We start from the raw sequence: 72089 nt of genomic DNA on the forward strand, positions 1-72089 counted from the left end.
GCCATTGCCTGCGTCCACATCATGACCCTGGTATTCCTTGGAGGTTTCCCATCCAAATACTAACAAGGGCCAACCCTGCTTAGCTTCTGAGATCGGATGAGATCAGGCTAGCCTGGGGCTATCCAGGTCAGGGATTTCCTAGTCCACTATATTAGACTCTCTCTCTTTCTCACCCTCACTCATTCTCTCATCCTCTGCAACATGAGGATACTTATAAAGTTAAAACTTAATGTTAAAACTTTAGGAAGCCACAGCCTTTAGTTAGCAAGACCTGAGCAAGGCCATTAATGATTGGAAGTTTTGGAGATCATTCATTCGTAGGGTCACCATAATATGGAAGTGACTTGATGACACAAACCTTAATCTGGGTCTTTTAATATGGACACCCCTTTAAAAGGGTGCTCTTTTTAAAAAAAATAAGAAACTTTGTTATTAAAAAGTTATCGTACTTCCTAAAAGTAATATTATTTAAAAGTTGAATATAAATTCTGTAAATAAAATACAAAATAAATATTCAGCTGTTGCTCAGATGAAGTGTCCCTGTCTAGAAAGGTGAAATGTATACATCATTCTTTAAAATGAAAGAAGTAGCCAACATAAGACAAAGCCCACAATAAGGGGTCTTGATGACTGATCTTCTACATGGTTATAGCAGTAAAAATAGTAGCCAGTGATTCAGTTCTAATTAAGATATGTGATCTAGAAATTGTTATGAAGTCTACATTTACTTTGAAAGGCCAGGAATATGTCTTATGAAATGAAATAAGATTCATTTCCAGCAGTCTTATCGTAGCATCAGTGTAGCTCAGTCTATTAAGAGATTTGGGATTTTGTTTTTATGTGAGTCATTGATTGCACCATTAAGTTGTCTTGCAAAATTGCAAAAATTACATGTGTTCAAAAAGGTGTAATTTAGCTTAGCCAAAAGGGGTGTTGGCTCCACCCCCTAGAAGGCAGACACCTGACTCAATGAGGGGAGGGGCTGTAGAGCATCTGGTTAGCGTACAAATGGCTCCAGGTTCAATCCCCGGCATCTCCAGTTGAAGGGACTAGGCAAGTAGGTGATGTGAAAGACCTCTGCCTGAGACCCTGGAGAGCCACTGAGAGTCTGAGTAGACAACAATGAATTTGATGGACCATGGGTCTAATTCAGTTTAAGGCAGCTTCATGTGTTCATGTGTTCAATGATATGAGTTAACCTAGAGTTTTATTGACAGCCCATCCAGGTATATTATATTAAATCTTCCCATCCCCCATCTCTGGGGAGCCTTGTGGGCTACCAGTGGTTGAAAAAACCCACACTGGTTCAAAAATGGTTAATGTTGTTATGTCTCACTTTATCTTTGACTACAAACAAATCATAAAATCACACAAGGTTGGAAGAGACCACAAGCGCCATCCCGTCCAACCCCCTGCCATGCAGGATCCCACAATCAAAGCACTCCCAACAGATGGCCATCCAACCTCTGCTTAATGACCTCCAAAGATGGGGACTCCACCCCCCCTGAGGCAGCGCATTCCACCATCGAACCGCCCCCACCTTCAGAATGTTCTTCCTAATGTTTAGGTGGAATCGCTTTTCTCTTAGTTTAAATCCATTACTCCATGCTCTAGTCTCTGAAGCAACAGAGAACAAGCTAGTTCCCTCATTAGCACAGCATCCCTTCAAATATTTAAACATGGCTATCATGTCACCCCTTAGATTCCAGACCTTTGACCCAAGAGGTTCCAAGCTTTATCATGTTTCTGCCATTCTAGTCAACATTGAGGTTCAAATGATGCTGTCCAGCACTAAAGACAGTCTGCTCACCAACCATCAGGATCCTCTCAACTGTCTAGAAGTAGGCCTGGGTATCCAGAGGTAATATTGCAGCACTGGGAAGACAGGATAGGCTTTAATGCCACCTCATTGCATGCTAATTTTATGTTTTGCAGTCACTCATGAAAGTGTTTAAGACTCCAGGAAGGGAAGTGATTCAGCAGTTGGGAAATGTTTGATTTAAAGAAAAGCATTTTGCAATCAGCTTGGAATTTTCTGTTCTCATAATTTGCAAACTGTACTATCTCATTGTTTCCCATAACTTTCCCCTCCAAAATATACTGTTTGATTTGATCTGATAAAGGGAGCTTTGGTTTGACCCTCTTTTTACAGTCAGCAAGCATATAGTTTAAAGGCTGCCTAGTTGAGGTCTAATCTGACCTCTCTGCAGGCTAATCACTCTGTTGTGAAATTGACAAAGATGATGTTAATATCTTCTTTGTTGTAAAGCAGGAAATAATCCTCTGGGGACTCAAGTTTGGAAAAGTTTACTTTAAAGGGAAATGTCTTTGCAGTCAGTTTGGAATTTTCTATCCCTTTAATAGTTTACTGTCACCTCACATTTTTGCTGATGCGCTTTGCACACCAGGAGACATGACAATCAATTGGAAAAGCACTAAATGCTAAAATGAAAAAAGCATAAAACAGGCATATTTCAGTTGACTAAAATTTGGCAAAACAGCAAGACTCTCCTTTAAAAAATGATTTGATTGGTATGAAATTTGACATCTTGAATAGAGGAACCCTAAGAGAGTGATGGCCCTCTAAACTGGAGGCAGGCAAAAAGGCTGAGGAATGGTTGAGAAGATGAAAGGAGTTTTGTTCAGCCTAATACTTCTTGGGAGTGGTACAGAAAAATCTTGTATATTCCTAGCAAAAGCGTCTTTGGCACTGGTGGTAGTTCATTTCCTCACAGTTCTGGTGATGCATTCACATCCTCACAGTTCTGGTGATGCATTGCCCAATTTGCATACTTCTTTTTAAAACAAATTATATTTTATTTTTTAAAACAACGTAAATTCCGTGAAACAACAAACACCCAGCCCTCAAAAGCCAAAGCACTTAAAAATTCTATGTGCATTAGTGTACGAGAAAGCTGCTGTGTTGCAGAAATGACAAGCTGCATAGTGATATGGTAATAGCATCGCTATTTCTAAGCTCAACGTATTTCAGAGCCTTCTGCATCTGAATCTTTAATAATTTGCACACAACCAAAAGAAAATTGAAACATTAGAAATCCCAGTGTAAATGCCTTTAACCCAAGCTCGCTTCCCCTCCCTTCCATCATTTCAGGATAATACCATGGGCTTTTATCGAAGTAGCAGCAGGGGTTCCACTTCAAAGCAAATCTGCATTCATAATGCTTTTTGGTATGCCTAGAAATTTGCATGCCACTATGTGATCGTCCAGCTGACAAAGACTTGGAGACTTGAGTGGATAAGTATTCTACTACACTTCCTGTAAACCAGTCCAAAACCTTTGGTGTTTTACCTCTTCTCCTGTATGCGAAGGCTATAGATTTTTATAGCGTGAAATATAAATTGGACCTGACTGACAGTCTCTCAAGTGGTTTTCATTACTGTCTTCTGCACACCTAGCAATTAATGCATTAAAAAGCAGTTTGTGTGAAAAGCGATGGCTGCTCTGCTGCGGTTTCCTAGCGCCCCATACATATTCACCTACTTAAATGGTCTGAAATTCAATATCTAGTTGTCAGCACAGATGGAACATGTAATATGTTAATAAAAAGGTATCTCCATACAAAACATGTTGCCTTGAGCTATCAAGACATTCTCATAAGTATTTTCCCTTACACTTGGGTACACAAAGGGAAAAAGCAAAACAGAGATGGGCATGTGTGTGTGTATATATATCTGAGAGTGCTTTTGATAATGTCAATGATGATGATGTCGGAAATGCAACCGGGATCCAAACTCTTAGTTTGTCATGTGCCCTTTCCACAGGTGACACATGAACACACATTAAGCTGAATCAGATCCTTGGTCCATCAAAGTCAGTATTGTCTACTCAGACTGGCAGCGGCTCTCCAGGGTCTCAGGCAAAAGTCTTTCACATCACCTACTTGCCTAGTCCTTTTAACTGGAGATGCTGGGGATTGAACCTGGGACCTTCTGCCTGCCAAGCAGATGCTCTACCACTGAGCCACAGCCCCTCCCCAACTGTTGAACTACTGAAGACAGAGCCAGGGCAGGAAATTAATTATATCTGGGCTTGTCACTTTGGACTTTGGATGCACGGACCCTCCATACACTCAGGGAAGGGGTTAAGGACTCACACATTTATGGGTAGCCCGTTTTACATGTTAATCATAAGCATATTGTGTGGTGATATGTTTTCTTTAAACTAAACTGGCTTACTTCTGAATTACATGTTTAGACTTCAGGTACTCATGTTGATATCTCTGTATGTGCAAGTAAAATAACACTGGTTGGGGTCCACTGGAGCATTTCCAAGGATGGAAGGATATCCATCTGTGGAGCATGACTTTCTCAGCTCCTCCTCCTGATGCAGCCCAAAATGCTCTCCCAAATGCTCTTTCTGAAGGACAGGGGACCCCCCCCCTCCAAACATTTCAGAGGGCATTTTGGGCTGTAGTAGTAGTAGAAGTTGCCCTCATCAGGCAGAAATCCTTCAATTTGCCGAAAAACTCTGGTGGATCTAACCCAGCATGAGTAGGAAATACTCTTGCTACTGAGTAAGATATCTATGGGTTTCAGGGCCAAGCTTAATGAAGTTAGACACAAGCAAAGAATGGGAAAAGGTGTCTGTATCCACACTGGTTCAGATGAAAGAAATAAACAACTTCTACGTCAAACTTGTCACAATATGGCATACTCTTAAGCATTTGGGTAGCTGTTGCAGGTCTGTTTAACATTTCTAGAAACCCATATTGCAGTCAGGGCTCAATGGTGGCTTTGTGAGATCGGAAAATGCCATGGTCTTTTGCCTTCCTTGCAGAGGTGTCCTACAAGAGGTAGTCCTTCTGGTTACTGCTGCATCGGGATGAGGTTTTTGAGCCCCTGAAGAAATAGCCTCTTCAGAGAGTCAATTAAACAAACACAACCCATCAGGCCATTCCTTGAGAAGCAGCAGGGATCTTACCTTACCTCTCTCTCTTCCCTTTGCTTACAACATACACAGAGAAACAGAATCTCCTCCAAGGCACAGTTTGTTCAGAGACAGTTATCAGGCAATTAGGAGCAATCCCCACACAAACTCCCAGAGTGTGCTAGGGAGGCACACAAACACTCTTAGAGACAGTGTATTACCTAAAGTGAGTTCAGGTGGCATGGATGATTGAAGCATGGACTGTTTGAGAAGGGAGACCCTTCTGAGTAAAGAACCAACCCCAACTAATAGTGGACACCCTTCTTATACCTTGTTAACAACATGCACTCTATAGGGGCCATTGTGAGTCATAATGACCATGCACAATTACATGTTCTGTATGTGTTGCAAATGTCTTGGCTGTGGAAAGTCAGGCGGGTTTTCAGAGACTGTATGTTGGGTGTATGACTTTGGGGCCCTTGTTTTTCGGCTGGTAACTTCAGCAGCTTGTGCTTCTGAAATACTGTTTCTGAGAGAGAGAAAGACATTTTGTTGTCATGGAAAGACAGGGAAAGGCTTAGTGAAGCTAAAATGGTTCCACTTTGGACAACAGAAAAATGCCTGACAAAAAACGCGACCTGAATAAGCAGGTCGCGACTTGTGGGCTTACCCAGGCCGGCTGCAAAGGAGAAGGAGGTGGGTCCCTTGGGAAAGGGGCTGCCGCTCACCTCGCGAGGGCCCGCTCGCCCCGCGGCTTCCTGGCTGATCAGGTGGAGGCATGGAGGAGTAACATCAGGGCGGCCCCCTGGCCCAAGCCCCTCCCCAGGCATATTCAAATAGCCCACAGCCCGGAAACCATCCTTCTTGCATGGGGGACGGTGAAGAGACCCACGCACCCTCCCTCTTTTTATGTTGTTTTAGTTCCTTCATCACAGCTTTGGGCGGTTTTGGCATGGGGTCTGATCCAAGATGGGATGCCTTTCCTTCCTGTTTGTGGGGACCCCCATAAGGGGTCTTGGGATGGGGTACAACTGCGTTGCCCAGCTCGGGTGCACCAATCCCAGGTGGCGCTGGCTTCACACAGAGATTCCCGTCCTAGTGGGCCACCTAAGCACTATTCCAGTGCTGTCCCAACAGGCGGTTGGACCGTTTAGTGATGCTTTCGATACATCAGATGACAGGGTGGTGATCCGATACTTGGATCCGCCCCCATGGTTTTCCGCCAATGCTCCATTCTGTTGTGATCAATAAAAAGCTGTGGCCATTTATTTCCCAAAAAAGTACAGTGTATGTGTTTTTTTTTGCTGTTGCTCCCCTCCCCTTTTCCATGGAGCCGTTCGCCCATGGGACCACAAGTGCAGGGATGGTATTCAGTTTCTAACAGCTTATAGGTAAGTCACTCCTAAACACGGTTAGGTCCAATTTTTTGCTGAAAGATCGACTCCAAGCAGAACATTTTTTTGAACTGATGCATAATAGTTTGTGGGAAATAAGGGGTAAAAGGAACACATAGTAATCTTCAGAGTCAAACTTGATAAGTTACTCTCTCCCCCAAAATCTGTGTGGAAGCATCTGAGATAGAAATCTGTTAATAAAAATGACCACAGGATAAAGATTAAGCATCCTTTTCTCCAATCAGATTCAGAGCCTCCCTCCTCCTCTGTAGCTTATTGGAGGGGAAAACTCTAATGGATCATGCATTTAATATGGCTGTTGAGAAACTGAAATACCCTCTACCATGAAGTGTTCTCAGATATTTTTGATGGGCAAGTGATTCTGTTATAAAGGATAAGTATGTATGGGAATGGACCGGTATTTTTACAAATCTATCCCATCCTTTCTTTCATTATTGTCATGTTTTAAACAGCACAATTTTCTTATCTTTTAGTCATATACTTCATTTTTAAAATCTCTTGTCACCATCAGCATCCTTACATTCACTCCTGATCTCTCACCTATATCTTTTCATTCCACAGACCACCCTTGTTCTGTTATAGAGTTAGCATAGATGCTTTACAAAATTATCAAATTTGTTATTCCTATTTTTCATTAGAAATTGGCAAACTCACTTTGGCTTGGTCTGGAATTGGCTTGATGTTCATTGAGAAAATATGGCACGAGAACAGTAGTAAGGATGGGGTATGGCAGATTCAACATTGAACAAATATCCAGTCACATCTTATTTCCGTTTCATTTGATGGCTGCATGGAACTACCTTTAATGTTCATGTCTATTTGACATAAATATAGATTGCGTCATGTGTTTTTACAAGCACAAAGTGGTTATTGGAACCCCGCATGGCATTACAGCCTTGACCTGTTATGCTGTATATCACAACTCTGAGAAATAATAATGGAATTTACATGACTGTGGTAAGAAAAAAAGAGTCAAATAAAGGGACTAGGGGAAAGGACAATACAAATCATTATGGGATAAACAGCATCCATAAATCCACTACTTGGATGAGAGACCACCAAGGAAGACTGGGGTTGCTATGCTGAGGAAGAGAATGGCAAACCACCTCTAATCATCTCTTGGGGTTATATCAGATCCCACACACCAAGCAGGCCACACACTAGATTTGATCTTTTCAGTGGGTGTGGATATTGGCCTGATTTTTATGGATAATGTGCCATGGTTGCACCATTTTGCCCTGAAGGCCCGGTTGAGTTTACCAATCCTGCCTGCAGAGGCAGCAAGCCGGGACTTGTGGCCCACAGAGACTTATGGATCCAATTGGTTTCCAGAATGCTCTGTGGGATCCAATACCCTCTGGCGCTTCTTTAGATGAACTGACAGCAGACTAGCATAACGGTCTGTCAGAAGCCTTGGAGCTGAGGGAAAAGAAGCGGGAGCCAGGGCCAGTAACAACCACAGTGTGAGAGATCCCCTCTCTCTGAGTTTACTTCTCCAAATCAAATGTTCAGACGTTGATACAGAAACAAAGGATTTATTGAAGACATCAGGAGATGAGACAGGCACAGGTAGAAAGTTGCAAGTGAGGCGCTTATCGGGGTTACAGAATATATTGACTCCAGGGCACCGGGGCACTGGGGTTCACACTTATTGTTATGGGAAGTTACAAGCTTGGCATAATACAAAACATCAAACGAGTCCCAGGAAGTCTGCTGAAGCTATCACACTTCCAAGGCCGCACCGGCCTGAGGGAGTACTGACAGGAAGAACAGTGGGGGGGAGATACTTGGGGCAATCAGGCCAGGCGCCTGAGACCAGAAAGTGTGAACTGCTTTTATGAGTTCACAGATAACCAAGCAGGTGATGGAAAGCAGAGACACAGAGACCCTCACATTCTGCCCCCCTTAAGGCCCCCCTCCCGCGGTCTCGAGAGGACGAGGCTTATCGGGATAAGCGAGGTGGAATTCCCGAACTAAGCGAGGGGCCGCCATGTGGGGCGCGGCCACCCACTCGTCGTGTGCGGACCCAAGGTTTTTCCAACGAACAAAGTAATACAGTTTCCCTTTCTTCCATTTGGAATCCAAAACTTTGGATACTTCCAAATGGGTATCCCCTCCCACAACGGTAGGAATCTCCGGTTCGGGAGGGGGGTGGAACTGGGGAGCTGCTACATAGGGTTTGAGGAGGCTTATATGAAAGACTGGATGGACTCCCTTGAGGGTCTTTGGGAGTTCAAGTTCCACGGTAACCTCGTTGATCACCCTGGTAATGGAGAAAGGTCCCACATAACGGTCACTGAGTTTTTTGCAGGGACGAAGAGAGCGGAGATTTTTGGTGGATAGATAAACTTGCTCCCCCACCTTAAGCTCCCATCCCGGAGACCGGTGTTTGTCTGCCTGTTCCTTGTACTTGCTTTTAGCCCTCTCAAGGTTTTTAAGCAGCCACGGCCAGGTAGACTTAACCACCTGTATCCACTCCTGAAGTTCAGGGGTGGACTGGAGATCTGGCGTGACGGGGGTGGAACCGAAAGGACCAAAGTCCGTCCCGTATACTACTTGGAAGGGACTAAAGCCGGTAGAGGAATGGGGCGCATTGTTGTACGCATATTCTGCAAATGGCAGCAGGTCGACCCAGTCGTCTTGGTGGAAATTCACGTAGCAACGCAAATAACATTCTACCACCGCGTTTACACGTTCAGTTTGACCATCAGTTTGGGGGTGATAAGCGGAAGAGAGGCCCTGTTCCTCAACCCCCAACAATTTTAGGAACGCTCGCCAGAATTTGGCTACAAACTGGACCCCCCGGTCGGAGAGGACCTTCCTCGGGATCGAGTGTAGCCTGAGGACGTGTGTGATAAATAGTTTGGCCAAGCCCTGAGCAGAAGGAAGACCCGCACACGGAACGAAATGAACCTGTTTGGAAAAAAGGTCCGTGATTACCCAGAGAACCGTCTTTCCCCGACTGGGAGGTAGGTCGGTGATAAAATCCATGGCTATGACTTCCCAGGGACGGGAGGGGTTCTCTAGCGGTTTGAGAAGCCCGGGGGGTTTTCCCATCCGTTTCTTAGCTGTGGCGCAGGTGGGGCAGCTGCGCACATACAGTTCCACATCGGACCTCATACCTGGCCACCAGAATTGCCTCCTCACCAGGTGAAGAGTCTTTACGAAGCCAAAATGACCTGCCAACTTGGCACCATGTACCAGTCCCAATACCTCCTTGCGAAGGGAAGATGGGACATATAGCTTTCCCCCTTGTACCCACCAGGTGTTTGTTCGTTCCATGCCAGTGGGGAGGAGATGGTGCTCCTCCTCCTGCAAGGAGGCGTCTCGGAGCCGCTGCTGGAAGGCTTCCGGAATACCCTTGAGCGTAGGGAGGATCCCCGGTTGATGGGTCTGGGATCGGGTTGTGACGGCTAAGCCCGGGACCTCCCCTCGCTGCTCGGGGGTGAACAGGGAGTCGACGGGACGGTCGAAATCGTTGCGATACTGGGGAAGTCGTGACAGAGCATCGGCCAGGGCATTTTCTTTGCCAGGAACATGTTTGAGGGTGAACCGGAATTTGGCGAAAAATTGGGCCCACCGAATTTGTTTGGCGTTGAGCTTTCTAGCTCCCTTGAGAGCCTCAAGATTTTTGTGATCGGTACACACCTCAAATGGCAGCTCGGCCCCTTCTAAGAAGTGTCTCCAAATGGTGAGTGCGTGTTTGACTGCTGCCGCCTCCTTCTCCCAGATGGCCCAGTTGATTTCGGACTGGGAAAACTTTTTGGAGAAGTAGGCGCATGGTCGCAACCGCCCCCCTTCATCCCTCTGCAATAGAGCCCCGCCCATTGCCACATCGGAGGCATCCACTTGCACCACAAAAGGCTTAGTGCAATCCGGGTGAGCTAAAACTGGTTCGGACGAAAAAAGTAGCTTTAAACGTTCAAAAGCCTGCTGGCAGTGGGGGGACCATTGCAAGCGGGCCGAGGGAAGAGCGGCGTTAGCCCCCTTGTCTTTGGTACGCAACAGGGCAGTGAGGGGGAGTGCTACCTGGGCAAAGTTGGGAATGAAGTTGCGGTAAAAGTTGGCAAACCCCAAAAACTGCTGAAGTTGGCGGCGGGTAGTGGGGGTTTCCCAATCCCGCACCGCCTGGACCTTGTCGGGGTCCATTTCCAAACCCTGGTGGGAGATCACATATCCCAGGAACGTAATAGAAGGTTTGTGGAATTCACACTTAGATACCTTAGCATATAATTTGTGCTCCCGCAGCCGCTGGAGCACGTCTCGAACCAGACGCACATGTTCGTCCATAGTTTCAGAGTAAATGAGGATGTCATCGGGAAATACCACCACCCCCCGGAACAGCAAATCATGCAGAACCTCATTAATTAATTGCATAAAAACACTCGGAGCCCCCGAAAGTCCCAACGGCATGACAAGGTATTCAAACATTCCAAAACAGCTGGAAAAGGCCGTTTTGGGTTCGTCTCCATCTTTAATGCGAATGCGGTGGTAGGCTTCTACCAAGTCCAGTTTGGTGAAGATTCGGCCCTCCTTTAATTGTGCTAAAAGGTCGGGAATAAGAGGGAGAGGGTAAGCGTTAGACTGGGTGACCGCGTTCAGCCTGCGAAAGTCAATACACAGTCTTAGATCTCCCGTCTTTTTCTTCACAAAGAAGGCTGGGGCCAAATAAGGGGCCTTGGAAGGGCGTATGAAACCTCTGGCCAAGTTGACATCCAGATAGTCCCGTAATACCGCCTTTTCACTGGGGCTCATGGGATAGACCTTCCCTTTAGATAATTTGCCTTCCCCCACAATTTCGATAGCACAGTCCGTTTCTCTGTGGGGAGGCAGTTCGTCACATTCTCTAACATCAAAAACATCCGCAAACTGCGAGTATTCGGTAGGTAATTGGGGAGAAACCGAGACTGGGGCGGGGGACCCTACTAGCGCGGCGGCCGGAGCACTGAGCGCCCGTTCCTCATCGTGCAACCTACAGGGGTTTTCGGGAAACGTGAGCAGCCGCTTAACCCAGTCGATGGAGGGGTTGTGCCCCCGTAGCCAGTTCATCCCTAAAACCACCGGGGTTACAATAGGGGCAATGGTAAAATACAAGCGTTCCCAATGCCCCCCCACAGACATAATCACAGCCGCAGTTCTGTGGGTCACCGGGCCCCGTTTAAAATCACTGCCGTCCATTTGGGAAAAGCGGAGGGGTCCCGGAAGCCGCTTGCGCCGGACGCCCAGCTTCTTGGCTGCCTCCTCACTAATCATGGTGCGGGCACATCCTGAATCCACCAAAGCGGGGAATTCTAAACGGGGGCCCCCTTTGGGTAGGGATAGGTGAACCCTTACATACACATTGTCCTCTTGGTCGCTTACCATCGGTGGAGCTCCTTGCACAACGACAGGGACGGTCTGCTGCGGAGCCCCCTCTACAGCAGACCGACGGCGTTTTTTGCCGGTTGTTCCCACTCCTCCTCCTTGCTGGAAGAGGGGGACGGGGTGGTGGCGATCGGAGACTCGTCAGAATCAAAAGTGGTACTTATAATCCGGGGCCCCGTTGGGACCATGGAGGTGGAAGCTCCATCCTGGGGGCGCGCCTGGAGAGCGGAGGGTGCGCCGGAGCGTCGGCCCGGTGGTCCGCTCCTGCGGCGGGACTGGTCTTCGGCGGAAGCCTTCTCCGGTTCGGTCTGGGCTTGGCGAGGAGGGGTTGGACGGCCCGAGCGAGATGGGCATTGCGACGCAAAGTGCCCCTTTCCCCCGCAGGTTAGGCAGACACCGGTCTCAAAGCGTTTGCGGCGTTCAGCGGCCGAGGGGCCTCCGCTCCCTCCCGGTCGGAAGTCCCGGCCACGGTCACTCCGGGGTCTCGGGTCCCGTCCGATGCGCTGCTTGGACAACGTTAGGAGTTGCTTACGGTTCTCAATGTCCGCAGCGTGGGGGACCCAGCCTTCCACGTCTGGGGGGTTCCCTTGCATGAAGGCCCAATGTTGGAGGTCCGGGTTGAGACCCTCCCTGAAGCACTGTACCAGAGTAGCCTCACTCCAGTCCAGGATTCGGCTGGCCAGGGACTGGAACTCGCTTGCATACTGCGCCACCGACTTGGTCCCTTGGCGCAGTTGCATCAGGGAGACCTTAGCCCGCTCACCCAGGGTCGGGTCCTCGAAACGGTTTCGGAGTGCAACCATAAACTCGTCCAGGCTCCGCAGCACAGGCGAGCGGAGCTCGTACTGCAACACCATCCAAGCGGCCGCCTCCCCTTGCAGTAGAGAAGCCACGTACTGCACTCGGGACTCCTCGGAGGTAAAGGTCCGGCCTTGTTCCCGCATAAAAATGTCCACTTGGACCAAGAAAAAGGTTAATTGGTCCCCTGAACCGTCATACGTGACTTTCAGGTCCCGACGGGTCGGGAGGCTAGGAGGTGCGGGAGGAGCTGCCGGTACCCCTTCCGGGGGATTACCGGTGGGTGGTTGCACTTTAAGCGCATCTAGGGCCGCGGCCATCTCACCCATCACGCGCTGCATGGTCTCAATCTGGTCCTGCATAGCTTGGCGGTCCTCCTGCCACTGCCTCCGTTCTTCGTCCATCACGACTTCCCTGCGTGCAGGGTCCCCCTCGAGTCCTGTACTGGGGAAGGCCAACCGGCGTCCCTTTGCCGCAGTCCGGGAGAGAGACCAACCCTTGGGAGAGTCCAGCCAATTGTTGAGGAAGTCCCGGGGGCGTCCGTCCCGGCCTTGGTCGGGGATAGGAGCCCTAGGTGCCTTCGGCTTGGCGCCCTCCTCCTTGGGGTCCGGTTTCTCCGGCACCTCAGGTTTCTCTGGTACATCGGGGTTAGGGGTGGTGTCCTCGTCGGCTGACATTCTGTCCCAAAAGGTACAGCTGCAGTCCGAGAGGCAAGGACTTGCAACTTAATGTGAGAGATCCCCTCTCTCTGAGTTTACTTCTCCAAATCAAATGTTCAGACGTTGATACAGAAACAAAGGATTTATTGAAGACATCAGGAGATGAGACAGGCACAGGTAGAAAGTTGCAAGTGAGGCGCTTATCGGGGTTACAGAATATATTGACTCCAGGGCACCGGGGCACTGGGGTTCACACTTATTGTTATGGGAAGTTACAAGCTTGGCATAATACAAAACATCAAACGAGTCCCAGGAAGTCTGCTGAAGCTATCACACTTCCAAGGCCGCACCGGCCTGAGGGAGTACTGACAGGAAGAACAGTGGGGGGGAGATACTTGGGGCAATCAGGCCAGGCGCCTGAGACCAGAAAGTGTGAACTGCTTTTATGAGTTCACAGATAACCAAGCAGGTGATGGAAAGCAGAGACACAGAGACCCTCACACACAGGTCAACTCGATATCACTCAAGCTGCATGACTCACCCAGGTCTTCTACTGTTCAACAAGCCCTCCTACAAAATCCAGTCTAATAATGTGGTTAAAGTTTCAAAGGAGGATCTGGGAGATACATGTTTGAATCAGTCTGGAAGCTCTCTAGGAGACCTTGGGCCAGTTATACAGCGTAACTTACCTCACAGGGTTATTCTGAAGTTATAATGGAAGAGAGGAGAATAATGTAAGCTGCTTTGGGTCCCCATTGTTAACTTATTTATTTATTTAATTTTGAGGAGACATGGGGTATAAATTAAGTAAATAAATAATAAATAGAGATGAAGTTGGGGGGGCAGACAAAAGGTAGGTTGGTTGATGGGTGGGAATGAGAGAAGGAAGCAGGGAAATATGAGGATATGGGGGAGGGTGCCTGAAGGAGGGAAAGCAGAAATAGTGTGGGGAAGAAGACATAGGAGAAAATGAAATGTTCCCCACAAGTCCTTGAGGGTTCTGAACTGCACAACTGGGCATGGCCCATTGGCTAGTACTGTGCAACTGGGCCTTGCCTGATGGCCAGCACCACAAACTGGGCCATAGTTTTCCTGAGTAGAGGCTGCCAGGGGGAGGGAAGCAGGGAAACTGGAAGCAGGGGGCTAGATAAAAGTAAATTGGCTGACAGTTAGAAGGCGAGGACAGAAGAAAGCAGAAAAATGGGAGAGACTATGGGGGCTACCATGAAAGGGAAAGAGAAGAGAGGGGGGTGATATAGAGAAAAAGAGATTCCTTCTACAAGCCCTCATTATCCCCCTCTTGTATTTTGCTAATGCAATCATATGCCAAAAATATAAATAACTCATCATAGAGAGGTGAGAACAGCACAATACATTTCTGAAGAACATATCGGTTCATTATAGTTGACTGTTCATTATAGTAGACTGAAAGGGCTTTTCAGGAATGTCTATATCATGTTAGCTTTTGGGCTTGATTACTGATCCTTTTTAATGCAAATACCACAGATTTTGGAGAAATGGCATTTAGTTACAAACAGATACACTACTGTTAAAGGAAAAGCAATAGCTGCATATTGTACACAAGCTATTTTCTGATTAAGTAGCGAAAGTGGCCCACCATTTCTCCGACTGAAAGTTTCACATAGCTCTCCAAATTGTTGGACATAATTCAAGAACCGAGGCACTAAGGCCTCTTCCAGAAGGAATTGTTTTGAATGAAACACAGCACTCGCAAGCCACAGGAACTCCATGCCAACTGCCTCTAGGCCAAGTGGCACAGACCAAGGGTAAATTTGTATGAGTGGCACAACTCTAAACTCCAACTGTAAAACAAGTAGTCTACTTGGCATGTCTCACTGCAGTGCTCCCCCACCCCATCCTCAACATCCAGTGCTTTCCCAACATTCTGTGCCACAATCTGTTGTGAAAGTTGCTATCTAGCAGGTAAAATCATTCACCGTGTACCTAGGCAAAACTCAGACCAAACATATGGTCATCTTTAACCTCTGAAGGATAACTAATCCAAATAAAATTTCCTCTGACTTTTGGTAGAGAACCAAATAGGCCATGGAACATTATTTTGATAATGTCACAATGTTTGCAACTGGTTTGAGTTTCTGTTTCCAATATTCAAAAATGTGCCTTAAATCAGTTACTGGCATTGGCATGCTCATGACAGAGCAATTGTACACAGAATGACAAAGGCGATACTGGCTGTTGCTGTTCTCAAAAATGACCTGGAAAGTAATTATCAAGGTCAAGCATCACTGCATGCCATGGATCAGGCTGCCTCTGGTGGAAAACGTTGCAATTCTGAAAATAACAAACTGCTTTGAACATAGTATTCACCACTGAAGGAAATAAACTGTGCTACCAAACATGTAATAGCAGTGGAGTTCTACCTTTGCTGAGTAAATTGTCATAATATACAAATGACCAAAAACACTAGAAGTGCTAGCCAAAAGAAAAGAGTGCAGAGACATTTTAACTACCCCACACACCTATTTGAAGCCTATTTAGTAACCAGTTCATTATTTTATTTAATATGTTGAATATCTAAATCTTGTTAATACAAATATAGGAGACACTGCCATGCCCCATTGTCAAAAAGAAATTGTGTGCAAATAAACTTGTTCAATTATGTGGAGATATAAGATTCACAAAATACACCAGCATCTGGTATCACTTGCACATCAAGCGAAAGGAAATTGTGAAGGAATAGAACTGACACAATTGAAGGCATCATGGTCATAAAACATCACTACATTTCAAAATATTTCTTCAGATCAATGCATCTTGCTGTGTTTGCATTTTGTTTTTGACTCACATGACACTTACTCTTATTAGCCCTCCTCCTTGTTTGTGTCTTTGTATTTTGTTTAATTGTCCTAAAGACAATTAAATTAAGAGCAGTGCTTTGGAGAGGAGGATTCTGATCTGGAGAACCGGGTTTGATTCCCCACTCCTCCACATGAGCGGTGGAGGCTAATCTGGTGAACCTGGTTGGTTTCCCTTCTCTTACACACAAAGCCAGCTGGGTGACCTTGGGCTAGTCACACTCTCTCACTTTCTCAGTGGGGAGGGGAAGGGAAGGTGATTATAAGCCGGTTTGAGTCTCCCTTAAATGGTAGAGAAAGTCAGCATATAAAAACCAACTCTTCTTCTTCCTCCTCAATAATGTATATATTTATTTGTATTTGTTATAAAAGTTGTTTTTATGTTTTGATGTTTTAATATTTACTGCCTTAGACACCCAAAGTTGAGCAAGCAGGGAAATATTTTAATTAAATAATTCCAGACAGGCAGTGGCCACTGAAGATATGCTTGTCCAGCTGATATCAGACTCTCCCCCGCCCCCGAGTCCCAAGGAAGGCTAGGTTGGCCAGACCTGATGGTGTATACAGGCTGCTCCAGCAGGATCTCCATTGATTATGGAAAGTAGAACTCTGCCTGGCCCATCTTTGGGTTCCTCCTTTTAGGACTGATTTCATAGTATCTTTGGCTCTTCTCTGATCTTTCTTTTATGTCTTCCCCTCTTAGCCTCCACAATGTGGGTATGTCCAGTTCTTTTTTTGTTACCTGATGTTCCTTGTTGACAAGTTTGTTGCCCCTTTCCAGGCTGCTCAGCTCCAACTGTCTTTGGCTGTTTTCAGAGTTGTTTATCCTTAGCCTGCCTTGCTGGCTGGAGGAGAAGGAAAAGGTTCAAGCACATCACACATGTCATTCTAGAGTGGAACAAGCTGTGCGAGGGCCAGAGGGTGGGATCCTTGATTTTCAGCCTACTTTCACATTTCACACATGCTTGCAAGATTTGTCAATATTAAGTTTACGACTCAACTGTTTTTCTTTGCCCTGCAGATTTAGAAGCAGACATACAGTGAGGGAAAAAAGTATTGGATCCCCTGTTAAATTTGCCCATTTGCCCTCTGACGAAGAAATGACCAGTCCATAATTTTAATGGTAGGTTTATTGTAGCTGTGAGAGACAGAATAACAACAGGAAAAACCCCAGAAACCCAGAAGACAAAAGTCAGAGATTGATGTGCATTATAATGAGTGAAATAAGTATTTGATCCCCTATCAACCATCCAGATTAGGGTTAGGGTTCTGCTGTCGACAGAAGCAATCAATCCATCAGATTCCAAACTAGCCATCATGACCAAGACCAAAGAGCTGTCCAAGAATGTCAGGGACAAGACTGTAGACCTGCACAATGCTGGACTGGGCTACAAGACTATTGCCAAGCAGCTTGGTGAGAAGGTGACAACCCTAACCCTAACCGTCAACCTCCCTCGGTCTGGGGCTCCATGCAAGATCTCATCTTGTGGAGTTGCAATGATCATGAGAACGGTGATGAAGCAGCCCAGAACTACATGGGGGAACTTGTCAATGATCTCAGGGCAGCTGGGACCATAGTCACCATGAAAACAGTTGGTAACACACTACGCCGTGAAGGACTGAGATCTTGCAGAGCCCGCAAGGTCCCCTTGCTCAAGACAGCACATGTACAGGCCCATCTGCAGTTTGCCAATGCACATCTGAATGACCCAGAGGAGAACTGGGTGAAAGTGTCGTGGTCAGATGAGACCAAAATCGAGCTCTTTGGCAACAACTCAACTCGCCGTGTTTGGAGGATGAGGAATGCTGCCTACGACCCCAAGAACACCATCCCCACCGTCAAACATGGAGGGGGACATATTATGCTTTGGGGGTGTTTTTCTGCTAAGGGGACAGGACACTTTCACCGCATCAAAGGGACGATGGACGGGACCATGTATCGTCAAATCTTGGGTGAGCACCTCCTTCTTTCAGCCAGGGCATTGAAAATGGGTCGAGGATGGGTATTCCAGCATGACAATGACCCAAAACACACGGCCAAAGCAACAAAGGAGTGCCTCAAGAAGAAGCACATTAAGGTCCTGTAGTGGCCTAGCCAGTCTCCAGACCTTAATTCCATCGAAAATCTGTGGAGGGAGCTTAAGGTTCTAGTAGCTACACATCAGCCTTGAAATCTTACTGACTTGGAGAGGATCTGCAAAGAGGAGTGGGACAAAATACCTCCTGAGATGTGTGCAAACCTGGTGGCCACCTACAAGAAACGTCTGACCTCTGTAATTGCCAACAAGGGTTTTGCCACCAAGTACTAAGTCATCTTTTGCAAAGGGATCAAATACTTATTTCACTCATTATAATGCACATCAATCTCTGACTTTTGTCTTCTGGGTTTCTGCGGTTTTTCCTGTTGTTATTCTGTCTCTTACAGCTACAATAAACCTACCATTAAAATTATGGACTGGTCATTTCTTCGTCAGAGGGCAAACGGGCTAATTCAGCAGGGGATCAAATACTTTTTCCCCTCACTGTATAAGCATTTAATGAAGCATTTTATAAAGCATAATCTACTATCAACTACTGTTGGATGAACAACCAGTCTGTATTCCACGTCTTATGCTTTAAAGCACTGTGGTAAATACATTGAGCAATGTTGGAGTCATGACTGGCAACCGTCATGAGTTTTATGTAGAAGTCAAAAGCTGCCACTGAGTATAGAGGATACTGTTTTGGCCTATAGGTCAGCCCACTGGAAATCACCTTTGCAATGTTGGTGAAATATTGATTAACAGAAGTTCAAATAAATAGAAAACTGCCACGCTGAACACAGTTGTAATCCAAACATTTTGATCAAGACATCTTACATGACAATGGTAGAAATCCTAGTGGATTCCATATGGGCTGCAAGGAAAGGCATCTGAGCATTGTACCTGGAAGCATTCACTACCTTTCTATTATCTTGCAATCTAATACAACTGTGCTAGGTGGGGTAGGGTTGCCAACCTCCAGGTATTAGCTGGAGATCTCCTGCTATTACAACTGATCTCCAGCTGATAGAGATCAGTTCACCTGGAGAAAATGGCTGCTTTGGCAATTGGACTCTATGGTATTGAAGTCTCTCCCCTCTCCAAACCCCACCCTCCTCAAGCTCTGCCCCAAAAACCTCCTGCTGATGGTGAAGAGGGACCTGGCAACTTTAAGGTGGTGCCTCATGTACCTAGATGATATAAAAGAACTTGAGAGATCCACTGTGAGTTCATTGCTTGTAATGAATGTTGCCAAAGCAAATTTTAAATTCAACCAAATTTATAAAGATTTGGGTTCAGAATGGGTAACAAAATTTGTGAGATGCAAAATGGTATCACATGGAACAACCAAGCAAGGAACCACTTATATGTGACATGATCTAAATGATCACAGATCTTATATAGCAGATGCTAGTGATGAAACTGCATTCATTCACTCTGATGGTGTGTCTTTATGATGGATATGTGATGCAGATAAAATTAAAAACCAGATTCAGTGCATTCAGAATAGCAACAGCAGAAGTCACAGGAACTGATAATAGAATCATACCTTTGGTTTCCCTGACAACAAGAGAAGACATCATATGATGTGACCAATAATACTGCTGATAGCTAATGAGCAAGGAATGCACATTGCAACCTGTATCATACTTTTTTGTCACCCCATCCAGAAATTATCTTGTATGGGGGTGTCCAGGATGACGTTTCAAGACAAATCTAAGCATGAATAAAATTTGTGTGCATATCCCTTCTTTCTATATATCTACTCACACTCAGATGCCCTGGTACCCTCTAGTTCTTAAGAGTATTCTGGCAGCCAGATCCAGGTGTCTTATTCTGTGCCACAAATCAGATCACCAGAGGATATACAGGCCCTCGTTACTATAGTTCAGAAAACAGTAATGTAGCTACTATATCATCAGCTCTCAGACAATCCATGATGTTCTGCCTGGTCCTAGACATTCACATATTTGGATCTGGCTCAAGTGTGAATATAGGGTTGCCGGGTCCCCCCTCTCTGGTGGGAGGTTTTTGGGGTGGAGCTTAGGCAGGGATCGCATGCATGTGGCCATGCTGATGCGATTGCGTCACTTCCGATATACACCCAGAAGTGCCACATTGCAACTCAAATTTAGCTGTATAGACTGTGTGTAAATGAACAGTTCTAAAATGCAACTTATTCTACATACATTGAATTCAATTAGGCAATGGAATATCTTACCGCATCCACTTGAAATGTATCTTCTTTTATGTCTGTGTGTACAATTAGCGGTGACCTCGAGGGAGTCTTGGCCTCATCCATTCTGTTAAAATAACTTCACACAGTGTAGCTGCATATGCAAGTGTTTTCTGGGAATCTGCTGCTATTATTTGACCAAGCAGCTATTTTTGGTTTGCCTTCCTGCTTGTGGGCATATTGTAACATGTACTTGTCTTTTGTGGTTGGATTCATTCAATCAACATAACTCCTGCATTGTGTTTGGGAACAGATGCACAGTGGCTGCATCTTACTTTGCAATTCCATTGGCCTTTTCACCTCCTGCAGTTCATTGCTGTAAGAAACAAGTTATTTCCAGTTGGAAAGGTCATGACAGATGGAAGGAAATATTATGCACTGATTCCCTCCACCTTTTTTTTTTTTTTAATTCTTCTTTGGTATGTATGCTTCTTACATGGAACCACAGAAAGTCTGCTTCAGCTAAGTGCTGCTTGCTTGGGTTTAAGGGAGACATGAATTTGGAATATTGCTACTCAAAGCGCTTTAGTGGTTTTGAAAAACACAATCCATGCCTCAAAGAGGAAGGATCTGTAGTTCAGAAGACATATTGTTTACACAAAGAAACAAATCCAAGTTCATGGAATAAAGCTTGGTTATAAATGAAACAAATTAATATAGAAAGGCATAAAATTACCAAATCCAACATTTCATAGATGGAAATAGGCACCAAACTATACCTTTGCTAATATATCCCTAACCTTCACAAGTTCATTCTTTTGAAGCAGAGAACTATGTTCTGTTAGGTGATATCTTTACCTGCTAAAAATTAACGTGAATACTGTGTCCTTATTTTTAATCAATCAATCAATAAAACAAATGAGATGAAAGCGTCCTTCCCATCTTTCACATTACAATCACTTTCTTCACGTCCATCTCCAAGTTCATTCAGGCAGGAATAAGGGTTAGCATGTAATGGTCAGGTGAGATACACTGGAAGGATGATTTTCACACCAAAGGTGGATTCATCCAAAGCCCCGGGAGTCACATTTAATGAGACCAATACTGCTTAGGACACACAAACCATAAATTAGAAGCATAGGAGAAAAGACACAGAAAGAGACAACAGAGGAAATGAAACATGTTTGCCTGCCAAAATAAAGGTAGTCTCCAACTGAGGGTAACCAAAGTCTCTTCAAAATGAAGAGAGAAAAAAGAGGAAGAAGGATGTTTTTCCCAAAATGAATTAATACTTCCACAGCTTCAGATTTAAATTCAAAAACCCATGTATTTGATTAACAAGGCCCGTTTACGCACTAGCAACTTACCTCGTAATTACAACGTGTCCAGTACACAAGAATCCAACTCGATTTTAAATTTCTGTTCGCACTGCTCTGCCTTTCTTCGCTGCATGTGATAAGCTGGGAGCAACGGGCTCCCACACATGCCCAGTCGGCTCTGGAAGCAAGAGGACAGCGATTGGTCCAGCTTCCCTTAGGGAGGCGGGAGGAGTGGGGTGGTTAGCTGGCAGCAGGAAGTGGGCTGGCAGCAGGAAGTGGATTCAACACTGATTGCATGTTCCCACTGTAAGGCTCCCGGTGAGGAAGACGCTTTATTTTTTTACTTCGCCTTATAAGCGGATCCTCTTACTGCGGAGAAAGTGCGCTCTGATGACGCTTCAGAGATCCTTCGAACAGAGTAAGTGCGAACATGCAAGGAAAGCCCACGGAAGCCGGCGCCGCAAATGGTAAGTGCGGACACGGCCAAGGTGAAGACCTTATCTTCCGGCTTTACTTAGCTAAATTTCAGAGGTGGGTGCATGTCACTTCAAAACTTGACCTTTTGAGAAGGTAGAATGGTTGTGGAAGAAGGATACAATTTTTGTAAAGACAACAACAACAGTTTTTGAGGTTGTTTCATCAGTGCTGTTTTCCAGAGCTATACTTTCTCAAGCAAAATGGTGGGAATTCTTCATACCACCTTGGCTTGTTCTCTTCTGTGGAATCTCATCAGACTGCTGTCTTTGCTGCTAAGACTTGGCAAAAGGAGGCTTGGAGAAAATTAGGATACATGGGAGGCAAGACCTCTAGAGAAACAAAATGGGAGTAGACATAGAGGGAATGAGATAGGCCACAACTGTTTTGACTGCAGATTTAAATGAAGCCTGGGAGAACCTAAGAAGTTCTTGGTATAAGTCAGGATCCACTGAAACATTTTGCAAAACCTGCCAGCCAGTGGTAAAGTTAGTGCTCACTGCTGGAAATTGGGTGGGAGAGTTTGGACTGGTAACACTTCAAGAAAACCTTTGGGACCAGAGAATGCCCATAGTGAGCCAACTGGCTGAGGATTAGTGAAAAGGGCAACACCACTCTTAACTTAAATCAGTCAGGACCCTTTGGTACTAAGAAAGAACATTATGGACAATATGGAGAAATTAGGGATTCTTCTCCTCTCAAAATACTAGAATTTGAGAGGCAATTCAGGGTAATAAAAAGTACTTCTTCATACAACTCTTAACTAATGTATGGAATTCTCTGACGTAAAATGTGGTAGTGGTCACAGGTATGGATGGCTGTAACAGGGGATTATAACTGGAACCTGCATGTTCAGAAGCAGGGTATTCTGAATATCATTTACTGAGAGATGAGCAACAGAATGCTCTGGATGTGAGTTTCCAAGAAGTGTCAAGGTGGCCGCTAATATACAGGATCAGAAGGACCCAGTTCGGCAGCGCTTGTCATGTTTGCGGCCCAGATGGAACAGAACTTACTAAAAAATTCAGGAGTGATTTTGCTATAATTGAAAAGAGGACTTTACATTTTTAGTTAATCAGCAATGAAACTAAGCATACTGACTTTGTAAGGCTGAGTCTTACTTGACAACTCAAGGAGCTTGGACTGTATCAAAGTTAACGATGGGTAGCCATGTTTGTCTCACAAAGTGAGCATTGATTCACGAAAGCTCACACCCTGCCAGAAATTTTGTTAGTCTTTACAGTGCCACTGGACTCTTGCTCTTTTCTACTGTATCAAAGTCTGACCACAATGACCTCATCAATAGTGAATATGAAGAAACAGACATCCCGGAAACATGCAACTTTGGAATCCTGATTGAAATGATTTCCTTGTGATACATGTAATTAAAAATGAGTGCTGGGATTCAGTTGTGTACAGGAGAAACACGCTTTCATTTGACCTCTCTCCTTGGGCTAGCTTTTCCTTCTTGTGGTCATTCTCTTATATGTGCTCTTTCATCAAACTCTTTATACACAGACGGGGATCTGTAGATGTATCGCAACACAAATGGGTAATTGAAATCATCCAGTGTGAGTTCATTCCTTAATCTTTAATTATTATAATGTCTGCAATTATGGTTCCCCATTATCCTCAGAAGTTGCTTTTATGATGAGAGAAAATTAAACTGTGTGCTGGGATGTTTGCTATTACAAACTCATTTTTACTGACATGAGAGACCGTTATCAACTACACAACTTTGACTTTTATCAAATCAATGGTGACAGAAGTCCCCCCCCCAATTGTTTCTTCTTCTGCCTCCTTTAACCTGGTTTCAGTGATATAATTTGCACTGAAGAAAGACAGTTATTTGCAGGTTGGCCTTTTTATTAATATTACAACAGAATAGCTGGGACAAAATCAAAATCTCAGCTATAATGCAGACCTAGATTCTGCTTCTTTACATTCTGTTTTTTCAAAAGGTTTGATTCATTTGGTATTTAACTAGATAATAACGTTAAACCTACATTTCCTGAATGAATTATTGTTGTTTCTTCTGTCCCCTAGTTTACTGACACTAAATACTAAAGCTAAACCGGGAGGCACAGATCTGTTTGAAGACCCACCGCGCGCTCCAGGGAGCTTCCCTGGAGGCTCGCGGCGGGCCCTTTAAATAGATCTGTGCCTCCCGGCCGGGAGGCGCAAATCTATTTAAAGCCCCCCCAAGCCCTGCCGGGACTCCCGGCAGGGCTGGCGGGGGGCTGGCATGACCCTCTGCGCTGTCTGCGCAGACAGCGCAGAGGGTTTCCAGCCCCCCCCCAAGCCCTGCCGGGAGTTCCGGCAGGGCTGGGGGGGAAGCTTTAAATAGATCTATGCCTCCCGGCCGGGAGGCACAGATCTATTTAAAGGGCCCGCCGCGCGCCTCCAGGGAAGCTCCCTGGAGGCCCGCGGGAGGGGCAGATCTGCGCCTTCCAGCTGGAAGGCGCAGATGTTTAAAGGGGCCAAATTCGCTGAGTTTATTCGGGAACACCCCGAACTCAGCGAATTCGGCTCCCCGGTTTCCCCCCCTTTTTGAGTTTGGTTCGTCCAAACTGAAAAACCACCGAATTGCGGGAAATTCGGCTGTTTTTCAGTTTGGACCGAACCGAATCAACAGCCCTAGCCAACAATAATTTATTATAAACTGCACATACTCCCCAATTACTGAATTATCACTAACTGTGAAAAAATGAGTCCTAGATCTCTAACCTCCTTTGACAAAGCATGATGACTTGAAGAATGGCATTCTCTCCCCCCACCCCCGCTTGTGGTATAATTAATCTATTATTCTTCAGAAAGAAAACAGACTGGCAGAAGCAAATAGCCTGTAAGATCACACTCCTTCTTTTCTTTGTTAGATTCCTTGTTTATCTTCCTTTGCTTTATCTTTTCCAAATAACAATGGTCAAACTGCAAGATACTAGGAGAATAAGGAGGGACATATTATTCCTTCTCGAGAAATTGTGAGTCATATCAAAAATCTTTCAGCTTCCCTTTAACTTCCATTTCCAAAGGACACCAAAAGATTTTTTGATAACTCCACACATGCATTGATAAAACTCAGCAAAAACATTCTTAATATAATTGTGCATAGAGTTGTATCAAGATTCTTTTTATGTGGTGTTCTGATCGATACATAGCATATAAGTAGGGATGTGCAAAAAAAAAAAGTATTTTTCAGATTCAGGTATATTGGACCCCAAAAATATCAATATTCCCAAATACCAAATACTGGTATGGTATTTGGATTTGGGGTTTTTCGGGTTTCTGAATTTTTCGGATCCATTATTCCCTGTGGGGAAACATTCTAAGTGGCTGGGGGTTGTTTTTAAAAGTTTAGGCACCAAGATTTCAAGTAGATTGGATCAAGGAGTCCAGTTCTATGGGCCCCTAAACAGGGTGCCCCCAGCCATCCTCCATTATTTTCTATGGAGGGGGACTCTCCAAGTTGCTTCCAAGGCAAAAGTTATGCCTGCAAGCAGCAATCACTGGTCAAATGCCTCCCATGGAATCATAGAATCATCTTGACTAGGAGACACAGAAACAAAGGGAAAATGGGGGGGGAGGAAAAAACAGTCCCAGGTACCTGCAAACAGTGGCTTCCCATCATTCTGGTTAATCCTGAATATTTTTGGGATTTTTAGACCTTTTTTTGACCATTCAGTATATTTTGAATGTTGAATGTATCTGAACATACTAATATGGTATTTTTCAGATATATATTTTGGCTTGGTTTTACTCAAATGCCCGTTCCTACATATAAGTATTAGTAGAACAGGAATCATATTGCAATCACACATCATCAAGATTATTTTTTTCTGCATTTATCAATACATGATGTTAATAGCAGGTGGGAGAAGATGTAGAGGAACTACAACTTCACATTAACCAATTAGCATTTTTTAAAAAGAAAATCCCAATTAAACTGGAATTGAGGAAGAGTAGATCACAGCACAAAGAAACATCCCGAATGGTAATGGGTCAGGACCAGGGGGCCTACCACTCATCCTTACTGGAAAAGTCTTAGTTGGTGTGTGAATAGGGCTTTCTTGACTTGTCACACACTGTATCATTCTCCACCGAACTGCCATTACAACTAGGCTGTAAATTTAACTCTGTACTGTGCAGACACCTTTTTACAGCTTTGTTTGCACTGGTGCTGCTCTCTGATGGAGTTAACTTTGAACAAGGGAGCGAAGGAAACATGCAAGCTTGCTCTTTTACTTTGATACTTCCTTTCCCTCCCCAGCATTATTTTTAAAAAAGCATTGAACAAGCTATTTTCTTTTATGAGACAGCTCTCTGCCATGATTCCCAGCAGCAAATCTTATACTTATAATGCAAATGCTCTGGATGCAGAGGACATACATTTGAATATACACTTACTTCTCTTCACTACCCCCATCCTCCCCCCCCCGCACCAATTATTGGCTATTTTATCAGTTTTATGATCTCGTTTTGATGCAAACCCTCAGTGAAACTAGAACGAGTCTCCTCAGAACATTCAAATCAAACACTGAAGCTAGATTTTTTTATTATTAAAAAGAAAAAGACTGAACAAACATACGACTGGATTTTATTTCTAGCTATAATTGCCAAGACATAAAATAACTGTGTGTGAGTGTGTGTGCATGTTAATTAAAATAATCTTGCATATATATTGAAGGAACATGACGTTTAACGGCTAGACCAATTTGATGGCAGCTTTTCTGTGAGAGGATAAATATGACCTACTGAAAAATTAAATATGGCCCTCTGTGGCAAGTCCTTTGAGTTCCCTGTAAGCTTTCATTCTTCTTGAACTGATCATCTTCCCAGTGGACAAGAGTTCAAATCTATGGTGTGGCTGTGCCTGGACTACTGTGTAGTGTTTTGCCCCATCTGGAAAAAAGGATGATCTAGGCTTAGGGGGCATCTACACTGAAAGCCTACAGCATTTGAGGACTTCTCATTTAGGAGGTAAAACCCAGTAAAGGAGAAAGATTGAGGTTTATAAATTATGTTTGGCGTAGAGAAAGTGGATGCATAGATTTTTTCCACCTATTTCTTTCAAAACTTGGGTCTTTCCTATGAATTTAATTGGTTCAGGAAAGCGAGAGAGGTCTAAAGGTTAACGTTCTGAAGGGGTCAGTGTCTCAGGTTCAAATCCCTCTCTGCCATGAAGCTCACTAGGTGACCCTGTCCGGTCACTCTCTCATCCTAATCTACCTCTCAGGGCTGTTGTGAGGATACAATGGAAGAGCCATGTGTCCAAGGTCCTGGAGGAAATAGAGCATCAAAAGAAAGTGCTTCTTTACCCAAATGGAGATGGCTACTTGCTTAAAAGGGTAAAGGTAGTCCCCTGTGCAAGCACCGGATCATTACTAACCCATGGGGTGACATCACATCCCGGCATTTACTAGGCAGAGTATGTTTATGGGGTGGTTTGCCATTGCCTTCCCCAGTCAACTACACTTTACCCCCAGCAAGCTGGGTACTCATTTTACTGACCTTGGAAGGATGGAAGGCTGAGTTAACCATGAGCCAGCTACCTGAAACCGACTTCCGTCGGGATCGAACTCAGGTACTGAGCAGAGCTTGGACTTCAGTACTGCAGCTTACCACTCTGTGCCATGGGGCCGCTAGCTTAGTCAGCTTTAAAAGAAAGGATAGAACTATCAGTGTTGGTTAAACATGAGAGTTAAATAGAACCTAACTGAATATCAGTTGCTGAGGATAAATACCAAGGAAGGAGTGTTGCCTTCATGTGTTCCTTGCAGGTATTATGGAAGAATCTCATTGACCAGTATTGAAAGTAGGATATTGAAACTGATGTTTCCTTTGTGTGATCAAGCAAAGTAACTGAGAGAGCAATTTTAAGCATTTCTACTCAGAATCCATTCCAATGGGGATTACTCCAAGAAAAAGAATTGCACTATGAAGGTAATAATAATTTTTTATTGCAGTTATAGACCAGAAAATGCACTATGAAGGTGTTTTGGAGGACATTTTTGTTCCACCAAAACCTCTTTTTGTTGCAGCAAAATATGTGACCATTAAAAAAATCGGTACCGTCCAACTGCTTTAAAACTCCAAAAAAAATTTATATCATATAAACCTACAAGGGGGAAGTGAAACAAACAGTTGATATGTTCAGGGGTAACTAAGCTATGTGAAATCATCTTGTGAATACACTTTTTACAATTTATTTGTCCAATGGTAATCAATTTAGTTCATCAATAAAAACACTTGCCTACAAAGAAATTGTGAAAGGCATTTGAAAGGCATTAAAATAACAGAATGGTGTGGCAATAAAACAGAGACAAAACTGGATTTCCTAACAGGCAAATCTGACACTCAGTGTATCTATCATGCTCCTTTGCTGAGGTCTGGAAAATTTAACAATTTAAATTTAACAGATCTTGATAGCCAATGCATGTGTTAAAATTGTTTTAAGCTTTTAGCTGGGAAATGAGTGAGAGGATGACCTACAGAAACAAATCCTATCTGCAATCCTTTAGATTGCAACTGATCCCCATTTTCTCAGTTCAGAGCAGTTTCCCAAGGTCTCCTCTTCAGTCTTCCTTCAAGGAGGCAGAACATCTTGAATGCCTCTCTTCCTCTGGATTCAGTGAGAATGAACAGTTATGGTCCCATCAGCAGGCAACTCTAGTACTCTGATAGCAAGTCTATTAACCTCATCTTTGTTTTGCACAGTACAGGCACCCATGATACATTCAGTACTCCTCTGTAGGGAGAGAGAGGCAGTGAATGCTTTGAAATGTTCAATGGTCCTGAACAGGCACACAGACACCAGTAATGGATCCACCATCTAGCCTCAAAAACCTTTCTTTGGGGGAAGGGGGGAATCAGTCCACTTGTGCACATGACAACTGAACATTAAATATTAAATACTTTATCTTATTTCCCAAAGGAAATAAAAGCATTGGCTCACAATGTGAGCACTGAATAAAATGTCACAACTAACTACATTCCTCATTCACGAAACCCTTCAAGTAAAATTTTATTGGAGAGAGAGGCATGCTCTAGAAAATTGGACTAACAATACAATGTGGCTTCCACTAGCAGGCCACTTTAAATCACTTCCTATAACAAGCAGTGACAAGCTGTTCATGGGCACCAAGTCAACATGTCTTGGTGATTTTGTCCATACCACTAAGGAGTTTTGTTGATTCTTCAAGCAGTGGCTTATAGAAAATTGTTTGATTCATGGCTCATGTACCTGAATGGTTTCTCAAATGGAGACAAATGCCATGGAGAGTGAGGTAAAGTTGCTTGTGTATACCATCCTGACTCATGGTGGTTTTTTACCAATATGAGTTTGTGGGAGGGTCACCGCAGGCCTAATGACTTGTGCCCCCTTTTAAAAACCTTGGCAGCTGTGTAGTCATAGGGTAAAGAAGTTCTTCATAGACATAGGCTGACAGCCAAAAAGTTGGTTCAAGGAAGTGTTTAAGGAAGAATCAAACCGGCTTACAATCACCTTCCTCTCCCCTCCACAGACACCCTGTGAGGTTGGTGGGGCTGAGAGAGCTCTAAGAGAGCTGTGACTGACCCAGGGTCCCCCAGCTGGCTTCAGGTGGAGGAGTGGGAAACCAACCCAGTTCACCAGATTAGTGTCTGCTGCTCATGTGGATGAGAGGGTAATCGATCCTGGTTCTCCAGCTTAGAATCCACCGCTCCAAACCACCGTTCTTAACCACTACACCATGCAATTTACCATAGACCCAGAGTTGTTTTCTTGGTGATCATAGGTAGTCACTACATTCACTACATTTGACAAATACTGGTGTTACCAGTATTACCACTATTATCCAGGATTACCAGGTGTCCTGTTTTCACCTTGGAGTCAATACACCAGAATAAATAAGTGACTTTCTTCCCACCACCCCTGGTTCCATGCCTAAGGAGCTGCTGGATAAGGTGTGGACTCTGCCAAATTACATAAGCACCAATGCTGCCCAGGTGATCCATACAGTAGTAATAAGGGACCCATGCCTGAATGGAACAGCACCACGACAATTCTGGAGGTAATGCTGAGACCCAGCATCCAGTAGCCAGTATCTTCTAGAGAGCAATTTATTTCACTCAGGCAGCACAAAGTCAAAGAGGAAGAACAGGTGCAAGACTCCCACCTTGGGTAAGGCAGGTGGGAGTAGCTGGCCCACATATGGACATAACTCCTCTGTGACGTAATTGGACATGATAAAATGTGGCGGTCTGAATGCCAGTTTCTGAGTAAAGTTAGGTAGAACTTTTTTCAAGAAGATGCCTGGTATGCTTGTTTAGCTCCAGTTAGCATTTTTATATTAGAGGTTTTTCAAAGTTGCCTTAAAGGTTTCAGTGATATTTATGTATTGTGTGGTTTGTATTTTAACTGGAGTATTATTGGAAATTCTTCTTGGATGTAAGCCACCCTGAGCCCAGCCTTGGTCAGAAAAGGATGGGTTAAAACTTGAATCAATCAATCAATCAATTTGCTCTCTGCCTTCATTCTGTAGTGGCCAGAGTCTCGTTTATTTGATGTGGTATACAACATATCAGAACCGGTTTCAGCACCAATGAGGGGTGACAAGGACAAAAAGGTAGGCAGCTTAGCAACACTGCAGGCACATTTCAAAACAATTAAATCTTGCAACTAAGAGTATTTTCCTAAAATATTCAGGTATTGACAAGGGCTTCATTACAAATGAATTACAATGCTGTCCCTGTGCTGACATTGAAAAATATGAGCTACAAGTGCAGTCTGCAGAACTGACAGAAATCCAATCCCACTGCTGAGTGTAATGGGACTTGAAAATTGGCTGTAATTAATAACTTAATCTACACATTCCATCTGTGACAGCAAGATGGTATTTTATGGAAGCAATGTGGCAAAACATGTTACATTGTGTTCAGATTTACAAATAAAGGCTGTGATGCTGCTTCCTTCACATGAGCAGAGAAGGTTACAGAAGGATTAATATAGGAATACAGCAAAACCCTGCTTTCCCTACTATGCTGTTTTCTCAGTAGGCATGCTGCAACATACCTGGCCACTCACAAGTCAAGACTTTCACAGACTCATCTTGAAGCTTCCAGCGGACTACTTCTCACCAGTCTCTAGGCTTCAGGCTACTCACAGTAGAAAGTGTGGACTATTGGATTCTTCTAATTAGATGCATTACTTTGAATGACCTTGCGCTGGTGCAAGCCCATCAGTGGAAACATTGCTGAAACTTGTGTTCAGTGTCCATGAAATATGAATTTGGTTTCTTGGTTGCTATTTCTGAAGCACACTTGTTGTACCTTAGTAAATGCACTCCCCTGGGCATTTCATATCTAATATTTATGATGGCTTTGTGAAAAAAACATTCTGGTCGGATCCATCAGGCTTTACTTATGTTCTTAGTAGAAAGTAGCTTGATTTACCTGAGCATAAATCTGAGTTTAGTGGTAGGATTATTTCACTTGTTCTCAGCAATGAAAGACCATTATAAGAGCAAAAGATTTTGCTGCCATCTAATGTGGAACCCCTCTGTACTCTGTTTTTACAAACTACAGCCAAAATCATATTCCTACGTTCATAAATTGTGAGTGAAATGCAGAGTTGCTAAACCATTTGGAGTTGTTACTAAGTGATTAAGCAATACTGATAGATTTTGTGGCGAATAATCTCCTGGTGATCCGTGGCTTGAAGACTATCTAGCTGTCCTCAACCAGAGCCATGGCATTTTTGGCTGTAGCCTCAGCCTGGTGAAACTCTCTGTCTAAGAAGACCCGAGCCCTGATGGCCCTCTCACAGTTTGAAAAAGCCTGCACTATGGTGATGAGGGTTGTGCATATCGATATACCTGAACCGAAAATAAACCCAAAATTAGCCGTTTCAGCAGTATTCGGGTTTCAGGTCAAACAAATACTAAAACATGGGAATCTGCCCGAAGCCAAATAGGCGATTCGTGATTCGCCTTCTGCAGAGTCTCCATTTTGTGGCTCTTATTGTGTTTAAAGGAGAGCTATCTCCTTTCTTCGTATTCCTGCCCCCTGGCTGAATTCCAGGGCAGCAGGAGGGATGGAGCAGGCATGTTGGAGTGTCCAATAGGAAGGCTCACTGGAGCTTCCCATGTGGCCAATGGCAACAGTGGGGTTTTCTCTGCTTCAGATCTTGCTGGCTTTTACCTGAAAGGAGGGGATGATTTGATTGTTTGTGGGAGGACTGCTTTGTTGTTGTCATCATCGTTCTCATTATTGAATTTAGAGAGAGGGTTTCTTTGGCAGTTTGGTGTCTTTGCAATGTTTTCCTATGGGGAATGGGGGCAACCCCTTTAGGACCCCATAAAATTGGACCCCCTGACCCAATCTTTACCAAACTTCAGGGTTCATGCAAGGAGAGTTCCTTCAAGGTACCCTGAACATTTGGGGACTTTACCTCCAAAACCGTACCCACAGGAGCTTTGAAAAGAATTTTCCATAGACTATAATGGGCCTGAATTTTTCAGTGAACCCAGCAATAAGCCAAAAAACAAACAAACAAACAAAAAACACCCTCCCTTGAAAACGTTCATTACTTAAGCCACATGCGGGAGGAAATAAACTGACTCCACAACTGTAAAAATGCACAGGGAGGGCATACAAGTGGAAGAACCCTACCCAAGATGATTTGAATGCTTGTGGATAGACTCCTGAGGAAATCAGGAGTAACTCGAGTGTGTGGAAAAGTCCATATCCCTAATTCAGGTAGAATATATAAGAGGATCCGAAGCATGCATTCCTGAGGGGGAGGGAGTCCTCTTAGGAGGCAGCGTAAGTGCGTCTAATCATGCACCTCACCCCTCCGCCGGCGCGGTCTCTCCGTGGCGCAGGCAACGGTGGAGAATTGCCACGCTGGTGTGGGAGGGCATTCCTGGGGTGGGCTGGGGGGCGGAGCTGCCGTCAGGCAGCTCCTATGCCCTTTCAACCTCAGAAGCCGGCGGCCAGGATGGTGTTGCTGCACCTCACTGTTTTCAATGGGGCTAAAGGCCCTGTTAAACAAAACAAAAAGCCGCGAAACAGCTTTTTTTTTTTTATCAGCGTACAGGGCCTTAGGAGACAATTCTCACGAATGCATGGTTAGGACATTAAAATTACCCCTTGCAGAGCGAGCACTTGGAGGAGTGGTGATGAGTTTTCCCTCCATCCCTCCCCACAAGGTACTGGTGAGGGTGGCCATTGGAGATATGGCTCCTTCTAAATAGAAAACAGTGAGGGGTGCTAAGCCTTTTCAAAGATCACTGTTATAAATGCTTTCTGCTTAAATGGTCTTTAGCTCCAAATGTTCCCTTAATATGTTCAACAATTTAGAAAACATATTGGGGGAAAATTAATGGTTTATTAAAAGTTTTAAAATTAAAGGAGAAGTCCCTAAATAACAATCGATTCTCTAATCTGGCTCACAGTCAGGTTATTAACGCACCTATTATTATTTTAAAGACTGTTGTTTATCTAGATGGGACTAAACTGAGCAACACACATTGAGAACTATTTCCAGAGACAGAAATCACTGTCTAATTAATTGATATTTATGGAAAGGTTTCTCCCTGTGCTAGGAGAAAACAGGGATCGTCCAAATGAGACATTTATGGAGCAATATGAGGAAGGCAATTTGGTAGAAGTGACTGAATCAGTGTGAAGGTATTGAATCATTCTGAACATCTAAAACTGCTCAATGAATTACATGAGGTTTTTTGTGTGTGTTTTATGTGTGCAGTGAACAAATTACAATAACTTGTACATTTCAAAGATTCTAAAAGCTTTTTGGCTTTTTATTTCCTTTTTTGCTTTGGAAAAGAAAATAAGCCTGCTTCTTTTCCTTATGTTCTTCCTCCATTACAGAAATATGAAGTCTAATATCTATAAATTATAGCAAAAATGCTGTTATTTCGTTGACACAATAAGAGCTGCAATAATTTCTTTTAATGATGTCACTTCAAGCAAAATTTAAATATAATTATACTTTATGATGGTTCCAATTAACGTGTCAAATAGCTGTAAAGCTAAGAGTTTAAAAGTCCAAAGCTCTATTATGATGATGATTTGTCACGTTACTCTTGTGCTTACGGTCTTGTTCTGTGATCAGTGTCCTACTGGGTTAGTTGATGGATAGAATTGTACTTGAGGGGGAAAGTGCACTTTCATTGCTGGTTAAGGGCAAACAGAAGTGGGAGGAATAGATAATAGTAGCTCTATTATAAATAATGTAGGAAAACCCTTGCTGAAGTCATCTTGTGATAATAATAGCAAGAGAATCCAAGAATATCTGCCATGAAAAGTCTACATTATAGAGTATATTTATAGGAGGAGCATTGCAAAATTAGCTAATTGGAATCTAACTGTATCAAAAAATGTATACCTAATGAGGGGGGAAATCTAAACTTAAAAATCTCTTTAGTACTGCAAAATTGATACTTACAAGCTTACTCGTTACTATGGGGTTAATGGCTCAAGTGGCAGAAGACAACTGACAGGAACAGGATAAAAGTTTTTTTTTTAATTGTCTCTCAAATGAACGTGATGTTTATAAAGTAGTGAGGAAGTAGATATATATTTTCCTCATGGAAAATTCCTTATGGATTTCCTATCAAAGGACACCACCCAAATTTCAGTGGAACACTGCTGTTCCATAGAAGGGTTCATGCGAAGGGATATGTTTGTAAATTTTATTTTGGGTGGTACTGAAAACGTGCATGAACAGGGTACCAAATTTCTGTTCTTTCCTACTTGAGAAATGTTTTTGTTGTAAAAAAAACAAAAAAACAAAAAGACTGATTTCCCTCCATGTGTATACCTATGTGGAAGAGAAATAATTTGTCAGAAACAGCACAAAGGGCGGATTCACATAATAATTCTTTGTCTGCCCCACACTGTGACTTTTTAAAACTTATCCAATGAAGAGAAAGCAAAGTTGGACTTCAGCCTTGTGAGAAAGTGCGTCTGTACTGAAATTCTGGTTGCCATATAATTAGAACTATACAAACAGCACAAAAACCAATCTTTTTTTTTCTTACTATATCCCCAACTTTTGTTGAACTCCTTCAAAGGACCAAGGAGTGTTTGGGTTCTATCAAAGGGAAAGATAGCTTTTTGGACAGCAAAAACCTTTCAGGGAATCATTATGTTATATCAACTGAGGAACCAAACAGTAATTCCCAGATGGTAAACTGAGAGTTTCCAAAAGGCCACAAACTCCTTATTCAGGCAGGACAACAGATAGATACTTCTAGATCATAATGTTACTCAGATGAAGATAAATGTTTTAACTGAGTTTCCTTGTTAAGAGATGTGGGGGGGGGGCAGTATGTTTACATTCCTGGTTTGGAGGGGAAGTAAAAACCAGAGACTGCTACTTTGGATGTAATTGCTAACTGTGGTTTGCACTAAATTGGCCCACAGAAAGGGAAGAGCTAACACATGAGGAACCGGGCTTGTTCATAGTTGTTCATGAGGAATCAGGCTAGTTAATAACACCATGGTTGGATATTATGCATGACCCCACATACTATCCATGCATATTCGTGGGGAGAAATACTGAAGGTTAAACTCAAGATTTTCTGACCAAAAAACCCCCACACTTCATACACGCAAAGGGTTCCAGGCCCTTACCTGGAACCTGATTTGCTGGGCTGGGCAGGAGGGAGGCCTGTGAGAGCAGCCGGCATCGGGATGGGCAAAACTGGCTGGGAGAGTACTGGAGACAGTTTTCCCTCCGGTTTGTCCTCCCAGCATAAATAAGAGGCTGTGACTGCCAAAGAGGTCTGTGATCCCCCTTTCCTCTGACTTAGGGGGTCCCAATAAGGGATTTTGGGGTGAGGCACAAGGGTAAGATAAGCCCAGTTCAGGGCCAGTCAGAGTTGCCTCTTCCCAGGTGACAGGGGAATTACCAAGTGGCTTATGTCCAGGTATTTCCCAATACTGCCACCCCTAGCTACTCCTAGTGGGATCGCTGGAGTAGGATGTACATCAGGCTGCTTTGGGGTTAGCAGATGTTTACAAATCCAGCCCATATGCGGTACCAATGCTTTACAGCTGTTAAAAAGTTAAATAAATAAGTTGTGGCCATTTACCTCCATAATTATTTCCTCTAAACTATGAGTGGTGTGTTATTTATGGTAGTTATAAGGGTTTAAATGGGGAGCCTCCCTTTATGCTTAGCCCTGGACTAGCAAACGTCTAGTAAAAGCAATGCGTTTTTAGTAATAAATCAATCACCACTTATGGAAAAGAATATAAATAAAAGTGAGGAAAATGTTTCCTTTAGACATATTTTCTGTTTTATAAAAGCATGTACAGAGATTGGTTGATTAAAAGATTCCAAATTTATTTCCACTCAAGGACTTTATGTGGGGCAGCCAGTCCCTACAGAACATATGTTGCACTAGTATCTGGGAGTCCCTGGTTCAAATCCCCACTCGTGCCATGGAAGCTCACTGGGTGAGCACTCAGGTCTAAAAGATATGTACAGATATGTGCTATGGTGATCCCCTAGGTTCAATGTTTGATGCAGATATTGTAATTCCACTTATGTGAGACATAATCTCAAACCTGTTGTGAGCACTTGACCCGTGGTAATCCCACAAACAGCATCCAGAGATAAAGAGTCCAAAAGAGAGCTGATTTAATGGAAAACATACAGGTATGCAGAGCTTACAGGTACATTGGCACGAATGGCAATTGGGAGCATGGGGTAGACCTATAAGGGAAAGTATTAGTCACAACAGGTCAAGGCGGCCCCCCCTTCTACTGAGGAGTCGTTCCCACGGGAGATAGCACTGGAACAGGAATTCAGCAGTTAGTAGTTTGGCCTTGGGAGACACCTGGTAGAATCGAAACTAAAACGGTCAGAGTCTGACAGGCTGCTCAGAGCTGTGGAAAGCAGGCCTGACACCTGTAGACTTTTCAACATACTTTATTTTGAGGGTTTTTAAAAAAAAAAAAAAAGCTGCTGGATGGCCAGTCTCTTGTGCAAAATTAAGGAGTTAAGAAGGGGTTTATACAACAAATCTACACTCAGTTGCATGTCACATTGAAAATAGTGGACAGCAGCCCTTGTTGGATACATATTTGGATGTGCTTCCCAGTGAAAACAATGGACTAACATATAAAATTGATCCACCTTACAATCAGCAACTGAAGTAATTTGCAGTAGGAAAAGGTAAAAGTAAATGTAGTTCCCTGTGCAAACACTGGGTCATTACTGATCCATGGGGTGATGTCACATTTTACCGATCATTTTACTGATGTTGGAAGAATGGAAGGCTGAGTCAGCCTTGAGCTGGCTACCTGAAACTTCCATCTGGATTGAACTCAGGTCATGAACAGCGCTCTAAATGCAGTACTGTAGTTTACCACTCTTCGCCACGGGGCTCTGTAATCTGCAGTAAAGCAAGAATATTAAAGGGGAAAAAATGAACTTGATATGAATATCTATGTAAAGTGGTAAACTCTATGGAAATGAAGGGGAAATTTGGTATAAATGCCTGGATGTGCAATGCCTGGATTTTTAATATGTATTTTGGTCATACTGGTCAGTAAATAATAAATGTGCCGGTTTGCTGCAGCTAACGATGTGCTAGAAATAGTAGTGAGTTGTCTTCCTCTGGCCCATGAATCTCATATTCTTCTTTGGAGAAGATGGTGTATTTAAAGTAATCACCCATATATAGATATTTTAAATTGGGTTATAAAATTAGTAATCTTTATCACCATGCTTTATCTCTGGGGTGGGGGAGTATTTCTATGGGCCTTTTTAATCTTTTGGTGCAAACAATTATTGAGAATAATACAGAAGTTAATGATGGTATCAAGTCTTTTAAAATGTATCTCTGAAATCGTACGCACCTATGGTACAGTCTGAGATAAAGTTATTCATGGCAATGCTATTGTAGTGTTTTACTTGTAGGAACAAACACTCTATCAGACAAAACAATGCATTGATTTATGTTGTTCTGTATAAGTTGGGGTAACTACATAAAGCTGGCTTTTGCAGGCAGAAATCAATAGATTTTTTGATAAGTGGGAAATTATATTGCCCAGAGGAATTGCCAGTACCTAAGCTATTAATTTTCCCTGAGAATAAAAAATTTCTGGTTTTCTCCCCTCCCCTTTCTTCTTCTTTATGTGTGTGTGTGCACAATCATCTGGTTATCAAATCACCATTAGCTACGATGCTTAATAAGGGGTATGAATGAGTGTATACAGAGAAAGATGTGACACACAGAGAAAGGTGTAATTAATGAGCAGGGCAATCCTATACTGGTGAATGCTATGCCATAGGCTACTGGCACTACACCGTTGTAATACACAGACTTGTGAATTTCATTATTAATTACAACAATTACACAAATGGTGTAATTCATAATTATCATAGTTAATATGGAAACAAAACAAGTTCTCTATCAGCCTATAAGGAAAAACACACACACCCATTAGAATCATAGAATCATAGAGTTGGAAGGGACAACCAGGGTCATCTAGTCCAATCCCCTGCCCAATGCAGGACATTAACAACTACCTCCCCCCCCCCACATCCCCAGTGATCCCAACCCTCCCCCCACCATGCAGGATCCCACAATCAAAGCATCCTGACAGATGGCCATCTAGCCTCTGCTTAAAGACCTCCAAAAGATTATCTTTTTTTAGATTTGTTCTGCTCGTTGTCAGTCTGCCTCTTCCTTGTGCTACTTTTCTTCAAGCTAAGTGGCTGCATTGTGAACTTCCCTCACTGCATGCTGCTGTCTGTGTTACCCGGTTCTCCAGATTAGAGTCCACCACTCCAAACCACCACTCTTAACCACTACACCATGCTGTAATTCCTGGGGATCCCCAGGTCCCACCTGGAGGCTGGCATCCCTAGTTCAGATCCTATATCTTGATTCTACTGATCACTCTTTCTCCATTGTGGATGTAGTAATCAACTGTAAAACATGTTCTTCTAGTACCAGGCAACTCCACTAACAAAAGATCAATGTCTTGTAAGGAACTGAGAATTGCCTTGTGCAAGAGGAAGATGTTTGCTGGTGGAGGATGCCCCTACAATGGACAAAGAGGAAAGAAGGTATAGGATCTAAGACATGTGTGTGAGCTTGTATAGATAGACAGCAACAGATATAGTCAGTGTTGGAGAACCAAAGAGCTACTTTACGCCTACCTGAGGCCAGTGGAATTTTTGACATTAGAAAACTCCAGTTAATATCCAACATACTTCCCAATCTGCTTTTCAAAAAAGATGTTTTGGTGTACAGTGTGTGTAGTGGGAAAGGGGTGCTGTTCAAAAAAATTATGAAAAACTAGCTGTAGGGTTCTTTACATTCTGGTCATCATAAGCTAGCCAGGAATTAAATGTTGTGAATCTGTAATATGCTAAGAGAAGTAAGCTAACAGACCCACTGTTTCAAATTGCAAGTGGCATTTGTGTCTTTCAGAGCAATCCTTTAAGTGATAGCTCTGTTAATTACAGTATCGAAGATCTGCCATTTACCTTCCATGCTGAATACACTTGACCACTACTTTGATCTGTGACTTTATTAGCCATACCTTTCAGGAGCGAAGAAGCAAGAACTCATAATGGATAGCATCTTCACTGATTTTAAAATGAGGTTTTCAGTGTCATTGATTGATCTCTGAGGTTCTGAATCCTGGTGTATCTAACAAGCTTATTTGAAATCTTTGTAGACGTGTTACTTATTACTGACTAAATACATAGCTGAGGAGGTGAAACAAATGTGTAACAAACTGTCAAGAGCTCTGTTACTGGGGGCTATCTGATGAAACAGAAGGCAATGTGTCTGTACCTTATATAAAGGTAAAGGTAGTCCCATGTACAAGCACCAGGTCATTCCTGGCCCATGGGGTGATGTCACATCCCGACGTTTACTAGGCAGAGTATGTTTATGGGGTGGTTTGCCATTGCCTTCTCCAGTCATCTACACTTTACCCCCATTAAGCTGGGTACTCATTTTACCGACCTCGGAAGGATGGAAGGCTGAGTCAACCTTGAGCTGGCTACCTGAAACCGACTTCCGTCGAGATTGAACTCGGGTTGTGAGCAGAGCTTTGACTGCAGTACTGCAGCTTACCACGCTTTGCCACAGGGCTCTTGCTTATATAGTTAGGGAGAAAACAGAATCCTAGAAGGTGCAACTTACTGTGCTAATGTATTGTCTACTAGTGGGTGAAATTCATTTTCCAAACTTCCCAGCTATGAAAAGAGCAGAAACCCTGTCTGCTATTGCATTTGCCAAGATTTCTAGCTATCCCTGACTAGAAGGGAGCCAGTTCAGACACACAGGCTGAAAAGAATTCAAACATTTTATCAAACAAACACATACCAAATAATGAATAATAAAGAAAATGAAGTCGATGTTGAACGGCCAAAACAATGTAAACAAATGGAATACAACTGGTAAACAGCAATGCAGAGCAGACAAAGAGGCTGACCCTACCGAATCATTACAACAAGTATGGCCAATTTAACAATGATGTTTCTATGCATGATGATGCAAATGAGAGACCAGAAGAATAAACTGTTACTCGTTGGGAGTGACATTTGTTATTTAGTACAACAGGTGGGCTTCTATCATCCATCTTCGGTATATGGGCAAGTGTGATTTCTTCACAAACTGGCCAAACTGAGATTAAACCAAGATTTAGGGTTTATTCTTCAGTTGACTGCTCTTTCTTTCCGTACTGTCCAGCCAGTCAGTTAGATCCTTGTCACAAGACCTTCTCTTTCTATCTTCACCTGCAGAAGTGTGCCTGGCGCAGCCAGAGACAGGCCCTTTTCACTAGTGGTATCTTCCCTGTGGAAATTCCTTTCCCTGGATGTCTGCCCTACTCTCTTTTACATTCCAGACCAAAACATTTTCTTTTGCCCAGGCTTTTAATTAATGGACTGACCTTTTAAAATTGTTTTGACAGACTGCTTCTAGCCTGAGAACTATTTCATGTGAATCCTTCAAGCTGTTAAATATGTTGTACTACTTTTATGCTTTCCCTGGGTTTTTAAGGACGGGCTTTTGTTAATGCTGGGTTTTTAATAGTCAGTTTTAATGTCTTTTATGCTATTTTATGTTTTATCATGTTTACTTGTCACATCCCTGCACTGGATCTGAGTGTTCTCACATGCGTGTTGTGTATTTGCCTGCATGCCAAATCGTATTTCCTCTTCTTGCCACCATGCCAAGATATAAAATCCAGCCTGTCAGTAACCAGTGCCTTGGGGTATGCTGGTAAGGTTGCCATTAGGTACATACAAAGAGCAGAGCTTCCAGTTATTTTAGATCCCCAATGGGTGCATGCCTATTAGTGTGCATGAGCGGTCTTAGCATGTGGGTGGGATTTCAGGCACAGTCTGCTTTCTTAAACTAGAAAGAAGCTTTATTACTAAAGATTAAACTAGAGCACATACATGGAAATAGCCATTATAGTAAGAGAATATAAGGGAATAAAAAGAAAATGTATGTAACTGAGTTACATCATGCTAGTTACCTTCAGATGGAGCAAACGTAACCCTGGTCATGGCATCTGGGCAAAGTGTTTGAACCCAGAACAAAGGAAGGGTTCACCTTTTAATACTTTTGCCTTCTTAGGTGAACCCCCCCCCCTTCAATCCAGAGTAAGGAATCCTGTCCTCATGGGAGCTGCTTTGCTCTCTGCCAATGGGCCTTCTCCCACATGCAGCGCTCCTATCTCTCTCCCTGATTGGATTTTATGATGGCCATCTATCAGATCCCCTTGGCAGGTAGGCCCAAAATGCTGAACCACAATTCGTGATTTTTTGTTTTTTGTTTTTTTACTCTGCCTTCTTTGTAGGGCTGCCAGCTCCAGGTTGGGAAATACCTGGAGATTTTTGGGGTGGAGCACAAGGAGGGCTGTAATAACAGGAGAACTCTAGCTACTACCTGGAGGTTGTCAATCCTACTTCTTGGGGAAATAAACAGCTTCTTAGAGCAGGTTTTCTGGAGAAATGGCCTAGAAAACCACTAAACAAAGGCTTATTGGAATTGGTTGTAGGTTATCCGGGCTGTGTGACCGTGGTCTTGGTATTTTCTTTCCTGACGTTTCGCCAGCAGCTGTGGCAGGCATCTTCAGAGGAGTAACACCGAAGGACAGTGTTACTCCTCTGAAGATGCCTGCCACAGCTGCTGGCGAAACGTCAGGAAAGAAAATACCAAGACCACGGTCACACAGCCCGGATAACCTACAAGAACCAATGAACTCTGACCGTGAAAGCTTATTGAAATCTTTTAGAGTATGATCAAACCAGAAAGATGTGGATCAAATAATATCAAAGTGAGGAGGAAGGTGGGAGGAGTGAGGAGGGTCATGCAGACAGCCAAAAACGAGGTGTCTTACAGACCTCAGTTTAATTTCTGCTCTGTCTCATGCATTTTTATCTTTCCCATTCTCCAAGGAGCTAGAGCAGGGTACATGGTTCTCCATTGCTCATTTTATCTCTACAACAATCCTGTGAGGGAGGCTTGTCTGAGAGAAAGTGACTTGCCTAAAGTCAAGCAGTGAGCTTCAAATGGAAGAGCCCAGATCTTGAAGGTCCTAGTTTGCCACTCTAACCACTGCAGCAGTTGTAGCTCTGGGCTCAGGGACGCATTGCAAAGCCCTTGTGTTAGTTGGAGAATGACACACAGGGTGAAAACGCATGGTCGCTTTATCCTCCTTTAATCCCTGTTTCAGCCAGGATTCAGCCTGGATCAAACGCATGCGTTTCGCCTAATGTGCATTCTATCCTGGCTAAAACAGGGATTAAAGGAGGATAAAGCGACCATGTGTTTTCACCTAAAGACTTTGCATCGTAAGGACGACGGGAGTTTTGATGCCTCCCAGATGTACACTGGCTCTTTTTTATTTGAAACCAGAGCTGGTATGGAGAAGGAGCGTTAGCTTCTCCCTGTGGCTATTTTCACATCCTCAAATAGCCCCATTGAGCTGCTGGTGTCTTCCTTGGGAAAATCATGTTACTTATGTGGCTACATGTAAGTTTCACAACAAGAGCTGATAGTGGCTCCCTGGGGCTGCTTGAGGATGCAAAAATGGGTACCGTGTGTATGTGTGTGTGTGTGGGGGTGAGGCTATAGCCCTTCTCCCTTTCTGTTAGTCACAAACAGAAAAAAGCCAGCGGGTGTCTGGTACGCACAAAACGTCCATTGCATGTGTGATGCAAAGTCCTGATGTGGTTCCCCAAAGAACACAAGGGGGCATTTTTCACGGTAGATTTTGCTTCTCTTTTGCCATGGATCAAAAAAACCCAAAACGGTTTAAATTAATTTTTCATGGCTGGAGACGAAGGCCATTTATGCATGGAATATTTTGCCTTGGATTTGCAGCTCTCTAGATACACCCTTTTGCCATCTGAATTCATAAAACTCTGCATGGGCACTTATGTTTGAATTTTGAGAATTCAGATGGGGGAAATGTGATCTAGAGAGTGGCAAATCCAAGGCAAATTCTCCCATGCATAAATGGCCTTAGTCTCCAGCTATGTATTACAAAGTCCTTGTGTTCGTTGGGGAACAACATCAGGACTTTGCATCACACATCCAATGGATGTTTTGTGCATACCAGACACCCACTGGCTTTTTTCTGTTTGTGACTAGCAGAAAGGGAGAAGGGCTATAGCCTCACCCCCCACACACACATGCATAAATGGCCTAAGTTTGTAATTAGACCAGAATAGATTTTACCCGCCCCCCATAAGATTTTTTAAAGGAAAAAAGAAACCTTTTACAATGAAGTAAGACAACATAATTTTTTTAATGTCCAACATTGTTTGACACCTGAGGGGTTATTTTCCATCTTCTTTCTATTTGTGAGGGAAGAAAATCCATTCTAAATTGTCCTTTCCACTCATCGTTAAAACAGCAGCATTACTGTCAAAAAAGCAGTGAATTTATGCTCTGAATGAGCAGATAATGAAGACATGCAGTTTCCATGGAATTGGGGGGGGGGTGCCAATGCATACACTTTGATTTTTAGCACATATGACCTTTTACCAAGTCAAACTTGTCTGTTACATAATCCCATCACATGGGCAAAAGTGAAAAAAAGTGTGCACATATTGACACAAATACCTGGCCACTGATGCTCATGGTACTCATGTATTTGATGAGCTCATGTATTTGCGCCCGGAGACTCAAGGAAATTTATGAAAACTTATGCAGATAATCAAGAACACACATTGGCTGAACTGCCGGAAAGTACTGTTTTACATACATTGGACTGTGAGTTACCCTTTAATGGATTATTGGTTCAGAGCCCACAGTCACAGACCATATGGACTACAGATTTTACATTACAAATTAAACCGTCTATATTATTTAATTATTCATTTGGGGGGAAGGACAGGCCCAGGAGTGTTAACAATAATGGTAGAAAATAGTTGTGAAACATCTCATGAAAATTCCATTAAAGAGTTGTGAAATTATCTTATAAGGTATTAAATCACTCTTGCAATCCTTTGGAGCAATACTCCAGTTTTGGGAAATTTAAAAGATAAGACTTTCAATCATTCTTTATGCATCCTTCCTAACTGATGATGACAGTGGTGCTTAGTGCAATAATGCATGGTGGACAAACTAATAGGTATTGGTTCTTTCGGTGAAACTTTGTATATAATGGGACAAATATAAGTATTTTGTATATGTAATATATTAATACATATGTACACGGGTATTTTATGTATGTATTGTCTATATTCATGTAAGTATTTTCTGTATGTAGTGCAAACCGTTTGGGATTTGTATAGGTTGTAACTAGGGTTGCCAACCTCCAGGTACTAGCTGGAGATATCCTTCTATTACAACTGATCTCCAGCCAACAGAGATCAGTTCACCTGGAGAAAATGGTAGCTTTGCGACTCTATGGCATTGAAGTCCCTCCCCAAACCCTTAGGTTCCGACCCTAAAACCTTCCACTGGTGCCGGAAAGACCTGGCAACCCTAGTTGTAACAGTGATCATGTTGTACTGTGCATATTCTGGGACATCTTCTCACACATCTCCAGTTGCACATACATAGCCTACACAGAGCTCTCTTCAGACTGTCTTAAGAGTGCTTATAAATTAGGGGAGGGCCAGCAGGTGTAATGCAAATCTCCCTCTATGATTGTACATGCAATCCAACATCTGAACAAGACTATTATGAGGTCCACTAGAGTTCAAAGTTGAAGAAGCCATTGCTTTAGAGCAAGTAGTTTCTTTTCAGATAGTTTGCGTGCCTAATTAAGCACTGTGGGCCTCCCTGTTCTTTGCCTGGCATTTGCTTTCAAGTGTGGATTTTTTTATTGGATAGCAGTAAGCACATGTTTGCATAAGAACATAAAAACATAAGAAAGGCCCTGCTGGATCAGACCAAGGCCCATCAAGTCCAGCAGTCTGTTCACACAGTGGCCAACCAGGTGCCTCTAGGAAGCCACAAACAGGAAGACTGCAGCAGCACCATCCTGCCTGTGTTCCACCGCACCCACAATAATAGGCATACTAGAGAGAATAGGTATGCAGCATGACTAGTATCCATTCTAACTAACAGTCATGAATACCCCTCTCCTCCATGAATATGTCCACTCCCCTCTTAAAGCCCTCCAAGCTGGCAGCCATCACCACATCTGGGGCAGGGAGTCCCACAATTTAACTATGCGTTGTGGGAAAAATACTTCCTTTTATCTGTTTTGAATCTCTCACCCTCCAGCATTAGCAGATGACACTGTGTTCTAGTATTATGGGAGAGGGAGAAAAACTTCTCCCTGTCCACTCTCTCCAAACCATGCATATTTTTATAGACCTCTATCATGTCTCCCCTCAGCCGCCTTCTTTCCAAGCTAAACAGCCCTAAGCGTCTTAACCGCTCCCCATAGGACAGTTGCTCTAGTCTTGGCCCTTGCAAGGTGCCTGATTGATTTTAAGAAGTAGTTACATAATGGCCTTTCTGTGAAGGAATAGAAAAACATTTAATAACATTTAATAGTAAAATGAGTGTCATTGTAGAGAGGATCTTTCAGAAAGTAAAGTGAGTATTTTACTTTAATAAAAGGAAACCATTTATTTTGATTAAGTATAGCACATTAAAGTGACTTTGTTTTCATTGCCAGTACTCTTGCTTCTTATGACCTACATTGATTTCATTTTTTTCCTTCCAAGGATCCTTTTGTGCTAAGAGCATCATTAAGAAAGAAAAGCAATTTTGATTGCCACCAATGTGGTATTCTGTAAGATAGAGGCAACTTGTTCCATCAAAACTGGAAAGCCTCTACAATCATGCTAGGGTTGCCAGGTTACTCTTCACCACCGGTGGGAGGTTTTGGGGGCAAAGCCTGAGGAGGGTGGGGTTTGGGGAGCGGAGGGACTTCAGTGCCATAAAGTCCAATTACCAAAGCAGTCATTTTCTCCAGGGGAACTGATCTCTATCGGTTGGAGATCAGTTATAATAGCAGGAGATCTCCAGGTAGTACTTGGAGGTTATTCAACCAAAGGGCAATCACTATGGCAGAGTTTACAAACTAACAAAAACCAATGATATTAAAGCAAATCTTGTATTGTTTTGTTCCTTCACTAACACTGTTATTTAAACCACAAGTATATTACAGGACCAACAAATACAAATCAAGACAGAATTCCGGTATTCATTCTGTTTCAAAACTTTCCTCAGTTGGATATTGTTAAGGTCCATAGAAAGGTAAATATTGTCCTCAAATAATAATCTTGTATTTCTTTTCTTTTCCTTTTCAAGACTTTGACTTGAACTCAAAAACAAAGCAGAAGCCAATGAACATATTTCAATATTTCAGTAAAATAGCCAAATTTGCTAGCTTGTGTCAATCACTGAGCAATGGCATTGTATAGTAAAAGAAGTTCCCATTTGTCTTCAAAGGCAACCCAACATAAAGTACATTACAGTGATCTAGGCTCAAGGCTACAGGAGTCAGTGTAGCTAAATTAGCAGTATTTAGGATGGGACCTAATGTTAAAGTTTGATGTAACTGACGGAAAACATTCCTAGCATCGGTACCAATCTGCTTTATCTAAGGCAACTCTAGAGCTGTATCCTTGTCTCCTACCTGGAAGGTTGAAAAATGGTTCATTCTAGTTATAGTGATCTTCAAATTTCCTTACTCAGTGAAAGAGTATTTTGATGCTATAATAAAAAGAAATGTACATTTTCTTCTTCCAAGAATATGTGAAGCAATATAAAATAAACTGGTAAAAAAATCCATCCCACATCCCATCTATTTAAGACCTTTCATTTTTCCTGCCTGCCCTTAAAAGTAACATACTTAAAACCACAACTTTGTGTGCAGTAGTTGAAAAGACTTAGCTGTACAGTTCCTAGTGCATAGTTAAACTTGTTCCGACTCTTATTCATCCATGACCTGTTTGGAGCAGTATAGTAGCACTTTTTTTCCTATATGCTGACTCCACTGTTCTGTGAAGAAAAAAAATCAATCAGCACTATCCTTGGAATCCACTCAGCATTACTTTCCCCTAACCTTATAATACGCAAGTTTCATGACACTGTAAATCCAGAACATATATATGCACTTATCAAAAACACAGCAAGTGCAAAGTGTTGATGCTCAGTTAACACTGGTACTAACAATTGCACTTTCCTTATTATGAAGTATTATATAGGCAATGGCATGCCATATAATGTAGTCTTTACTGAGAATACAGTGAGAAATGCATCTTTGTGCACAGAAAACACAAGGTTTGTGGGAGCCCTGGGGTCATCAGCTGGATGGTGATGATAGCTTGACTATGATTTATCAGAGCAACATTTTATTTATTTATTTATTTATTTATTTAAACATCACTATGCTACCTCTCTAGGAAACCTGCTCAAGGCTGCTGTGATGGACCCTATCTCTTGTGTGTTACATAAGAACATAAGAAAGGCCATGCTGGATCAAACCAAGGTCCATCAAGTTTAGCGATCTGTTCACACAGTGGCCAACCAGGTGCCTCTAGGAAGCCCACAAGCAAGACGACTGCAGCAGCACCATCCCACCTGTGTTCCAAAGCACCTAATATAATAGGCATGCTCCTCTCATCCTGGAGAGAATAGGTATGCATTATGACTAGTACCCATTTTTACTAGTAGCCATGAATACCTCTCTCCTCCATGAATATGTCCACTCCCCTCTTAAAGCCTTCCAAGTTGGCAGCCATCACCACATCCTGGGGCAGGGAGTTCCACAATTTAACTATGTGTTGTATGAAGAAATACTTCCTTTTATCTGTTTTAAATCTCTCACCCTCCAACTTCAGCAGATGACCCCACATTCTAGTATTATGAGATAGGGGAAAAAGCTTCACTTCTATCATGTCTCCCCTTAGCTGCCTTCTTTCCAAGCTAAAAAGCCCTAAGCGTTTTAACCGCTCCTCATAGGGCAGTTGCTCTTGTTCCATGATCATTTTGGTTGCTCTTTTCTGCACCTTCTCAAGCTCTGCAATATCCTTTTTTAGGTATGGTGACCAGAACTGTACACACTATTCCAAGTGTAGTCACACCATAGATTTGTACAAGGGCAGTATGATAGCAGCAGTTTTATTCTCTATTCCTCATCTAATTGTGTGTGTGTGTGTGTGTGTGTGTGTGTGTGTATGTGTGTGTGGTAATATGACCCAGTTTCTATTTCAATGGCTATCATGATTTGAGTTCATTATTGTGAGGAATGATGAATCACTTGTAAGTGTGACTGAGGCACAGGAGGCAAGAACAAGCAGATTTTTTATTAGCTTTGTTAACATTTGTGTTCAGAAACAGATGCTGTTTGACTGTACTACAGCAACGTACCTTCACAACTTTTGGCTGAGGCAAATCTTTTTTTCAGATAACCACCGTTACGAGTGGATTTAAATACAAGATAACCTCATTCCCTTCAGAGCCTAAATATACTTTCACACCTAATTGTCAACTGTTTCAGTTATCAAGCATATGACAACTCAAATTTGAGTAGTTATTCAAATTAGCCAGACCCACAGTTGCAGGAATACAGTGGTTTTCAGTCTGCTTCCCTCAAAAGATAAAGACACACAATTTATTACCATTGCTTTCCTTCAGTAACCATAATCAAATAACCAATCTGCTCTGCCTGAGCCTGACTTTAAAACCCACTCATCTCCTCAGTGATCAGACCCTTTCTCTTGAAGAACCATTGGTGTTGTTAGTTCCTCTCTCCCTCTCTAGCACTCAACAGTTTCTTCTTCCTGACTGGATGTTGCTGTGGCTTTGCACATTGTGACAGGAGACTGGTACATGACTCAAAGAACGGCAGGACAGCCACCTGTTGCAGCAGCTTGCAAAGAAAACATAATAAAAACACCACACAGATAAAAATAGTCAAATTTAACAAACTATTAGCACAGCATTTAAAAAATCCAGCATGAAAAACTGGCATTAAAAATCCAGCATAAGTATAGCTTAAAACATTTCACAGGTTTTTAAAAAGTCTGATAAAATAAACTAGAGCAGATTATAAAGCAATTTAAACAATCAACTCCAGATCAGAGTGGTGGACCGGGTTTGATTCCCCACTCCTCCACATGAGCGGCGGAGGCTAATCTGGTGTGAACTGGATTTGTTTTCCCACTCCTACACACGAAGCCAGCTGGGTGACCTTGGGCAAGTTACAGCTCTTAGAGCTCTCTCAGCCCCACCTACCTCACAGGGTATCTGTTGTGGGTAGGGGAAGGGATTGTAAACTGGTTTGAGTCTCCCTTAAGTGGTAGAGAAAGTCGGCATGTAAAAACCAACTCTTCTTGTTTTAAATTTGGAATTTTTCAGCCTGGTATCCAAAAACTATAGTTTCATGGAGGAGGGGTATTCATAGCAAAAACTAGGCAAGGCTCAAATCAGTTGACATACATGAGACCTGTTACCTTCAGAATTACAAACTAATCAATTTTGAGATTTGCCTCCATGATGTAAACGGGACTTTAGAAATGCTTAGGTCCTCAGAAGCCTGAACGTCACTTGATTCCCTCTTTGACTACTTAACCCTGAGTGATTCACAGCTGGCTTAGTCACCACTGAAAAGCAATGAGTTTGAAATAATGTGAAGTGCTGTGAACATTTTATCTGAGGCATAAGGGTTGTGATGGCTTGTTAATTCATTCATGTCACTTGCTGATGTTGCAGTTATCAAATTATGAGCATATGCATGTGTGTGACTTCAAGAGCCTTCATTTATTCATTCATTCTCCAAACTTCCTCCAAGGAACTCAGGGCTATGTACATTGTCCACTATTTTAACCTCACAACAAACTTGTAAGGCCAGTTTAAGCTGAGAGACAATGGGCCGCAAAAGGAGGGGTTGGCCGGGCGGCGCACTTCTAAATAGCCACGGGGAGGGGCCCGTGATGTCGGTACCCCTGACGTCACTCCCCCGCATCACCTCCCGTAGCTGGGAGGCCGAGGGAAGGCCTCGGAACTCCCCCAAGAGGGCGAGCCAGATGCTGCCCCTCTCGTGAAATCCTGCCCCCCCGAACCCTCCCGGGGGCCACAATGTGCGACTCACTGAGTCGAATCACGTCTCTTTCTGGCTGCTTCACTAGCACCAGTCAGCCTAAATACTTTTCATATGTAGTCAGTTTTGCTTTTGAAAGGGTACCTAGGTTGTGGTTAGGAAAAGAAAGAGCTGGAAATGATGGCTCAATTTGTTTATTGAACTTTCTGTTTTTTCAACCCAAAGATACTGAATAAATCCATCGAAGCATGACAATCTCACAGTGTCACCACCATGAGGTCTTGTACTGAGAGCCAGTGTGGTGTAGTGGTTAAGATTGTTGGAGTAGTATCTAGGAGACCTGGGTTTGAATCACCACTCATGCCATGGAAGCTCACTGGGTGACTGTGAGCCAGTCACATTCTCTCAGTTTAACTTACCTCACAGGGTAATTGTGAGGATAAAATGGAGGAAAGGCAAAAGATGCAAGCTGCTTTGAGTTCTCATTGGGTAGAAAGATGAGGTCCAAGTAAATTAAATTAATAAATACTGCATCTGAAAGATGCTTGGACAGCACATCATCAAAATCTCTAATGCCCAGAATACACATTTCATGCCTGATGAGTTAAACATCAGATACTTTCTGTAGACCAAGCTGTTTCTACTGATCATCATTCTTTTGCTTTTACCATCTTCTTGAGTCCAGCCAGAACTGTATGGGGAAACAAGCTTGGGTGTCTCCTATAAATATATGCCAAATTGATGTCGTAAATTAAATTATGAATGGGTACAGTTTTATTTACCACTGATCTTGCGTGAAACTACAGCAATGGGGGGGGGGAACCTAAGTGTGCTATAACTCAGCCCTGTCACTAAATTCTCTGGCCACAGATGCTAGTCATCTAATGCCATTATTGAGATGAGAGTTCAGTTAGGATTGCTGCCTTCTCACCCTGTGTAATTTACTTCTCTTGGTACTGTACCCATCCCTTATTTTTCAGAGGCATAGTGAGTTCCTTAGTCCCTCATTCTTCTGCTGATTTTCTTCAGCTTTCTGTTTCTAGAACAAATGTTTTCCCTTGGGCCAAAAATCCACAAAGACAAGCAAGTCTCAGGAGGAATAAAAGGCCACACAGATGAACCCAAATTTTGTACAGCTGCATTGAAAAGGGACTCTCTACTTGCTGTGTACATAATTCCTGCTGAGAAACTGCAGTCATCTATCTGAGGACAAAGAAGAATTTTAGGACCTGTCCATTCATTTATGTTTGTGTGTGTAGCTGCATCTTTCTTTCACCACACCTGTGCGTGTTTGTAAAGTAGCAGAGGGGCATGGGAAATTGCTTTTACATAACTTGAAATGAAGCTTCTGAATTCCAGCACAAAAAACTGCACGTATTTATATATTTTACCATGTCGGTCCACCTCCACCCCCACCCCCATCATCCATAGCTCATCAGTTTTAGGCTCGTTGTGATCATTTTTCTAGTTGCTATCTGTCCTTTGACCTGGTTATTAGGTTTTTAATTATCTTTCTGCCTGGAAGACTACTTTTCAATGCTATCTGCTACTGCAGAACAAATTGAACTGGATGGGACCGAGTGGTGAAGGGTTTTGAAGATCAGGACACAAATCTTAGCATGGCTTCATCCAAAGGAAATTGATGTCACTCCAGTTATTGCACAGAAGTATGAGACACATGTGTGTGTCGTGAGATATATAACTGGATAGTCTATGTTTAATATTTGGCACTGACCTCTTTATTAAAGAAAAGGTGGACAACTCATAGCCAGCGTTGACCTCTTTTAAATTGTATTCTCTACAGCAACTTCTATTTCATAGCTATTTTCGAAGTAACTGTGTTTAGCAAAATGAATGTGTCTTGTTTCTCTGTCCCTGACTGAGTGCTCTTCCATCACATTTTACATGATCCTCTTTGGAAAGTAGGCCAGAGCTGGTTGAAGCTAGGGATGTGCACCTGGGGAAAGGGGGTATTATTTGGATTTTGTGACTAGGTTCTATATCAGTATACCAGAGTATTCAAGTCCCACATACCATTCTGGAATTCTGATTTTGGATATCTATCTGTCTGTCTGTCTGTCTGTCTGTCTGTCTGTCTGTCTGGGAGAGGTTCTGAAATTTTTCGTGTCCATTATCCACTATGGGGGGAATATTTCAGTATTTGGTTGTTTTCCAACCAAATATCACCAAAAGTGCAGATGACCTTGTCCTGCCTGGCAACTAAGGACCCCCTAAGTTTTGAGTGAATTGGATTAAGGGGTCCAATTCTACAGGTGCCAGAGCAAAGTGCCTCCAGAAATTCTGTTTGTCTCCACTGGGTCCTATGTGGGTGGGGAGAGGAAACAACCATGGCTTCTCCAGGGCAAAAAAGCCAATGCCAAATGCACAAGAGCAATCACTGGTCAAAGGTTTCCAAATACAAACAGAACCACCAAGCCCAACAGAAGCAACATGAAACCAGGGAATCACAGAAGAACCTTGGGCCAATGTGGCAAACCAAACAACCAATGTTGAACCAGAGAATCCATGCCAAGTCAACTGAAGCAAGGGACTGTTGCCATCCCAACAGAGCCAATGTGAGACTACAGAAGCTCAGCAGAACCACAGGCCAATGTGGCAAGCTCTTCAGAACCAATGTCAAAACAGAGAATCCAAGCCAAAACAAATAAAGTAAGCGACACTGCTGGCAGCCAAACAAAACCAATGTCAGACCAATTCCAATTAGCTAACAGTTTAGTTGCTTAATCCACCATTTGACCAGATAAAGTTTCTGTTCCTACATATTTTATCTTTACTTTGCAATTTTGTTGCCATGGCATCCTTATAAATGCAAATAAATGGAATAAATAGGACCAATGTTACAGCTTTGATGCAGTATCTTGGAAACAAATGTGCAGTGACTGTGATGGAAATGCAAACTTTTCAACAATAACTACAGCACATTATCGCTCCTCATTTTTCTTGATACAAAGAATATGTCACAACACTCCCTTGCATGAACATTTCTGTTTCAGAATAATTGTCTAAAGGTATGGAGAAAGGTAAATGGATCTCAAAGTCTCTTCTGAGCTTTTCTTTTATATGGTGTGCCATATTAATGCTATCCTACAGGGAAATAATCAAAGAACTTTAATATAATACTGCGGTTCAGGAAAGAAACATGACAGCAGTACATTACTGCAAATTGAATTTAATGAGCTTCTCAGCACTACAGGAGTGACTCTTTGAAACACAAGCTATTCAATTTAGATCATTTTGATTATAATTAAATCATTTCACATTTACCATGGGGGCAAGTTTAATCTTAATTAATTACTTGTATTGAAAGGTGATAGCATTTTACTTTTGTGGGCCTTTGAAGAGATTTGTGGTGCCCGCATATGTGTGTTTAATGCCATGAAAATGGGGAACACACACACACCTACAGAGGAGAGAGGGAGAGAGATGAGAGGGGGTGCAAGGCCACAAATACTTGTCACATAATTTCTTTAAAAGAGCAGTTTTTAGTGATTATTTTTTAAAAAAACAGTGATATCATAAAACTCTTACACTGTGTTAGTACTGGGATAACACCTCCCCAGGTCTTAATTAATTACAGATATTGAAAGGTGTTTTACTTTGTGAAGAGATTTATCTGTGTATGTGTCCATGTGTAGAATAAGCCCCTGAAACTGAAAACATGGACAGAGACTGACAGAGAGGGAAAGAGAAGAGAGGCACAAAGCCACAAAAACTTGTCACATGATTTCCTTAGAAGAATATTTTTAGTGATTTTTTAGAAATCAACTCAAAATAGACAGATATTTCTATGAAACCACAGACTTTCACACTGTGTTTGTAATTGCACAATACCTCCCACAATCATTCTGAATGAGAGCAGTTGCACCCTAACTGTTTTTTTTAAAAAAATCACCACAATGGGCAATACGTATTATTGGAGACTCTGCATTCAAGGTTTATATTTCCATTTCATTTAGAAAGCTGGAATGTAAGCCAATTCTCTCAGAACCAATATTCTAGAAATATAAGAACATTTTCAAAATGAAGATTTATCAGTTTCATTCAAAATGCTTTCTTAAATGAGCTCTTTTAAGCTGCCGGATGGCTCCTTGAAACATCAAACCTGCTTTACTCTAAAACAAAATCTGAGAAGAAAACAGTTTTTAGCATGACTTATGCATTTCTCTTTTATGGTATTTAAAATGGCTAATATGTAAAATTATTTTTCAAGCATTCTATCAGTGTCTTTTTTTCTTTTGTGACCTGGGCATTAGGAGGGGGGAATTGGTGACCCCCCCCCATATCCACAAAACGTCTAGGCAATCCAAGCCTATTGGCACAGACAGCAAAGGAAAAAAAGAATCCTTTAAAATTCTAATGATTTCCAAAGGTCATTTTAAAATTATTATTCCCATAGAGAGGCACAACAGGGATAATGCCAACATACTCGGAACCCTGGGAAGTAGAAATAATTTGTTTTCTAGGCTTCACATAAAGAAGTACATTTTACTCAATTTAAGAAAAAGTGTCTTAAACCAGAAGCAAAAAATAAAATCAATATTAAAAAGCAGGCATAAAACTACTAGCATAGCATTCAGATTTTTTGGGGGAGGGGGGAAGAAAGTGAGATGAAGCAGGGCTACACAAACATTAAAGACCCCTCTCCCAAATCAATGGTTTGCTCATCCCTACAATATTTTATCCATTGGGCTATTTTTGCAAAATAATACGGTGATGAAACTAAGGACTCCCAGTATTTTTGATTTGAAAATCATCCACAAGGGGACCCTAATTATTACTAGAACTATGTTTTGATGGGAGGGAGAGTTTTAAGTCTCTCCCCCCCCACCCCGGCTGATTTATCAATCTGAAATTGGGCTTGTGGGGTTCTATTTTCCCTGTGAGAACAACTACGGAACTACCCAGCTGTACCAAGTATTCCTTGTGCTCTTGCTAAAACTGTCATTTTCCCTCAGTTACTTCTCAGATCATTACTCAATTATTTTTACTGGTCTTTCTTCTTAATAACCTGCAATCATATTTTCTTATTTCTTTATTGTCTTCTGTCCTATTGTTTCAGCTGTTTCTATGGACTCTGAGACTTCACCACTTTCCTGTACGCTTTATTTTTCACTTCACTGTTTTGCTCCGCTGTTTTCTCACTCATGCCTCCCCCTCAATCTTAGCTTAATCCCACTGTTCGTCACCTCCCCACTCATTCCACAGAATACATGTGATATACCAGTCATTCTTTATAATTGTGGCTTCCTCTTCTGCTTTCTCTCAAGCTAAGATTTTCCTCTCAGTTGTCAAGTATCTCTCCTTTTCTTTCCTCACTTTTGCAGCCCACTCCTCTTTTTCCTACTTCCTACTTTTTTCTCCATAGGCATTTAACTAATTTTTATAAGAATTCTTCTTAGCTGGGACTTGTGGGACTGCCTGCTCATCACCTGGTTTTGTCCAGAAGATAGAAGAGTGGGTTTTTATATCTTGCTTTTCTCTACTGAAAGGAGTTTCAAAGCAGCTTACAATCACCTTCTCTTCCCCTCCCCCCAACAGGCACCTTGCAAGGTAGGTGGGGCTGAGAGGGTTCTGAGAGAACTGTGACAAGCCCACGGTCACCCAGTAGGCTGCATGTGGGGGAGTGGGGAATCTAATCTGGTACGCTGCTCATGTGGAGGAGCAGGGAATCAAACCCGGTTTTCCCAGATTAGAGTCTGCTTCTCATAACCACTACACCACGCTGGTGTACTAGAAAGACCTACTATATCTGTTGTTGGTTGCCAATGGCATCCACAAACAATATTATCTGTTGAGGATCTTGGATTGTGACTTAGACTGGAGTGGTAAATGAAGCCATTGATCATGAACACTAAAATAGGGCCGGGATGGCCTAGCCCAACAAAGTGGATCACTACCCTGCAGAAGAATGTAATGGAACAGAATGAGAACAGAAGACCATGAATTGGGAAAATAAGTGGTTTATTCCCAGTATATAGAGGCACATCACCTGATGGAAACTGTGACATGCAGTCAGGATGTGAGCTGAAGGTGTTGGGTCATCCCTACAAATAAAAGGAACTTAACTGATTAACTTCTGGACTATCTGTCTATTCATACTCTCTTAAGCCAACCCATACCTCTGCACAAGTCTATGTCACGGTTCTTCATTCTTACATTTTCCTTCTGCATTACTTTTGTCTGATACTTATTAATTTGTTTCTGTCAATCTAATGTCCTCACCAGATCTATTTTCAGATTGCTTGTATCAGTTTTCAGCTTCATTTCCCATCTGAAATTATGGCCCTTCAAAACACAACATTGTTTAACATAACCTCATATTTAGACTATTCCAAAGGAAGTATTTTTATGAACAACTTGCTGGCAGTCTAAGATTAGAGTGTTCTTTGAAGTTCATTCTTGAAAACCTATGCTACAGCCTTCCCGGTTAGTACAGTTGGTAGAAGCAATGTTCACTGTTTAGTCTGTTGTATTTTTGGCTGTGCAGTGGAGTGCCTAACACAATTAGAAGTCAACTCATTAGAAATGCACAAAACTCCCTCTGGCAAATGAGAATCTCTACTCCCATTTCTGAATCATACCTACCAGCAGATTGTAATTTACTATTACATTTCAATTCAGTAGAAATACAATGAGAATTATATAGACTGCTAAAAAAAATCTGAGGCTGGGTTATCATAAGTGTTTGTAAAGCTTTTATTTGACATAATAACAAGTTTATATTTATACTTCCAGATCCACATCTGGAAACAAAACTCCAATATACTTAGCTTTTCTTCCTGTCTTTGTATAAAAATAGGCTAATGTTAACAGGGCATCATCAATTTTTAAAAGTTGGGTATAACCAATAGCTACAACTGGGTTTCTTTCTTTCTTTCTTTCTTTCTTTCTTTCTTTCTTTCTTTCTTTCTTTCTTTCTTTCTTTCTTTCTTTCTTTCTTCCTTCCTTCCTTCCTTCCTTCCTTCCTTCCTTCCTTCCTTCCTTCCTTCCTTCCATTCATTCATTCATTCATTCATTCAATATGGCTGCTGCTGCCACCTGTTTATCCAACAGGAGACCTGGGTACAGTAGCCCCTCAACGTATGAACCTGCTCCTTTAGGAGAATGCAAGCCCAACCCCCCAATACACACACAGATCAGTGACACCTCCTCTTTGTCAGGATTAATTTTTAATTGTTAGCCTTTATCCATCCCAAAACTGTCTCCAGGCATCTGTTCACTGTTTCCATAGCCTCCCTTGTATCTACTGGAAGCCAAGAGAGCTGAGTATCATCTACATATTGGTGGCAACTCAGCCCAAATCTCTGGATGACATCCCCCAGCAGTCTCACATAGATATTAAAAAGCAAGGGGGCAAGATGGAAACTTGCAGGACCCCAGAGACCAAGGGGCAAAGCAGCAGTCTCCTAGCACTACACTCTGAAACCTAGCTTTGAGATAAGACCAAAGCCACTACAAACAGTTCTCCCAAATCCAATCCCAAAAGGCAATCCATACTATGATCAATGGTATCGAAAGCTCCAAGAGGTCCAGGAGAATTAACAAGGTCTGTCTCCTGGTGCAGGTTATCCACCAATGCGACCAAGGCCATTTTGGTTCCATAACCAGGCTGAAAACCAGATTGGAAGGGATGCAAAAAATCTACTTCATTCAGAAATCCCTGAAGTTGCCTAGCCACCACCGTTCATTCAATCATTTCCCTCAATAATAGTATATTTGAGACTGAAAGCAGTTATTCAGCTCTCCAATGTGTTTGATGAGTAAGCTGTGTGTGAGAGTGAGTGTGTGAACGAGTATGGTGATGAATGGACATGTGAAAGAGGTGCTTAAGTCTTTCTGCACTCTCATTTCCCCATTTTTCCCTAGTTGGATGCCAAAGATGTCTGTGTCCAGGACCACTGTGTACACTCCCGGACATCCTTCCCAGCTGTGCTGCATGGTGATATCAATAATGGTTGTCCATCATTGATCCAGACATGAAGGGGCGGGAGTGGGAGGTCCAAGGGACAGGCTCTGCCCACAGCCCCATTGGAGTCAACAATGGGCCCAACACAACAAGAGCGACTAATGTATCAGTATCCTGACTGGAAGATGCCATTGTTCTTTCTGGCCGAGAGGGGCGTGGAAAGTGGCAGTACCTCATCTAGGCTTCTCGTGAGGAAGGTAGCACTTGTGGGAGGCCACAAGAATGGAAGGGGAGCTGCATCAACAACACATCCTTAATTTAGGGGCAGAAACCAAGCCAGGAAGTATGGGCTCTTGCTGACCACTAGCTAGGGTGCAACCCAAGCTGGGAAAAGAATTTCCCAGCATGCATCAACCCCCTTCCCTCTTTAAGCAGAGGTTTGCTAAGGCCCCAAAAAAGCAAAGCACAGGAGGGTGTGTTGGTCCCAACCTCAGGCCCTGAATCCCCTGCATCTTACGGTCTAATGGGGTAAAAACAAAGGCCTGTGGGTTGTTTTATGACAGGGAGAAGGTCATTTAATCCTTTCCCCCTTGTCAATCCCTTCCCTTCACCCATAACAGCCACACCCATCTCCATAAACCATAGTCTAATGGGGTAATATGGTTTATGGAGATGGGTGTGGCTGTTATGGGTGAAGGGAAGGGATTGACAAGGGGGAAAGGATTAAATGACCTTCTCCCTGTCATAAAACAACCCACAGGCCTTTGTTTTTACCACAGGAAATGAGGGGTTTACTCAGCTGGCCCAGTTCTCAAGCTGCTAGAGCACAATGAGGAGTTTACCTCTCAAACTTTATCCCACTAATTCCCTTTCAGTCTCCAATGCCACCATATAGCTATTAGAAGCACTACAGTCTGATGGTCTGCAGTCCAACCCTTTGTTCAAAATCCGAATCCCTTATGTCAGCCACCATAGAAATGTGGGAAAACCTTGAAAATCTCACTTGTTAGAGATACTTATAATTACACAGGCTCTCCTGCTTCTCTCTTATACTTTGGTATATGTAAGCCAAATCATGAGGGGGTGGGGAGAGAAAATGTTATCTTTAAAAATCTGTGCTCACAACAAGTAAATGCTTATAGAGATACATTTAAGACCTAGGAGTGCATTTATACATATTTGATTTGTCCTATGTTCAGATGCTTATAGTCATTCCCTGTTCAAAGAGGTAGATTGAAATAGTGGCTCCAGGTCTGCTGTCCAGGCTCTGTTTATCTCAGTTTTCTCTTCTTTCTCCATCAGGTTGGCCACCTTTCTTCAGAAGATGTGCCTGTGTGTCTCTTTCAGAGCCCCCATGAAGTTTCTAGCCTGTTTCTTTGTGTCTCAAGCATCAGTGCCCTTCTAAAGCATGTAATGTAAGGAGGACCTTTAAGATGGCCTACAGTATAATCCTATGCAGAGCTACTCCAGCGTGGTGTAGCGGTTAAGAGCGGTGGTTTGGAGCAGTGGACTTTAATCTGGAGAACTGGGTTTGATTCCCCACTCCTCCACATGAGCGGCTGATGCTAATTTGGTGAACCGGGTTGGTTTCCCCCATCCTACACATGAAGCACAGCTCTTAGAGCTCTCTCAGCCCCAGTTGGAGGGAGAAGAAGGGAAGGTGATTGTAAGCCGGTTTGATTCACCCTTAAGTGGTAGAGAAAGTCGGCATATAAAAACCAACTCTTCTTCTTCTTCTTCTTCTCATTATACTGTACCCCATTCACTTTACTGAACTTAAACTAGAGTAACTGCATAGGATTGCACTGTACCGTTTCAGAAAGAACAGGGGGCAAATTATTGAATGCTCCTCATTTTAAAGTGTAATAAAAAGGGTATGTAGTAATTTAGCATTTATGGGAGAGGGCTACACTAAGGGGAAAGGTTAGCACTAAACAAAATTGAACTACATGGGTAGTGATAGTACTGTACAGAATTCTACCATCTCAAGTCTACCACTGTATTTTGCATAATGTGTAGAACAGTTTATTAGTTGTGGCTATATTTTACTACACTTGACCTTTGGCCATAATCCAACCTAGTATGCCCCTTGATTTAATTGGTCTTCAGTATGGCTTATGTCCATTCTTTTTAAATAACTTGAAGCTTTATCAGCGTACCTGGACACAAGAATGATGCAGACAGCTTTGTGGCAGAAAGTCTTTGCAGTTACGACTCCAACTAGCAAACATGATTGCAGTGATTTTGTTTTGTAGTGATTTTGTTTCTCTTTCCAGTCATAAACTGAGGAGATATCGGCAATTTACACTGCACAGTACAGATTTGGAAGAAGCTCAGAGTGTTTGGAATTGTTCTGTTGGCATTACCTATGAAACCGTAATCATATAGCCAGCCATGACACAGTGGGCTTTTTGGCACTTGTCTCTCCCTTTCTCATAGTAGAATGCAGAGTCTGTCAGCATCTCATTCCCTCTCACTTTCTCATTTTCCCCAATCCTTTCTTGACCTGAGAAATTGCTCCTCACCCCTCTTTTTTTCTTACTGACATACAGTGTTGAGATTCAGACTGTTCAACATCCCTTGGGAGTCAGAATAGGATAACTGTTTCCAGCAATCTCATTCCCAATATTCCCCCCCAAGAGTTGATTTAGTAGCTTGGTGCACACCTGTTTGCTAAAATATCATCACAGCAACTGACTTGATATATTTAATCAACAAAGGAAATGAACATATCACACAAAGAACATCAGGAGGGAGAATAGATCTGTGGGCACTTAACCCACTGGTGTGTGCTTTATTCCAGTTTTCCTAGGAGTGAACAGCTGTTATTTCTTTATTCTAGGCACATTTCAAAATTCCAGGAAACCTGTGCTTTTGGAATACAATGAAGTTTACTCTGAACTAAACAAGCAAAATGACAAGCAAGACTTGGAAACTCACTCACAAAAATAAAATACGTATCTGACTGCTTAGATATGATTTTGTTCCTCTGTGTAAGTTTTGTTCAGGAGAAGTTAGCTGTTTTTATACTTCAAAAATAATATTGACTTTAGAAGAAGACTTGGTTTTTGTATGCCAATGTTCTCTACCTTTTAAGGAGAATCTGGCTTACAATCTCCTTTCCTTCCTCTCCCCACAAAAGACACCTTGGGAAGTATAACTTTGGAATTAAAGGTAATTAATTTAAATTTGGAATTAGGACCTTTCAAATTCAGAATTAGGAATTTAGAAAGTCTAGAATTTCTGAATAAATGGATTCCATTAAAATCAATTAGAATAGCCATTTGCCATTAAACACATGGTTTTCCCCAGCCCTCTGACCTTTTCCCAGTGATACTGTTGTTCCCAGTGATACTGAAGTGATCTTATACCCTAGGGGGGGAAAATATATGGTCTCTAAGCCGCTACTGGACTTGAATTTTTGGCTTGGTCCTAATAAGCAGATATCACAAAATTCAATGTTATATTCAGTGTTAGCAGTTTGTCATTTAACTGGTAACAAGAAAAAGTGCACTAGATTTTAAAAACACCCACACAATGCACGTGTTTATCACTGTATCTATCCATAACAACATACATTACAAAGGTTATGGTTGACAAAGAGTGATTTTATGTGGGAGTTATTCAAGTAAATTAAAGTTGTAGTTACAGTAATGACAAGATTCCCTCTTTGCAACTATTGTGAGTTAATTGTGAGGGATAATTCAGGGCTTGCAAAATAGTTCCTCAAAAATTGACCTTACCATGTTTATAATTTGTTTTTATGTTATTTATGTTATTGATTTTAATTGATTTAGCCCCTTTATCTGATAAAATAGGACAAAAGGCAGGTTACAATAAATCACAATCAATCCAGGCTTGGGGACCCAGGCTCGCCTTGGCCACATTTTCGGTACCACAGGGTCAAAGAGGGAGGTGACACATATGGAAGTCTTGTCTGGAGCCAGTGGCATGTTGGGGGAAATGCCCAGAGCCTGCGTGCATGTCCTCCCCCCATCTTCAGGGATCCCCTTAAGGGATTTTGGGGTGAGGGCTTAGAGGGGACACACCCAGCTTGGGGGCTGTCAAGGTGCCCTCTCCTTCAAGTGACAGGGGATATCATGCAGTAGCCTGCACCCAGGTGGAATCATACATTCTGCCACCCCACGGTATCCCTCCCTCAGCAGGTTGGCTGGAATGGAGTACATTGGCTGGCAGACAGGTCAGCCGATGCTAGGATCTGTTGCCTTATGCTGTGCCAAAGCTCTGACAGCTGCTGTAACCAATAAAGTTGTGGACACGTTCATTCCAGAAGATCGTCTGTTGTCATTGCATATTCTTGGGAGTAATGGGTTTCCCCCCCCCCCTCACAGTCTCTTTGCCCCTTCAGTGATGGGTCTGGAAGCAAATCTGAGCCTTTTCCCCAACCACAGGTATGGTCAGAGTTGAGCAACTGGTCATCATTAGCCCTGGCTGGAAACACTCACTTCCCTAGAAGCAGAAGAGTTGGTTTTTATATGCCAATTTCCTCTACTTTTTATGGAGAATCCTTCCATTCCTCTCCCCACAACAGACACCTTGTGAGGTAGGTGAGGCTGAGAGAGCTCGAAGAGAACCGTGACTAGCCCAAGGTCACCCAGTTGACTTTATGTGTAGGAGTGGGGAAACCAACCCTGTTAACCAGATTAGAGTCTGCCACTCATGTGGAGGAGTGGGGAAACCGACCTGGTTCACCAGATTAGAGTCTGCCACTCCTAACCACTACACCATGCTGGCTCTTATAGAATTTGATAGCACCGCCAGCAAAGGTAAGGACAGGGCTCAGGTGAACAGTGCTCATGGGCTGTCAGTGCTTAATCACGCAACTCAATTGATTGCCTTGGTGACTTGTTAACAATCCAAAGTAAAAAGCGTTTCAAGTAGTTTTGCAGCTGTTTAGTAGTAGCATTCAGCATGATGGCTGGCAGCATAGCCCCTGTTGATGCATGTTCAAAATTCACTGGCTAGCTGCTCGGCTTACATATGCCTCAGGGTCATAATTTAAAATGAGTGCTATTGAAGTATATGTGCTGATTTTGTGCCTGCATAGTTACCAGTATTCATTATGTTGTTGTGCCATTTGGAATTTACTGGCTCTAACTACAGTTCCCCGGCAGTAGTGCAAGGACCATGTTCAGTATTTAAAATCAATCAATATTACAGTGTATGTGCTGCTTTCATGCCTGTATGGCATTCATCAGTCAGCGGCATTCATTGTGCTGGTGCATATTCAGAATATATTGGATTGAACAAGTTCCTGGGTGGCAGTGTGAAAACATGTAAAATGAATGACTGTGAACGTGCTAAATTTTGCGTTATCAAATAGGGTGGCAAAATGAGCAAAGGTGGAGATGCAGGCATGCATTTCCCCATGCCACCGCAACTGAGCCAACCAAAGAAAGTATCTCTTTCATGAGTTATTTTTTGCCTGTTCAGTTTTTGAGTGGGCAGATGGATTAAGGGGACACCTATGGCAAAACAATGCATGTACAAAGTATTTTGTGATTCCGGCGCTGAGCCCGCTGAACAAAATGGGCCCAGATTAAAACAGAGAAACAAGCCACACAATTTCCTCCTACATGGACAGATGTTTTTATGTTAATGGATAAGGGACAAGGAAAAGGGCAATGCAATTGTGATCCAGCAGATTTTTTTAAAGTATGAAGATTTTTAGAAATAATGATGAAATTTGAATACAAGGGCGATTTAGCATCCATGATTTTAATATTCTGTTTCCTTTCTGTATTAAAACTTCTGAAATGAATATTTTTATTTGTTTACAATTCCAACCCTTCTAATGTATCTGTTTATGCATCTGTGGAATGTAAAATGGATCTGCTCCATTCAGTTCTGACATCTTCTGTCAATTCTCTCCTGTTTCCTTTTTGGCTCTCTTATGACTCTTATGTCTAAATCATATTGTTTATGTGTAATTTGGGCATAACCAAAGGATAGGAAATTCAGATTAGATTGTTTTTACCTCTTGTTTCACACTCTCTGGGAAACCATTTCTGTTTAATGACAAGAAGATCCTGGCATGCTTGAACCATCCATTTAACAATTTTCTGGGATGAAATTCCTCCCAGGTTGCACCCTTTTTTTGGAAGCATTCATACACAAATGGATCTATAACATTTTCCTTTTAGGACATTGTCACCTGCGCATTAGTAAATTATGTCCCCAAAGTAACTTACCACTTAGTGCCACTTACCACTTAATGCCTCATTCAGTAAGCAAGCAAGCGCCTGGGATATAAAACAACCCCACAAAAGTCAACTGAATTTGTGATTGGAATGCTCGTTTGTTCTTAGCAATGGAACTCAGCAGGTATATTGGGGGGAAAGCCTCCTGAGTTTTTTTTTAAAAGAAAACACATATTCAAGAAAGCCAGAGAAACCTTGTTAAGTGCACTGAAGAGATACACTCCCTTTCTCTTTTCACATAAAGACAAACAGATAAAATTCCAAAGAACTGGTGTGAGTAATTAAATATGCAAAAAGTGGGGGAATGATGATGATGAAGAAGAAGAAAAAGAAGAAGAAGAGTTGGTTTTTATATGTCAACTTTCTCTACCACTTAAGGAAGAATCAAACAGGCTTACAACCACCTTCCCTTCTCCTCCCCACAACAGACACCCTGTGAGGTAGGTGGGGCTGAGAGAATAAGAGAACTGTTGTGACTTGCCCAAGGTCCCCCAGCTGGCTTCATGTGTAGGAGTGGGGGAAACAAACCCGGTTCACCAGATTAGAGTCCACCGCTCCAAACCACTATTCTTACCCATTACACGACACTGGCTCTCTAAACAAATCTAAACAAAAGAAACATTTGATTTCATGTGAATGTATATATCTAGCTTTGGGGTGTTTGACAAAGGCTATGAGAGTTGTGAAACACACTGGCTTCTGCCATCAAAACCAGAATTCTGAGCGAGTGGGACATGTACCCTAAGATACATTAGAATTTTGCTTCCACTATGCAATTTGTTGTTAAAAAAAAGATTTTTATATCTGATGAGATGGGGTGGGGTGGCTAGATGTTCCAATCAATCTATAGTCTATATATACATTCAAAGAATAGTGCTCATACTGGAGTGTACGGATGAGATGACTTATTTTCTTTGCAACTCCTTTCCTCTGTCCACTTGTTGTAGAGACTGAATGTCTCGTGCAGGCTTGTCAACAAAGCCATTATTCCACTCATTGGTCAATATATGTTCATTTTCTGCTGACTGCCTGGGGAATTGATGCATTGTATGCTGATCTTTCCCTTGAGTTCATTTTTCTAGAGACTCGAATGTCTAATTCTCTGTTCGTCTGCATCATGCAAACGTCCTGATTATGTGGCTGAATGTTGAAACAGTAATTTAACTCAGTAGAGACTCAAGGACACAAGGAAATGATACATTTTCTATGTCTATGTATAACCTCTTTTTTAATTGAAACAAACCCAGCATTGTTGTTTTATCTCTGCTATTTTGATCTCACCATTTTCTTCATCTTACAATTTTATTAACTCTAATCAAGAGCATTTATGGCTTGATGAACCAGTAACCTCCCAGATTACAGCTCATTCTCTTATTATGGTTTGGAATTTTGACTACATTTTCTCCTATTGGAAGGGAGGGCAGATTCCACTAATTCCACCCTCCTTCTGCAGACCTCTTGTTTTGCTGTTAGTGCCATTCCTGATGATCCCTGAGCCCCCAGAAGCAGCGTTTCAGGGATATCTGTGGGCTGCAGTGGTAGTGAGAAGGCGGGAAAGTTCCATTCTGAGGAACTTTAGGAACTTCCATTAATATGCCATTAATGGAAAATCTAGTCTAGAACCAGAACTGGGCTATACCAGCCCCCAATACAGAAGCTAGTCATGTAAACCACTTATATCTTGGTTAAGTCCAAACTCTTTTTCAGCATTCACAAGATTAAAAATTGTAAATTAGTATGATTATGAGTCATGTATAATACAATAATAATAATAATAATTCATGATAGATCAATATTCTTGTGTATGTCTGGACTGATTACGGTGATTACGTATATGAAATGGCATATTTGACATATTTGTTAAATGGCATATATGACATATTTCCATACAGTGATTTTCTTTTTTAAATCTCTAGGCACCCAAACTGGCTTTAATAATTTTCTCATAGTTACAAGGTACCAGGATCTTTGAACCCAATGAATAACAAGTGGCACATTCTATGAATTCTCTGAAATTGACAAGTGCTAAAATTAGCAGCCTCAGATCCTATTACTAGATTCCAAAAGCACTGTTGGTTGAAAATTCTTTCACCATTTCTTGTGTCTTGGGCAGCTATCAAGCAGCATCTTGCAAGCATGAGATGTATGAGATACCATCGGCATGCAGATAAATTGAGTTGGCTTTTAAAGAGGCTTTCCTTTTAAGAGTGTCAGACCCTGATGCAATGGCATCATCTTCATCACTGATCAGAACTGCTTTTACCAGATTAGCTATCCCATCCTTTATCATAAAAGACTAACAGTGCAATTCTAAGCAGAGTTACGCCCTTCTAAGCCCACTGACTTCAATTGACATAGAAGGGTGCAGCTCTGCTTAGGATAGTACTGTAAATCTAGCCATTACAACATCGGCGTTGGTATCACCTCCTGGTTGATTAGTTCGAGATCTGTGAATTCATTCAGTGACAGATGAATTGGGCAAAAAATCAGAACTGCTGGAGCCAAGGCAGTTTTTGAGAAAATACTTAGTGTGTCTGTTTACAATGCTGATGTAGCACCATGATTTCTGACTTTACTCCCCATCCTAAGTATTCATTATCCAGTGTAGGTTCATTTAATAAAAATGCTATATCATAGTATTACACATTCACAATTACTTGGCTAGAGGCACTAATAAGGTTGTAGTATCTGGACAGAGAACTACTACCAAATGAACAAATTACACTGATGGCCACAGTCCAGCAGGAAATGCCTCCTTCACAAATCCCATTGGAATGAACAGCGGTTGCCCAAGGGCGGTGCCATGCTTTTGCATAGTTCTTATTTTGTTTGCAGTAGTGCTTTCGTGGCAGGTTCCTTTCATTTGTCACATTGAATTGTGCCTCATGTTACTTTAAATTGTTAATTGATATGTGTTTTGTTAAGTGCCATCAAATCCCATATGGTAGCCCTGAGCCTAACCTTGTTGGGAAAGGGTGGGATATCAATCAATCAAAAAAAAAAAATAATGACCACTAAAATGTCCTATTGCTAACAGCCTTGCTCAGGTCTTGCAAAAGTGGCTTCCTTGATTGAGCCAATCCATCTCAGGTTGGGTCTTCCTCTTTTTCTGCTGCCTTCAACTTTTCCTAGCATTGTTATCTTTTCCAGTAAGTCTTGTCTTATCATGTGACTAGGGAGAGGTCAGGCTTGATTTGATCTAGAACCCACTTATTTGCATTTTGGTGGTGCACAGAATCTGTAAACCTGTCCTCAAACACCACATTTCAAATGAATCAACTTTAGTGTTAACTGGTAAGGTCTAGAATATGCTAAAATTAAATTTGCCAGTGTTTTCATCTGCAAGTGGTTCTGCTATAACCTCTTAACCTGTTAACCAGTTAATGTCAAAGTTTTATATTATTCTAGGCTACTAGGTAATAGGGTTTAAGCAACACCAGTTGCTGTGAACTGGGGTGCTCAAGGATGTGTGATTTGCTCATCATCTGGCCACTTCATCAATATTATGCATTAAAAAAATTGACTGAATGATTAATTCTAGGCATCTCTTTCCCCCTCTCCCTCTAGTATAGCTGATTACTGTGGTCATAGTTAACACAGGGAGTAACTGCATTCCTGACGGCAAGGGAGGGTGCAGAACAATAACACCAAAGACCAGATTGGAGAAAAGTAGGCCACAGCTTTTACTGAGTACAAATACAGAAGCCTTGGCACTGCATAGGACAGATCCAGCATTGGGCAACTTGCCTGCTGTCTGATATCACCCCTTTCTCCCAACTCACCCGCTGGGGGAGCACCCATGGAGTGGCAAGCCCTGGGATACCACATGTGCACAAGCTTCTGTGTGGTTCCCTTGCCATCTGGTGGTGAGAGCCACCCGGCAGCCTTCTAGCTGTGCATGTTCCTGTATGTCTCCATTCCCAAGATCCCTTAAGGAAATTCCCACAATGGGCGAGATGGGCATGCAGGTGCTACCTCCTCCCCAAATAGATCTGGGAAGGGGCCGACCAGAGGAAAGCCTCTGGACTTCAGGTCCACCTGGAGGTCTGCCCCTCCTGGTCCCACCCCCAAGGAGCTGACTAGCCACCTTGGGTCTGCTTCAGGAGCCCCCCCCCCCCCCGCAAGCCTGGAGTCGAGAAGGACCTACTTGTTATATCTTACATGTGTATGTGTATGTATAAAATGCCGTGAAGTTACAGCCAACTTATGGCAACCCCTTATGGGGTTTTCAAGGCAAGAGACTAACAGAGGTGGCTTGCCAGTGCCTTCCTCTGTATAAAAAAGGTAAAGGTAAAGGTCCCCTGTGCAAGCACTGGGTCATTCTGGATACTCATTTCACCGACCTCAGAAGGCTGGAAGGCTGAGTCAACCTTGAGCCGGCTACCTGAAAGAGACTTCTGTCGGGATCGAACTCTGCATAGCAACCCTGATATTCTTTGGTGGTCGCCCATCCAAATATTAACCAAAGGTGACCCTGCTTAGTTTCCAAGTTCTGATGAGCTATACCATGCTGCCTTCCTCCCATAACCCTCATGCTTCTGAGCTATACCGTGCTGCCTTCCCTCCCATATCTTACATAATATATCTTTAATAATGACTTTTAGCAATGTTATGCATACAAATAAAATGGACCCATTCTCTTTAAAAAGCATGATTGAAGCCCTTTGGTACACATACTTGTCACTGACCCTCCTTGTCACTCAGTGTCCTTCAGCAGCCTATTCAGACTTGTGCTCTGGGTTGGCGAAGAAGCAAGGCATAGGGCTGTTGATTCGGTTCGGCCTGAACTAAAAAACAGCCGAATTCCTCCCGATTCGGCGGTTTTTCAGTTTGGACGAACCGAACCCAAAAAAGGGGGGAACCGGGGAGCTGAATTTGCCGAGTTCGGGGTGTTCCCAAATGAATTCGGCCAATTCAGGCCCTTTAAACAGCTCTGCGCCTTCCAGCTGGAAGGTGCAGATCTGCTTCCCCCCCCCCCCCGCGCCTCCAGGGAAGCTCCCTGGAGGCACGCGGGGCGTCTTCAAACCCCTCTGCGCTCTCTGCGCAGAGAGCGCAGAGGGGCTTGACAGCCCCCCGCCTGCCTTCCCAAGAGTCCCGGGAGGGGGGCGGGGGTCTTCAAACCCCTCTGCGCTGCCTGTGCAGACAGCGCAGAGGGGCTTGACAGCCCCCCGCCTGCCTTCCCCGGAGTCCCGGGAGGGGGGAGGGGGGGTCTTCCAACCCCTCTGCAGTGCCTGCGCAGACAGCACAGAGGGGCTTGTTTAAAGGGGCCCCCGCGCACCTTCAGGGAAGCCCCCTGAAGGCGCGCGGGGGGGGGCGAATTTTCCCCCGAACTCCGGATCCCCCCGAATTTCCAGGGATCCGAAGCGGGGGAGTTTGACTTTGGCACGGCCCAAATAAAAACGGGCCAAATTATGCCGAAGCCGAACTATACCGATTTTTTTTCAACAGCCCTAGCAAGGCGGCCTTGTGTTTAAAATTTTTACTTTCACCCCTCCACACACACCCAAATTTGGGAGTCACTTCCCCAGAGAATCTGCTACCTGCCAAAGCAAATTGTTTTGAATTGGCCCCCTTTCTGGGCTGTTTCCCTTCTCTGCCTCTCAGTGTAACCAAGCAGCTGGCAAAATGTGGCTAGTATTTTTCTCCCCAAGCAGTCAGTTCACACCCAATGATCATAATCAAGATAAAACTTTAATAACTACACTTAAATTCTAGAAAACATAATTGGGAACAATCAATCAATGTATACCTTTGGGCAGAACTCTAAAAAGAAACATGAAAAGGTATTTTGCTAGCTTATTCCAATAAATCCTCTACATTTACCTTCTTGGTAATGGGTCCAAGTCAGAGAAGCTTGACATAGACTGTAAGAACCTGTCTTTCTGATTTCCAAGTTTGACACAGAACTCCAGTAATTTCATGCAGCTTGGGCTTGCCAGTGCAGAATGCCAGAATTTGAGGGGAGGGAGACTCAAAGTTTTCCTCCAAGCCAGCTCTTGGCCAATCACATCAAATGTCTAGATTAAAGGAGTTTTTCAAGTGCCAAGGAGGAATCAGTACTGATCCATCATGACCCCCTTGGCAGCTTAGCCAAATGATATCAATTGAGACTGGGCTTTAGTTTCCTTTATAATCTTAATAGTTCACTCTATACCTGTCCTTCCCTTCCTGGGATGTAATTCAGGAATTAATTGCCGCCTCCCCACAGAGAAGCCAGTTTTATTCTTTCATAACAATACTTTGTTCATATAACTGTTTACTCTGATTGTCATAGCCCACTGAATGAGTATACCAGTTGAAAAGACAGTTGCAGAGGTATGCACCCCAAATGGTGCATCTGGCTACCTACCTGTTTGATGGATGAAGCAGCATTTTTAAGGCAATTTAGGAATGCTTGGGAAATTTCAAAAGTATGTACACAATTCACAGCCAGGAACAAGGATGTCTGAACTGAAGCCAAATCCATTTTCATTTCTTACATTGCCAAGACATTTGTTCAGGATGTTATATAGGAAGTGTAGCATAACAACATCTGGTTGAATCAGCAATAGTCATCTGCCTTATGCTCAGAGAAACACGCAGTCTAAGTTTGGTTCACCTAAAATATTTTTGACAGGAGTTATTTGCAGCAACAGAAAGGAATAACAATGATCATTATGACAATAATGCTACTTGTTCAATGTCCAGCAGTTTAAAATGTTCTTTGTAACACTGGAAGTAAGGGATATCTCTAGGTATCTGTCAGCCTTTGGGTGCCAGAGTGAATCCCTTTTTGTCCCTGTTCCTTTCCCTCACCGGCCTGGCACACCATCACTCACCAGGATGTCAGTTCCACCCCCTCTATCAAAAAGTCTCACTTCCAGTCGCACCACTGATATGACACATATCTCACCTTTACAATGGTGATGGAAGTAAAATATAGATTCATCAGCAGATGTTACACTGATAATACATGGAAAACAATCTTGCCTAGGTAAGTCCTGTCAGCATCGACTTTCACATTTCAAAATGTCATAGATCTTACACAAAACCATCACAGCTGTATTAATTTATGGCTGTTCTTTTTTTTTTTTTTTTGTAAATTCTCTTTGGCAGTTCTCTTTGGCAAGTACTAAAATGTAAGAAGCTACCTAACTGGTTTTTAAAAGGAATATATGCATTTAAACAATTAAACAAACAAGAACTAAATGCAACTAGAGGGATATTCTTTGGTCATGATGGATAAAATACTACATTCAGAAGGAGTGTACCTCAGAATATCACATACTGGAGGCAACAGCACATGAGGGATTGTGCCTCCATGTCTTGCTTTAATGCTTCTTAAGGATATCTGCTTTGCCACTCTGTAAAACAGGATGCTAGACTAGATGAAACTTTGGTGTGATTTAGCAAGGTTCTTTTGATATTCTTGTGTGACATATTCTTTCTATATGCTTTCCTATATGCTTTCTAGTGGACCACAAACTGAACATGAGTCAACAGTGTGA

This window comes from Euleptes europaea, chromosome 6, assembly GCF_029931775.1.
Source record: "Euleptes europaea isolate rEulEur1 chromosome 6, rEulEur1.hap1, whole genome shotgun sequence".
In the NCBI taxonomy this organism is placed as follows: Eukaryota; Metazoa; Chordata; class Lepidosauria; order Squamata; family Sphaerodactylidae; genus Euleptes; species Euleptes europaea.